The 69985-nt window shown below is 48.1% G+C and overlaps 4 protein-coding genes and 2 non-coding genes across 6 annotated transcripts; 3 read left to right on the top strand and 3 right to left on the bottom strand.

Annotated features, from left to right (window-relative positions):
* Positions 1–20457: 20457 nt before the first annotated feature.
* ATPSCKMT (ATP synthase c subunit lysine N-methyltransferase) lies at positions 20458–38794 on the bottom strand. The gene is made up of 6 exons (XM_049769024.1): positions 38704–38794; positions 38309–38374; positions 32624–32958; positions 30674–30811; positions 27242–27292; positions 20458–20652 (listed from the first exon to the last, which is right to left on the bottom strand). The coding sequence occupies exons 1-6, from the start codon at positions 38792–38794 to the stop codon at positions 20491–20493; spliced, it is 843 nt and encodes a 280-aa protein (XP_049624981.1). The 3' UTR covers positions 20458–20490.
* On the top strand, positions 34202–34308 carry LOC126003129 (U6 spliceosomal RNA). Its single transcript, XR_007493669.1, has one exon. It is a non-coding gene; the product is annotated as a U6 spliceosomal RNA (small nuclear RNA).
* On the top strand, positions 38732–50002 carry CCT5 (chaperonin containing TCP1 subunit 5). The gene is made up of 11 exons (XM_049767929.1): positions 38732–38897; positions 41296–41356; positions 42420–42584; positions 43428–43626; positions 45493–45685; positions 45762–45911; positions 46807–46926; positions 47261–47446; positions 47878–48015; positions 48242–48422; positions 49644–50002. The coding sequence occupies exons 1-11, from the start codon at positions 38793–38795 to the stop codon at positions 49769–49771; spliced, it is 1626 nt and encodes a 541-aa protein (XP_049623886.1). The 5' UTR covers positions 38732–38792; the 3' UTR covers positions 49772–50002.
* LOC126002470 (small nucleolar RNA SNORA13) lies at positions 44430–44562 on the top strand. The gene has a single exon (XR_007493168.1). It is a non-coding gene; the product is annotated as a small nucleolar RNA SNORA13 (small nucleolar RNA).
* A 615-nt stretch (positions 50003–50617) lies between the features above and the next one.
* Positions 50618–52276, bottom strand: LOC126001794 (cytosolic 5'-nucleotidase 3A-like). Its single transcript, XM_049769023.1, is given in 4 exon segments — positions 50618–51734; positions 51737–51848; positions 51850–51888; positions 52238–52276. Coding segments are annotated over 4 exon segments (879 nt in total). The 3' UTR covers positions 50618–51045.
* A 1032-nt stretch (positions 52277–53308) lies between these two features.
* On the bottom strand, positions 53309–63013 carry CMBL (carboxymethylenebutenolidase homolog). Its single transcript, XM_049767954.1, is given in 11 exon segments — positions 53309–53347; positions 53350–53427; positions 53429–53452; positions 53454–53495; positions 54719–54810; positions 59319–59439; positions 59441–59465; positions 61033–61105; positions 61108–61139; positions 62739–62860; positions 62862–63013. Coding segments are annotated over 11 exon segments (732 nt in total). The 5' UTR covers positions 62955–63013; the 3' UTR covers positions 53309–53317.
* Positions 63014–69985: the final 6972 nt, after the last annotated feature.

Here is a 69985-nt window from a genome sequence, read left to right as displayed (position 1 = left end):
TACACAACTCAGTCAAAAAAAAAGCAAATGTGATGAGCAAACATTTCCAAACATTATCTTTTTACCAAAACAAAAGAAAGACACTACAGAGAAAGAAACTACAGATCACTATCCCTTATGAATACAGGATACAAAAGTCACCATGAAATATATTCACAAATTGAATAAACAAACTTATGGGAGTGATTATGCATTATGGTTGTGTGCCATTTGTCTTGGGAACAGCAGGCTATTACAACATTCAAAAGAACTATAGACCTTCAGTAGAGCAAGAAACAACTGAGGAAGACAATAGATGATCATCCAACAAAAGCAGACTAGACACTTACAAACTCCATGTCACTCATTATTTTCAAATTTCAGTAAGGGGAACTGGAGAAAGAATACAACAGGGAAGAAATTTGCCTTGTACGCAACCAATCCAGGTTTCATCTCTGACATCCCATATGGTCCCCTGAGCACTGCCAGGAGTGATTTCTGACCTCAGAGTTAGAAGTAACCTGAGTGCTACCGGGTGTGACCCAAATACCCAAATAAAAAGAAAAAAGAGTGATCCTTAAGCACAGAGTCAGGAATAGACCCCAGCATCTCTGAGTCTGGAACCCCAAATAAAAAGATAAACAAAAGAGTTTAGAAAACTAGAAATCTACAATAATTTATTTAAGTTGCCAAAGCTCAGACTTTAAAAAGTCTACATCTAACATAATGTTGACAACTAGTCTAAATGCAGAATGCTGAAACCAAACATTCTCTCCCTGATACATAAAAAGAAAAAGTTGTCACGTGGTTCTTTTTAACATCAAGTGTAGATCCCAGCCACAACCATGCAAAAAATATTATCTATCACATGGGGAAAAAAAGAGACAATTTATAAAGAAGAAGGCTGAACATATTAAAAATTCTGAAGAATGATGGGGGGGTCCAAAAAATTCTGAAGAATTGGGTTAAGGAAATAGCCCAAAAGGCTGGTTGGGGGAAGGCATTTCTTTTGCTTGTAGGAGTCCCAAGATTGATAACAAAGCATGATCCCCTGAGAACCACAAGGGATGCCCTACCACCACTGAAAGAAGAAAAAAATTCCAGAGACAACGACAGAGTGACTTAAACTAACAAGGTCAACATTTAAAAAGACTATTCTTTCTTTTTTTTTGTTTTTTTTTTTTTTTGGTTTGGTTTGGTTTGGTTTTTGGGTCACACCCAGCAGCGCTCAGGGGTTACTTCTGGCTCTAAGCTCAGAAATCACTCCTGGAAGGCTCGGGGGACCATATGGGATTCTGGAATTTGAACCACTATCCTTCTGCATGCAAAGCAAATGCCCTACTTCCATGCTATCTCTCCGGCCCCAAAAGACTGTTCTTATTCTATCTACTAGTCATAGTTGATACTTTAAAATATCATTTACAATAATACTCCAAATCATGAACCTCTAAAGTGTAAATCTTACAAAAACATATGCCAGATCTGGATGCTAAAATCTATAATATATATTAAAAAAACTATAAAAACATTAAAATGACAGGTGAATATGAGATAAAGTGTGTTTATAATTTAAAACACTGAACAATGTTAATATACCAATTTCCCAATTTAATCCAGAGATTTAAGGCCTACCCTCTCAAATTTCCAATAGATTTTTGTGTTAAAACATGACAAGCTGGGGCAGAAGTGATAGCACACTGATAGGGCATTTGGGGAGGGCATTTGCCTTGCACACTGCTGACCCAGGACAGATCTGGGTTTTGATCCCGGCATTCCATATGATCCCCAGAGCTTGCCAGGTGCAATTTCTGAGCACAGAGCCAGGAGTAACCCCTGAGCACTGCTGGTTGTGACCCAAAAACAAACAAACAAGAAACAACAAAACAGGTAAACTTAGGAGACTGGAATGATAGTACAGTAAGTAGGATGTCTGCCTTGCCCACAGCAAGGTTTGATTCCCAACATCCCATAGGATTCCCTCTGCCAGCCAGCAGTAATTTCTTTTTGTTTCTTTTGTTTGGTTGGTTTGGTTTGGTTTGGTTTTTGGGCCACACCCAGTGGTACTCAGGGGTTACTCCTGGCTCTTTGCTCAGAAATCATTCATGGCTCTGGGGACCATATGGAATGTCAGGGTTCAAACCCACATCTGACCTGGGTCAGCCTCATGTAAGGCAAATGCCCTACCACTGTGTTACCACTCCAGCCCTAGAAGTAATTTCTGAGCAAAAAGCCAGGAGTAACCCCTGAGCACTGCTGTATCTGACTCAAAATCAAAAACAAAAATTGACAAGTTGAACCTAAAACTCATTGATAGGCAAAAGATCTATAACATCCAAAACAATTTTTAGGAATAACAAAATTGGAGAACTTGCTGTCAATTCTGCAACTGACTATATAACATAGCACTTAAAGCTATACAGTACTGAAGAAAAAGTACACTTACAGATCAATGGAACAAAATATACAGTCCAGACAGACTAACATATATTTTATCCATTGATTTTCAACCCAAATATAGTGGCAATTCTATGGGCAATAAATTATCTTTTTAACAAATGTAGCTGAAAACAATTGAATAGAAATGCTGCTGGAAAAGTAAAAAAATAAAATAAAATAAAACTTAATTTATACCTGTCCTAGAGAATTTAATCCCTAACAGATCTTAGACTAACAGTAAAAGCCTAAACCTACAAAACTTGTAAAGGTAAACAGAGGAGAAACACTTGATGAACTTGGCCAAGATTTTCTCAGCCTAATGCACAATTTAGTTATTAACTAACAGGCTTGATCAAATGTAAGACCCATTTTGCAAAAGAAACTCTTAAATGAATGTAAAAGAAAAGAGCCAGGGGGCAGAGAAATAGCATGGAGGTAAGGTGTTTGCCTCGCATGCAGAAGGTCGATGGTTCGAATCCCAGCATCCCATATGCTCCCCTGAGCCTGCCAGGAACGATTTCTGAGAATATAACCAGGAGTAACCCCTGAGCGCTGCGGGGTGTGACCCAAAAACCAAAAGAAATAAGAAAGAAAATAATTAGGAAAAGATATTCTCCAAACACGTGTATTTCTCTCCAACTACCCAAAAATGCAAGAATCTCTGTTACAACTGTACAAAGAAAATTGATACTCAACAATATAGACAAAATCAACCAAGTGTTCTTTTTCAGATCTTCAAAAGATGTGACCAGTTAGAGCCTGAGTGATAGCACAATGGATAGGACATTTGCCTTGCACTCTGCTGCCCCAGGTTCAATCCTTGGCATCCCATATGGTCCCGAGCACATCAGCACAGAGACAAGAGTAATCCCTGATTTTATTCTTTGGCCCCAAAATAAAAAAAACAAAAAAGATGTAAACAGATATTTCACCAAAGAAGATACATGAGTCACAAATAGGTTAGTAAAAGAAGCTCCAGGAAACATGAAGGATACCTTGTTAAGAACCAGCAAGAAACCATAGGATGGGGGGGACCAAAGAAAGTTGCAACAAGGATGTGAGGCCACTGGAGCTCACAGTCTGTCAGGAAAGTACCAAGGCTGAGTCTGCAAGTGTAGTGACCTCTCACTCAAAACTGACAGAAGACAGAGAGGTATAGAAACCAAGTATCTGGGGCCTGAGAGATAGCACAGCGGTAGAGTGTTCGCCTTGCATACGGCAGACCCAGGACGGACCTGGGTTTCAATTCCCGGTATCCCATATGGTCCTCGAGCCTGCCAGAAACAATTTCTGAGTGCAGAGCCAGGAGTAACCTGAGTGCAGCTAGGTGTGCCCACCCTAAAAAAAAAAAAAAAAGTATCCTTTTCTATTCCTCCTAGAGTCTGAGGCCTATTGTATCCTGGGGTTTCAGAGGGGGGGGGGGGGTGATGATAGATGAGAGACAGAGAGAGAGAGAGAGAGAGAGAGAGAGAGAGAGAGAGAGAGAGAGAGAGAGAGAGAGAGAGAGATTCATCAGCCAGAGGTGACTAGGGGAGGCACAAGTTCAAGAGAGAGAAGGATAACTATAAAGAAGGCAGTATCTCACTGATGCTTTATTTCCAGCCATCCCCCATAAGCTGGCAGCCACTACTCTGGTCACTATCCTGACCCCCTGCAAAGGTCCAAGTTTTCCATTTTATACCAGGCATGACAGGGGCATGTCCAAGGGGCATGTTCAGATTCAACTATCATTACAGTGGAGTTATCCAAAGGGCATGTCAAGTCCAACTGCCATTACATCAACAGATTGGGTTCTCTTGGAGTTAACAGCAAACCAGTGAATACCCAAACATCAGAGGAGTCACCCAGTCAACGAGGATTCACACTGACCAATGAGAGTCAGGATGTAAATATGCATCACAATGATCTTCAGAATCATCAAGAGTTGGAGGGGAAAAAATCAAAACATTCGTCTACACGTGAACAGTCAGCAAAGTCAAAGGCAACCCTGCTGGGGGCCCCAGTCCTAAAGGGCAAGGTACACATCATGTGAATCCACAATGCATTGTGCCAAAGCAGGGGCCAGGCTCTAGGGCATCTATCCTCATAAATCCAGACAACATTCTGGAAAAGGCAAATAAATGAGTAAAGTCTGGTGACTGCCAGAAAGTTGAATTGGAAAGGGTGACCAGGGAATTAGGGACAAGGAGGAGTAGGTGACAGAATCTATAATATGTGCTGAGGCTATGATTTGCCCATTTTTCAAGACCCCACATTCTGGTAAGTTCAGAGAACTTGGGGAATTTGAAGAAATTGGGGCCCGGAGAGATAGTACAGCGGCGTTTGCCTTGCAAGCAGCCGATCCAGGACCAAAGGTGGTTTGTTCGAATCCCGGTGTCCCATATGGCCCCCCGTGCCTGCCAGGAGCTATTTCTGAGCAGACAGCCAGGAGTAGCCTCTGAGCACCGCTGGGTGTGACCCAAAAACCAAAAACAAAAAAAAAAAAAAAAAAAAATAGGGAGAAATTCTCTTAATGTAAAATAATGCCTCAATTTCTCTTAAAGTGTTTTTGCTCTTTTTTTTTTTTTGGTTTGTTTTTGTTTCTTGATATAAAACAGGCTTTATTTTAAGGTACTGAGGAAAGGGAGAGAGAGGATAAGAAAAGGAGAGAGTAATGTGCATAAGAGAGAACGTGGACTTCTCCAAAGGTGGAAAGAGACTCATTACACAACCCAGGATGGAAGTAAGAAATTTCACAGCTCAGAAAGGGAGATGTGGGCCACAGATATATGCAAGGACCAGGTTTACAAGCCCCAGAGCACATGTGCCTCTTTGAACACTTTGACAACTGTAAGGTTTAACGCCTACAAATATTGGATTGAAACATTTCTGCATAGAACTTACATAATACATAATCATAATGGAATTACACTTAACATGATGTGTGAGGTCATTTGGCTTCCTCCTAGTATCTGCCTACTTGCTTAATCCAAATATTCCTTTTTCTGAACCAAAGCCTGAAAACAGAACAAAAAATCTCTCAAAGGCACTTGGCAACTTTGACACTCTCCCCTGCTAGAGGAAAAGGGGTCAATTTGGACATAGTCTGCTCTGTCCTTAATCTCTTCTCAGACAATCTGAGCCCTGAAATCCTGCCTCTTGTATGAATTCCAGCAATAGTTCATCACGATCAGTCTGAATGATTTCCATGTTTGCGAGCAGTTGACAGGCTTTGGCCAACAGTCCTATGGATAATTTGAAATATTTGTTTCTTCTTATCAGTCTTAACATAATCCATTGTGTTCTGAGGCAAAGTAATTCTTTATGCCGGGGTGTGGGGAAATCAGAACCTTCTGTTTTCCTGAAAACTGTTTTTATAGAATCTGAATGCATTAAAAAATGCGTTCTTTAAAAGCACTGAGAACCATCTAAGCACATAAACACCAAACTATTGAAGATATGAAATGTCAACATGCGAACTGAAGCAAATGTAAATCCATCAGTTACTTATCTCTTCTCCAAGAACTGCTGAGCACTCAAGCTTTTTCCTTCCCTTCGTCTTAACTGCTAAGTGGAGGGTGATGTTTTTCTTTCATAGACTGGAAACAACAGCAATGCTGTATCAGCAAATAGGTCACAAAATAAAACATTTAAAAAAAATCAAATCGAATCAAAGATGATACCTATTTTGATGTGCATAAAACAAAAAGACAAGAGGCTTCATTCAGGCAAGAATTTGGCCATCAAAATTGAAGAAAAATATCCAGTGTGGAAAAGAAAGATCTTAAACTCCCTCAAGGATCTGAGGCACATTTCAGACCCACAGACAGAACCAGAAACAGAGAAACAAAGAAAAGCAATGAGGAGAGAGGAGGAGAGGAGGAACCTACTAAATGGGAAATAATTGGTAAATAGGAGGAGCATATGGTAAATGTGAATGTCATTGTTCTATATTGGAAGCCACCTGTCATTCTCCCAGTCAAATTACAAATGTCATATTATAAATAAAAAGTTGTTGTAGAGAGAAATGAATGATTATGCTAAGAGAATACTTTTTCATTAAAAAAATGCCTCATTTGCTCAACAAAAAGAAACTAGCTTGTAAGAAGTTCTCATTTTGTTGTATCTTCTTTTTTGTATCTTTTTTTGTTTTTGTTTTTGTTTTTCGGGCCACACCCATTTGATGCTCAGGGGTTACTCCTGGCTAAGTGCTCAGAAATCACCCCTGGCTTGGGGGGCCCATATGGAATGCCAGGGGATCGAACTGCGTTTCTTCCTTGGCTAGCGCTTGCAAGGCAGAAACCTTACCTCCAGCGCCACCTCGCCGGCCCCTTGTTGTATCTTTTTTAATAATACCTTTATTTAAGCACCATGTTACAAACATGTTTGTAGTTGGGTTTCAGTCATAAAAAAGAACACCCCCCTTCACCAGTGCAACATTCCCACCACCAATGCCCCCTATCTCCCTCTTTCCCCACCCCTTGCTTGTATTCGAGACAGGCATTCTACTTCTGTGAGACTTTTAGTCCTAAAAAGCAGGAAGAGGGGCTAGAGAGATGGTAAAGCATAAATTTTGCATAAGGCTGACCTGGGTTCCATCCCCAGCGTCACATATGGTCCCCAGAGCTGGCCAGGAATGATCTCTAAATGCAGGGCTAAGAGTAAGCTATCTTACACACTGTTGAATGTAGCCCCAAAACACAACAAAAATAATTAAACTAATAAAAAGCTCTTAAAAACAGAAAAGATGGTAGAATATGTCTATTTAAATATGTCTACAATCCACAGGAGCAATCATAGGTGAACCAAGACCAGTGAATCTATCTTTGAAGGATAAAATTCTGTGGCTTAAAGCACCTGCCTGTGAGCCTGAGACAGAGAATCACCCCCCAATGGCCATGAAAGCACAAAGTTCCATCCTATCATTGCTCTGCTGTCTCTACCTACTAGCTCTTCTATCTGTAACAACCCAGGGATGGCTACATTTTCTACACACACCACAGCCAGGTGTGTGAATACTGTAAGCAAAGCCTGCAACCCCAGGAGGGCTACCACCAAGAAAGTAAGAGAGCAAGAATCCAACCCAGTGTGTGTGTGTGTGTGTGTGTGTGTGTGTGTGTGTGTGTGTGTGTGTGTTGTGTGTGTGAAGCTCATCATACAGCAGTAAGAGAAAGAGGAACAGGAGAGTGTCTAGGGGCATACACTAGGAACGCAAAAACACAATACAAAAATGCCTTCTGCACACCTATATTCATTGCAGCACTATTTACAATAGACAGAATCTGGAAATAACCAAGATGCCCTTCAACAGATGAATGGCTAAAGAAACTGTGGTATGGGGCCAAAGAGATAGCACAGAAGCAGAGAGTTTGCCTTGCATACAGAAAGACAGTGGTTCGAATCCCGGCATCCTATATGGCCCCCCGAGCCTGTCAGGAACGATTTCTGAGCATAGAGCCAGGAGTAACCCCTGAGCACTCCCAGATGTGACCCCCCAAAAAAAAGAAACTGTGGTACATATATACAATGGAATATTATGAAGCCATCAGAAGAGATGAAGACATAAAATTTTCCTATACCTGGATAAAAACTATTATTCTGAGTGAAATAAGTCAAAGGGAGAGAGAGACATAGAATAGTCCCACTCATCTATGGATTTTAAGAAAAATAAAAGGGGGCCCGGAGAGATAGCACATCGGCGTTTGCCTTGCAAGCAGCCGGTCCAGGACCAAAGGTGGTTGGTTCGAATCCCGGTGTCCCATATGGTCCCCCGTGCCTGCCAGGAGCTATTTCTGAGCAGACAGCCAGGAGTAACCCCTGAGCAACGCCGGGTGTGACCCAAAAAACCAAAAAAAAAAAAAAAAAGAAAGAAAAAGAAAAGGCATTATTATAATAATTATTGTAATAATATTATTGTAATAATACCCAGAGACAATAGAGATGAGGGCTGGAAGGTCCAGCTCATGATATGAAGCTTACTACACTAACAACTATCATGACAATGGTATTGAGTGAGAGAAATAGATTGCTCATTTCGAAGTCAGGGGGTGGAGGAGGAGATGGGAGGCAGTGGTGGTGGGAAGGTTGCACTGGTGAAGAGGGGTGTTTTTATTAATAACTGAAACCCAAATACAAACATGTTTGTAATCATGGTGCTTAAATAAAGGTATTAATTTTATAAAACTTAAAAAAAAAATCTTAAAAACTAACAGGAGAGTGATTGAGCCCAAGCTAGCAGACATCCCAGCTACAAAAACTAAGAAATTCTTCTGTTGAGGCCCAGAAAGTACAACAGAGAGTAGGGAGTTTTCCTTGACCACTGCAGACCAGGGATCAAGTCCTGGCACCCAATATAGTCTCTTGCCCAAGCCTCATCATCAAGCATGATCCCTGAGCACAGAGCCAAAAGGAAGCACTGAGTCCCACTGGATGTGAGGAAAAATAAAGAATTGTACTGTTTTGACACAATTAAGGGTCAGGATGTAGGGCAAACATGTATATGGTGCATGTGAGGCCCTGGGTTCAATTCAGCCCCAGAACCTCAATAATAGATGGTGAATCAGTGTAGAGGAGATAGACCAACTCCAGGAACATTGAAGAGCAGATGGAGAATGGGAGCAGAGATCTTTGACCCAGTACAAATACTTGTGTGAGTCTTAAGAGGGAATGAAGGATTACCCCTAACTTTAAAAATTAGTCTAAACCAGTGCTTCTCAAGTAGTGGGGCACGCCCCCAGGGGGGCGTGAGGCTCTGTAAAGTGGGGAGTGTTTTACCTTGGCAAACACTGTCAGAACAAGCTAAGCCCCGTAATTATGTCTCTGTATGTCTCTGGAACTGAGAGTTGCTGTGTCCTGCTTCAAACCCCACTTCGAAAAGCTAGGCATTGCAAAACGTGGTCGTCGTAGCCATTAATTCAGACATCACCTCTGATTCAAAAATCAGCTCAAATTAATATATATATATATATATATATATATATATATATATATTTGCAGGTTAAAGTTTTTTTAATATATTATTTACAGTCACATGGGGGTGCAAAAAATGTTTTCTTCTTCCTAGGGGGGGCATGACAAAAAATAATTGAGAAACACTGGTCTAAACCATGGGGCTGGAAAGATAGCATGGAGGTAGAGCATTTGCCTTGCATGCAGAAGAAAGGTGGTTCGAATCCCAACATCCCATATGGTTCCCCGAGCCTGCCAATAGCGATTTCTGAGCATAATGCCAGGAGTAAACCCCTGAGCATTGCCCGGTGTGACCCAAAAACCAAAAAAAAAAAAAAAATTAGTCTAAACCAGTATTTCTTTTTTTTTTTTTTGAAATTTTTTTTAATATAATTTTTTTTGGGGGGGTTTTTGGGCCACACCCGGCGGTGCTCAGGGCTTACTCCTGGCTGTCTGCTCAGAAATAGCTCCTGGCAGGCACGGGGACCATATGGGACACCGGGATTCGAACCAACCACCTTTGGTCCTAGATCGGCTGCTTGCAAGGCAAACGCCGCTGTGCTATCTCTCTGGGCCCAATTTTTTAATATAATTTTTTTATTTTAATTATAGTGGCTTACATATTGTTCACAGTAATATTCCAGGTACATATTTACATTGAATCAGGGGAATTCCCACCACCGAATTGTCCTCCCACAACCGCTCCCATCCTGCCTCCCATATCCTCCACTCTCCCCCCCAGGGGCTGCTAGAATGTGTGGTCCCTTCTGTGACTAGTTTATTACTTAGTGGTCTTATAACTGTTTGGTCTTGGTGCCTCCATTACTGTCCCCTCTAGTTGGGAGGCAGAACTAGAAAGATCAAGTTATGTGGTTTTGTTTGAGGAAGAGAAAGGTAATATAATGGGGTAAAAATCTACTATGCCGACTATGAGCAGAGTCATTCTAGAGGCTCTCATCCTTGGTTTGAGGGACGATGGGGAAAAGAAGAAGGTGAAACACCACAGCAGTTCAAAAAGAAGAATCAAATAAGATATCCAGTGAGCACTGCAGTAATAAAAATATGCACCACATAGTTGCCATGGTCTTGAGATAGGAAATATGACAAGGCGCAAAGAGGAAGAAGAGAAAAGAAGAAAAAGTAAATATATAATTTTAAAAAATGGACAGCTACTTCAATATCTACCCCAAAACAAAGAAATCAACAAAAACTAGATTAAAAAAATAATAAAAATAAAAATAAAAAAGGATTATTTAGTGTTTTTTGTCTCTTTCCCCCCCACCCTGCATAGGCACAGTAAATATTGGGGTCATCCGGGCCCGGAGAGATAGCACAGTGGCGTTTGCCTTGCAAGCAGCCGATCCAGGACCTAAGGTGGTTGGTTCGAATCCCAGTGTCCCATGTGGTCCCCCGTGCCTGCCAGGAGCTGTTTCTGAGCAGACAGCCAGGAGTAACTCCTGAGCACCGCCGGGTGTGGCCCAAAACCTATATATATATATATATATATATATATATATATATATATATATATATATATATATATTTGGGGTCATCCGTAACGGGAATCCCCTTGGCCTATGAGATATAGGGTTTCTCTACCCTTGGAATATATTGTCATGGGATTATCTATTGACTCCTTTCACATTCATTTACTCTCCCCTTGGTGTTTCTGTGCTGTATGGAAGACTTCTGCTCCGATCTGGATGATAAAGACAGACCTCTAATCTAGAGGTCTCAGTCTGTGCACAGGTCAAGGAGTAGAACTTATGATGAAGACTTTCTTTGTGATTTTAGAAGTTCTGTTTCCTCGACGTCATTTTACTCTGTCTTCTGTGGTTAGTGGTCTTGGCCCTTGCGCTGAAATTTGAATGGATCCTGGGATATCGTCTTTCGTTAGGTTTCCCGAAGACCCATTCAGTTGCAATTGCCTCAGTCAGGACTCTGGAATTGGAGGTCATGATTGTTATGCAGGACGTAGACCAAACCCTAGACTAGGGCTTTCTTGTTGGTCCCAGAATACTGCCTGGTCATGGTTCTATCAGCCGGTCATCTGTAGATCACGTTCTTGGCTTTTGCACAGCCCACAGTATGGTAAGTCTTCTGATTTTGTTTTATCATTAGTTGGTAAGGTAGGATAACCTGTTCTTATGTCCATTTGTTCCCAATTTCCTTGTTGTCAGGATACTGTATTAGAACTGGCACATGTTGGAGATCAAATAGTATTCAGGATGTCCCAGGTGGGCTTTGATTCCTGTAGCTGTTGTGAAAAACTGTGTCAATTCTATGTCTGGGGTTCAGGATTCAAGTCTGGATGGTCGGTGTATAATCTTTTGGCGTCTAAGATGGATCCACATTGTTGTGTATGTAAATATTTTGGGGGATTACTATGTTGCTCACCCTAATCTGATTAGGTGATTGTGCCCTACCCTAGGGTGTGACCTGGCATTCTGCCCCCACCCTAGGGTAGGACCTGATTCTGCTTCCACCATTGGTTGGTATCTGATCCCACCATTGGGTGGGACCTGACTCTGGACTATAAGAGCAAGGGTCTGTGGAAGGCGAGAGGCTTTTGCTGGCTGGAACTGAATCTGAGTCTTTGGACTTCAGTTTTGTCCATCCGAATAAAGCAAATATTTCCACGAGCCTGATTGTCTGCGAGCTGTTTACCCGCCGTTTCACCTCAGAACCGTGGGCTAGACAGGGTGGCAGACACGTGCTCCGAGCTGGAAGAAAAGGGCCTCATTCTCCATCCCTCCATCAGTCAACCTCTTCAGGGGCTGTCCTGCTACACACATGACATATTTTCAAGGTGGGAGATTCCCCGGTATTGTAAATAAGTATGAGTTCTTATCCCTAGTAGATAAGAGCTTGTTTATATACGTGGGATTTCCCCTTTTTTAGTGTGCCTTTGCAGGAAGAAATGGTGCTTCATTATACTGCCGGTGCATTTGGGGGTGAAAAGAACAGAGAAACAAGTCACACACCCAAAAAACATAAAAATAGAAATAAAAAAATATATGTTTGCTCACATATGTATAGTGAAAAATGGTTTTAAGTAAAATGAAATAAAAAATAAAGAGGTAGTGTTATACAGGTCTTATACTTATGATGGAAGTATAGGTTTCCCCATTGCCTTTTGAGATTTTCTTGTGGGGTGTGGGTTCCCAGGTCCCTTTTCATCGCACACCCTGCCCTTCCTGAGATTAGTAAAAGATTGGGGGGGGGGGTCTTGTGTAAAGTTCTTGCAATGGGAGTCCTTTTAGGGTTAAGTCTGGTATCCAGCAACAGTCCACATTAGGATAAGTTGGTAGGGAGAGCCACACAGCATGAGTCAGTAGGGGTGTTGGTTGTCTTTTCCTGCCGGGGATGAGGTGTGGGTTTGAATGGATGTCCCTTCACTCAGGTGCTGGGTACTGGTTCGTTGGGGTAGGAGGTCAGTCTTGATGCGTAATAGATTAAGAACTGAGGGTGAAGAGTTTTAATAAATTGGAAAATCTGGATGGGATTGAGGGGTGAAGGGGTAGTCGAATTCCTGGAAGGGGATAGGGGAGAGTATTTGGGAGGGGCAGAAAGGAAGAAAGGGGAAAATAAGATTAAATATGGGAGAAAAAAAAAAAAGGAAGAGGGAGTAGTGAGAAGAGAGGTGAAAAGAGCGGGGGCATGTTATTCTGCTTGGATATGTTCGATGAGTAGGCCCCGTAGTATAAGTCTGCAGGTCATCATTGCTGCTTTGGTGGTCTAGCTGGTCATATGCTTCAGGTCCTAGAGATATACCCTAGAGATAAAGAGAGTGTTAAAAAGTTTGTCCAAACATTTTTGTAACGCAACCTGGGTATGGTATCTCATGTGGCTTAGCTCTGAGATGCCATCTTAGGTTGTCCATCCTTTGTATCCAAGAATGCCTGTGGACAGAAAAGCTGAGAGGTTACTTTAAATATATTAAGCTTAAGGCATTAACACCTATTATTTTTAAATACTTCGGTTGTAGTCAGTGATTTCCCGTGGTATTCTTCACCTATAACCTTGTATAAGATCCCTAAGAGATTATTATGAGCCTTTGCAGTAACAGGCTGATTACATACCTGTTCACTCTACGCTGCTGTTTCTGCAGTTGCTATAAACCAGCATTTCAATTGAGGATCTGATGACCCCTGTGGGGGGGCCACCAGAAAATTCCAAGACTGTCACAGATATAAACAAATGCTGGGTGGATAGCACAGCAGGTAACACACTGGCTTTAATCCCACCAGAACCTATTCCTGAGCTCAGAGTCAGAGGCAAACCCTGAGTACCACAGATGTAGCCCTCTCCTCGAAAAGAAAAGTGGAAGGAAAGAAGGGAGGGAGGGAGGGAGAGTAGGAGGGAGGGAGGGAGGGAGGGAGAGTGGGAGGGAGGGAGGGAGGGAAGAAGGAAGGGAGGGAGGGAGAGAGAGAGGGAGGGAGGGAGGGAGGAAGGAAGGAAGGAAGGAAGGAAGGAAGGAAGGAAGGAAGGAAGGAAGGAAGGAAGGAAGGAAGGAGGGAGGGAGGGAGGGAGGGAGGGGGGGAGGGAGGGAGGGAGGGAGGGAGGAAGGAAGGAAGGAAGGAAGGAAGGAAGGAAGGAAGGAAGGAAGGAAGGAAGGAAGGAAGGAAGGAAGGAAGGAAGGAAGGAAGGAAGGAAGGAAGGAAGGAAGGAAGGAAGGAAGGAAGGAAGGGTGAGCTATTTGTGCATGTGAACTGGTACAAATTAGCACCGTGCAAAAGTCACGAGTATGATTTTAAGAAAAATGCAAAAACATTTTCAAACCTTTGCAAAGCCACCTACTTGTATCATCTCAACCGCCACTAAGCCTCCTGGCCCAAACCCAGGGCCTCACGCAGGAAGGCAAGTACTCTGCAGCTGAGCCAGCTCTCCACACCCCCAAGATTTGGCTGTGAGAAGGAGCTAAGCTGTGAATTTAATGTGCAAAATTGGCATGTCCAGTGAGGAGAGAAGCTACTCTCAGTGCAGAGCTCCTGCCATGGGGAGTCCAGAAAACGTGAGCGAGTGAAGGAGGCACAGAAAGCAAATACCCGGTTCATGATTTGCCTTGGAAAAGGACAGATCTGTGCAAGGTATGATGAAGCCCACAAGCAGGCAGGTCTGACTCATGTTGTCTGGAGCTCAGGGCTTCACACTCAACCAGCAGCCTCTCCCTGGGTGCTTCTGAAGAAGGGGGTGGAAGACAAAGCTCAGGGGTGACCTCCAAAAATCCCTTCCTTACTGAAATCCCGGAATTTCCTCATGATCATTATAGCCTCAGGGTTCAGAGCTGTTTGTGGTCCCCATGAACCCTGTATTCCCCAAGGCTGGGACTAACACACAGAATGTACATGCTCTCTTGCTGCTGTGTGAGAGTCAATGGGCCTCTGGGGGTCCTTTTTCACTCCATACAGGGACTCCCAAAATGTACTTGCCCAACAGACACACCATTGCCAAGTCCAGCCAGTACTTCAGAAATCTATTGATGGGCCCAAGCAATAGATAGCACAGTGGGGAAGGCGTTTGCCTTGCACACAGCCAACCTGGGTCCCATCTCCGGCATTCATATGGTCCCCAAGCTTTCCAGGAGTGTTTTCTGAGTGCAAAGCCAGGAGAAATCCCTGAGCACTGGGTGTGGACCCAAAACAAACAAACAAAAAAAGCTTGTTGATTGTTGATTGCACTCAATTTAGCAAGATGCTCCTTTGAGCTGAGTTGTGTGTTGCCTCTAAGAATCTCTCTGGGGAAGCTGTGAGTCCCAGGACCACCCAATGTGCTTGTACTTTAAGGTGATACTTTTAAAGAAGTGATGGACTGTTCTGGTCCATAATTAAGACCCAGGTCCCTTTAAATGAGGAAAATACTGGGGGTGCAAGGACACAGACTAGAGACATCTACAGCAGAAATGCCAGAGGCCAGAAGTCCATGGTAACATTCTTATTGTGTCTTCAGATGCCCCCTAAATGCCTTCAATGGTCCAATTGAGAAATATCATCTCTACACTGAAGTGCTAATGTGAGAATTAGAAATAACGTACATAAATGACCCACCAGAGCCAGCACAGCAGCGGACCCACAGCATCAGTGTCGGGCCAGCACATTTCCAGCCCTAATTAACATTTCCAGGGCAAGAGATGGTTCGAGAGACCTGTTTGCCTTTCGAAGCTGTCACAGATATGACACATGGAGGCCAGGAATCTGGCCTTTCCTCCACTATGAACCCGCCTTTCTCAAATCCATATTTAAAGCATTCCCTGACAAAATGCAAATGCCCTTTAAAATGGCAATAGTTCATGTCACGTGTCAATCCAAGACATGTTACCCAGAGAACACGGAAGTGCTGATTCAGTGTCCATGTCTGCATTTGGCCATCTCCACAGACTCACTCTGTTCTGGAAAAAGATGTAAACAGAGCTGTGAAAAATCATGGGTACATCGGCCATGCAGTTGAAAGCTGGAAATCTTGGAAGGAGAAGATGGGCCAAATCCTTCCCTGCCAAAGCCACCCTGCTACATCCATCGCCCACAATCGCCAATTTGCCTATGGCCCTGACTCACCCCATTCATCTATGGCTCTCTGCAAAGACACCAATCTGACCAAACTCCAGTTATGCCTATTTTGGGGCTGACATCACCAGGACTTTTTTGGAGTGAATGCGGGCACCCTTCCCTCTTCTCCTATTTCCAGAAGCCCTGGCAGCTAAAAACATACCCCACAAAAGCTGCAGTATCAGTAATAGTACTTGGAATTACTGGACCACAAATCCAGATATGTGATAACTCCAATTTTTTATTACTGTCATCCTCAGAGGAACATACCAATTTAGACACCAGTGTGTATCTGAAGAAACAAGTGACAAAAATGATCAACTAGCAATAAAAGCTTACTAAACCTTATTAATCCTTCTGACAATGACTTCAGAACCTCATTATCAGATACAATTTTCATAAATTTTCTTGCTACTGTACTTTTTCCTTCTTTTTATTTTATTTCCTTTTTTAAAATAATTTCATTCCCACTTACCTGGAAACAACTGTATTATGATGAACTATATCAACAACGTAACACATAATCTTTAAATAAATTAAATTATATATCCAAAGAGTTCTACATTTCCAGTTCACTACAGCAGATTCACAACAGCCAGGAGTAGGACCACCCCAAGGGCCTATGTATGGACAGAAGAAAATAGAAGACATGACATCACAATACTTCAGAACACTGCTGAGTTATTGAAAAAGATGGAATCCTACTACTTGGCATGGTCTGAACTTGGCATGACATGGATGGAATGGAGGCAAGGAGGCTTGGTCAAGTGGGCTGGGTGGGGAAAGATGCCAGGATTCCCCTCAGATTGGTAGAAAAACAAACTAATGCACAGAGTAAACAAAGCAGACACAGATTTTTAGACAATAAGAACAAAATGATGGGAGCTGAGGGAAGAAGGGAAATATATGGGAGACACAAGGAAACAATTTCTGGGGGAGATGAGCCTTTGGGGGTCACTGTATGTGGATCATGTGGATGCTGGTTCATAGGCCTGTGTGCCTCAATGTTTGAAGCCAGGTGCTCCACCACCATTAAGATGGGTAGATCTGGACTGGAGTGATAGCACAGAGGTAGGGCGTTTGCCTTGCACTTGGCAGAACTGGACAGATGCAGGTTTGATCCCCCACATCCTATATGGTCCCGAGTCTGACAGGACTCTGAGTGCAAAGCCAGGAGTAATTCCAGGTCACTGCCAGGTATGGCCCCAAAACAAACAAACAAAAAAGATTGATAAATCTGAGGCATCAAAGGCAGGTCATAGTGTTATGCTGAAATGTATGATATCTCTTTGTTTGTAAAATCGATTTATAGCACACGCTCTAAAGAGGTAAGTTTGCTTGTGAGTGGAAAATCTTCAAAGATGTCCACCCTGACTGCACTTAGGCTGCGTTTCTTGTTGTGTCCAAGCTAGGAAATTACAAAATTGGGGGCCAGAGGGATAGCACAGCACAGAGGGCATTTGCCTTTCACACAGCCAACCCGGGTTTGATCTCTAGTATCCCATAGGGTTCCTTCCCACCACTGCATGTCAGGAGTAATTTCTGTGCTCAGAACCAGCTATCACAATGTGCAGGGCATTTCTGCAAGATCCTTCTGAGTCGTGCTCAGTGTTGGCACGGTGGGGTTCATGAACACTGTGGCATCAAGTCCAGCAAGGACATTGGGTCTACAGTATAGCGAAGACCACCTAGGATAAGAACAGCTGATTACACTGAGGGAAGGAGTTCAGCAAGGACTTTAGGGAGTACTTGCATATCACGACAGCTTATCAGTATGGCTGAGGAAACTGCCTCAAATCTAATTTCTTTTTTTTTTTTTTTTTTAAGGATTTGGGCCACACCTGGCAGGGATTACACACATCAGGGATTACTTCTGGTTTGTAAACCCACAGGTCTCTGCTAATGTTCTTAGGTAACCCAGCAGTCTGGACTCAGCCCAAAAAAATCAATCATCCTGCCTTGGGTGGTTTCCGTGTACTTGATTCAGTGAACACCTGTTACAACAATGGAATGATAAAGAGTACAGGGGCCAGAGAGATGGCATTGAGGTAGGGCATTTGCCTTGCATGCAGAAGGACAGTGATTCGAATCCCAGCATCTCATATGGTCCAACACTGCCAGGAGTGATTTCTGAGTGTAGAGCCAGGAGTAACCCCTGAAGGCTGCCAGGTGTAGCCCAAAAACCAAAAACAAACAAAAAGATAAAAAGTACATGTGTGTGACAGAGATGGGAAAGGGGGTATAAAATGTTGGACCAGGGAACCAAGATGATAGCACAGCAGGGAGGGTGTTTGCCTTTCACATGGTTGACCCAGTTCTATCCCTGGCATCCCATATGGTCCATGAGCCCACCAGGAGTGATGGGCCCCAGGCACCATGTTTATAACCCCTTAGGCCAACACATCTGATGAAGCAGGGTAGCAGCAGAGAAATAATACACCAAGCAGTCAGAAAAGATATTCATCGGAATCAGCTCTCTATTCCTCATGGCCTTCCTCTACCATGTGCAGCCTCTGCCATGTGCTACCTATCCATCATGTGCTTTCTCCCACGCCCAAAGCCAGCACTCTTTCTGTATTATCCAGAGCCCCATTCACCAGGATGGGCGAAGGCCCTGTAATCCATGTGGACTTTTACAAAAGAGGTTAGGGAAACAGGAAGTTGGGAGAGGGATTACAGGGAATCACATCCTGCTGAAATCAGCAGTCACTCCTAGTGGGACTCAAGCATTCAAATGTGGTACCAGGGATCAAACTCTAGTCATGTATAAGTCAGGTTCTCTGCCCACTCTTTAAAAAATTTTTTTAATTTTTGTTTGGAGCCACACCCAGTAGTGCTCAGGACTTACTCCTAGCTCCAGCCTCATCATTCAGGGGAAGCTAGGGAGAAATGCCCCCACAATGGCCGATGCCCTATGACTGTGCCGAGAGCTAGAGGCCTCTGAGACCCAGTGGGAATTTCTCAAGGCTCCTCAAGCAGCCCTCCTCCCCTCTGGCCCTGCCTGGTACAGAGCTAATGCAGGCAGTGCTCTGGGTGAGGCTTGTCTTGTTCCAGAATATAAGGACCCTAGGGGTCAGAGACACATTGTCTACTCATCATTAGAATCGAGCTTCTGCAGAGACAGCATTTGAGTGGATGGATGAATGGATGGATGGATGGATGGATGGATGGATGGATGGATGGATGGATGGATGGGTGAATGGGTAGATGGATGGGTGGGTGAGTGGGTACGTGGATGGGTTGAAGTGTAGGTGGATGAGTTGATGGATAGGTGGATGGATAGATGTTTAGGTGGGTAGATGGATGGGTAGATGGATGGGTGGATGATGAATGGATGGATGGGCGGGTGGGTGAGTGGGTGGGTGGGTGGGTGGATGGGTTGATGGGTAGGTGGGTGGATGAGTAGGTGGATGGGTAAATGAATGGATGGATGATGGATGGATGAATGGATGAAGTGGGTGGGTAAATGGATGGATGGCTAGATGTATAGGTAGATGGTGGGTGGATGGGTTGATGGACTGATGGATGGATGGGTGGATGGTGGATATATGGGTAAGTGGATATGGGTAAGTAGATGGATAGGTAGGTGATGGTTATATGATGGATGGATGGGTGGATGGGTGAATAAATGAATGGATGGGTGGATTGATGGAGAGGAAGGTGGGTGGGAGGGTAGATGGACTGACAGCTAGACAGACAGATTGAAGGGCAAACAAGGCCCAGCTATTTCTCCTTTAAATAAAAATTACTAAATTGCATTTCATGGGCTTAAAGGTGCAAACCATCCCACAATGTCAGGGCTCCCCTAAGGCTGAGACAGATGAGACATGCTGCTCACTGGGTGTCCAGATCTCTGTGAAAAGCAGATTATTCAAATCCCTACTCAACATCAATTTTTCAGATATATGAAGCTCATCTCCTCAGATTCAAAGGTTTCCCGTAATGTGCCTTTCCCGGAAACAGTCAAGTTTCCTCTTGTAAATGAGAAATATTAAATAAATGGCTGCTCTAATAAAACCAAGAAAAAGTTGGCAAAAATAATCTGTAACTCTTTTTTTTTTTTTTTTTTTTTTGTGGTTTTTGGGTCACACCCGGCAGTCCTCAGGGGTTATTCCTGGCTCCAGGCTCAGAAATCGCTCCTGGCAGACACGGGGGACCATATGGGACACCGGGATTCGAACCGATGACCTCCTGCATGAAAGGCAAACGCCTTACCTCCATGCTATATCTCCGGGCCCTAATCTGTAACTCTTAAAGTTTTTCTTTTCTTTTTCCTAACCCCATATGCAGTGCCAGGGGATGGAACCAGGGGTCTCACACATGATGGCAGAAACACACTGTCCAAATATGCTTCCTTTAGTGTCCAAAAATTGGAGGCAGAGAGAGAGCACAGTGGGTAGACAGCACATTTGCCTTGGCAAATCTGGGTCCTGCCAATTTACCCACTGGTCTGAGTTCACGTCTTTCCCCCAGAGACGAAGCAAGAAGTAGAAACCAAATAACCCCCAAACATGTTGTTTGCAAAGGAAATCAGAGGCCACAACATTTCAGGAGGTAAGTGTGTATTGGGGGGTGGGGCTAAAAGTCAGGGTCCAAGTCCATCTCACCGGCCCCGTCGAAAAGACCTAGCATCATAGGCCCACACAGTGTCGATCCCCTCCCCGGCCACCTGGTCGGGCTTCCAGCTCGGGAAAGGGAACCTACAGGCCACAACGCGGGCGTCTTCAGCCAGCTCCTGCTCCAGCTTCTCAGCCAGCAACGGCATCTGCAGACAAGCACAGGCAGGAGTTCAGGGCAAAGCTCTGGGACTCCCCGGAAAACGCCTGACTCCCAGATTGTTCCAGAGCCTAAGGACAACGTCCATTTGCTCCAACACATCGACACCGCCGGGAGGTCTCCCAGGCCCAGTGATGAAATCTGGTAGATGACGCACACCTCCTAATCCTGCTGTTCATGGTGTGGTGGAGCTGGGGAGATGGGACAGGATAGGTTGTTTGCCTTGCACTTGGGTGAGCTAAGTTTAATCCTCAGCACCTTACATGGTCCCCTGAGCACAGACCTACGAATGACCCCTGAGTACAAAGTCAGGAGTAAGCCCTGGGCACAGCTGGGTGAAGCCCAAGAAAACAAATAGTTTTTGTTTTTGTTTTGGGGCCACACCCGGCTGTGCTCAGAGGTTACTCCTGGTTCTGTGCTCAGTAATCACTTATCACTCCTGGCAGGCTCATGGGACCATATGGGATGCCAGGAATCAATTCCAGATCGACCTCATGCAAGGTAATGCTCTACCTGCTGTGCTCTTGTTCCAGACCTGAAAACAAATCTATTTTGTAATGATGACATGTCACTGATCAAATTCCTTTTCTACCTAAACATTTCAATCTGACTCAGTCACTAAAGACAATTCCCCCCACATTTTTAGCATCTCTGAAATCTTACCATTGACATGGTCTCATAATTGGTAGGATTTTTTTTCTTCCTGATGGCAATGTGCATCTCAAAGTCAATAATATCCAGACTCAAAAAAATAGAGAAACTGTAGCTGGACCGTGAAAAATCACATCCACTCTGCCAACCTGACTTAAAGAATCTCATACCTGTCCAAGCTGGAGCAATAGAAGAGGACATAAGGCACTTATGCCTTGTAAACAACTGGCATAGTGCAATCCCCAGCACCACAGGGTACCCCAGTATGACCCTGGAACCCTTCTTCTGGTCCCTAGCACCATGAGGTATGGCCAGGTTATCCCTGACACACAGGGCCCACATCTCTGGGCCCTCACACAGGTCTGAGCATTGTAGGGTGGAGTCCCAGACTCTCACTCAGGAAACTCAAAAGTGTCGCTAGACCTTCCATCAGAATATTCCCAGCACATGCTACCGTAATTATTCGTTTCTGAATAGTCTATAGTACAAATGGAAAGTGAAATCCTCTTTTATTTATCAAATACCTATTGTTTTATTCTCAGTCTAACTAGAAAACAGCTTTATCATTAGCTAAAGTCTTGACATTGTGATTTTATCAACAAATAAGCAGCCACTTAAAAAAAAATAAGTATACCAAGGTTCTATAAATAAATTACCACCTTCACCTCAGCAAACATTTTTCCATTTTTTCTTTTGTCATGGAGGGGTGGGAGAGGGGTGGATCTTGTTTTGTTATTTTAACTTGTGTGTGTGTGTGTGTGGTTTTTTTTATTTTGCTCACGATTACAAAGTTGTTCATGATTGAGTTTCAGCCATACAATGTCCAACGTGAGTGCACATTTCCCACAATCAATCACCAATGTCCCCAGTTTCCCTCCCATCCTACCCCATTCCTGTCTCTGGGACAAACATTCTCATTTTTTCTTCTCTCTCTCTCTCTCTCTCTCTCTCTCTCTCTCTCTCTCTCTCTCTCTCTCTCTCTGTCTCTCTCTCTCAAACATTCTCATTTTTCTTCTCTCTCTCAAACATTCTCATTTTTCTCTCTCTCTCTCTCTCTCTCCTCTCTCTCTCTCTCTCTCTCTCTCTCTCTCTCTCTCTCAAAACATGGCTTGCAGTACTGTTGCTGAAAAGGCATCATCACTTTATCTCCTTTCATCACCCATTGAGTCAGTGGTGCTCAGAATATCCAGAAATCAGAAGATCACACATGGCAGCACTGACAGGGGTCATCTTGAGGTGCTGGGGTGCACTCGAGGTACCAGAGTTGCCTATTTTTTTGGGAGGGTCACACACGGCAGTGCTCAGGGGTCACTCCTGGCTCAGAAATCCCCCCTAGAAGGCACAGGGGACCATATGGGATGCCGGGATTCGAACCACCGTCCTTCTGCATGAAAGGCAAATGCCTTACCTCCATGCTCTCTCTGGCCCCTAGAGTTACCTATTTAAAAGCATCTACACCCATGGAAGTAGAGTTCTGGCTCTCCTAGGTTATTGTAAAATGATTTTGGACTTTCAAGAAAGGGGGCAGAAGGGCTGTCGAGGTGGCGTTAGAGGTAAGGTGTCTGCCTTGAAAGTGCTAGCCAAGGAAAGATCTCGACTGCGGTTCGATCCCCCAGCATCCCATATAGTCCCCTCAAGCCAGGGGCAATTTCTGAGCACTTAGCCAGGAGTAACCCCTGAGCATCAAACGGGTGTGGCCTGAAAAACCAAAAAAAAAAAAAAAAAAGGAAAGGAAAAGAGCAGAGGAAAAACTTCAACCCCACTGCTAAGGAAGGTTCCAGAACAATCCACAAAGCCCATTGTGTATACATGTCCTGCTCTTAGACCCTACAAGCACTTGTAGGAAAAACATGTGATTCCCCCTACAGTCATCACAGTGGCCACCACAACCATAATAAAGGGGATGTGTGTGCGAAGGGAGCAGGAGGAAGGGACCTGGAATAAAGGGTGTGTGTGTGTGTGTGTGTGTGTGTGTGAAGGGAGCAGGGGGAAGGGACCTGGTGTGTGTGTGTGTGTGTGTGAAGGGAGCAGGGGGAAGGGACGTGCAGGAGCTGGGAGATAGATTAAAGCGAGGGGGGAGGGTGCTAGCCAACCTGGTGGCCACAGGGCACCACCAGGCCACAAAAAAAATCTAGGTGAATTATATTTAATTTACTTAAAAAAGTGGGGGCCAGAGCGATAGCACGGTGGGGAGTGTTTGTCTAGCACACAGCTGCCCCAGATTCACTCCCCGGCATCCCATAGGGTTCCCTGAGCCTGCCAGGAAATATTCTTGAGCTCAAATTTGAAAAATAAATAAATAAATTATTTTAAAACATAAAAATAAAAGAAAAACACTCCTGTTAGGACCTATATGAACTAGATTGAGCCAAAATTCTAAACTGTCACAAAATTCAATACTCAAATAACAAAGAATAAATTCTATTAAGAAGAAAATATTTCTATTCCTTTTCATCCCCTCAAAGATTACTTTGACAAAAATAAATAAATAAATAGTTTTGTTCCCTGAGGGAAAATTAAATAAGCAAAGGAAGGAGACAATGGGTGTTTTTCTAAAATATCAGGGTTTTCTTATGGTAATTTTTGTTCATAAAAAGGATCTACGTGGAAACTTATCCCGCCACTATTATTCTTTTCTCTTTTACAGTTTCTTTTCTTTCCCTAGAACTGTCATATGCTAAGTCAAGATAAACCCCGAAAATGAAAGGAGCCATTTCAATCGTGGAAATTAGCTGAGTAAATAACACAGAAATATGCACCAAATACTGGTCTGAGACAAAAAGGTGGTGAGATATAGGAAGGATCTAGAACAATACAGCCAGCAGCTGGGACTCAGAGAGAGCAAGTGATACCTTCAAGACGAAAACAGCCTAAACCCTGCTCCAGGCAGAAACGCACAGGAAGCACTGAGGAAACACTTAGAAAACACTCAGGAAGACACAGAAAATATGCAGGAAACACAGGAAACACTCAGGAAATATATGGGAAACACTGAGGAAACACTCAGTAAACACACAGAAACTCAGTAAGCACACAGAAAACAGGAAACACCCAGAAAATATGCAGGAAACATAGGAAACAGTAAACACTCTAGAAATACGCAGGAAACACAGAAAATATACAGGAAACACACCAGAAATGTGCAGGAAATACACTGAAAACATGCAGGAGGGGCCAGAATGGTAGCGTGAGCAGTAAGGTGTTTGCCTTGTACACACTAGCCTAGGACGGACTGCAGTCGATCCCCGGCATCCCATATAGTCTCCCAAGCCAGGAGCAATTTCTGAGAGTATAGCCAGGAGTAACCCCTGAACGTCACTGGATGAAACAAAAACAAAAACAAAAAAAAAGATAAAAGAAAAGAAAAGAAAACATGCAGGAAACACTTAGCAGCTAGGCCTGGGTTCCTCAGCTCCATAGCCTAGTACTTGGCTTTCCTGGCCTAAAACCCAATACCCCCTCTCTGCCCCCTTGGCCTGGACACCCCTCCCTAGGACTGCCAGAGGGGCTTTTCCAGGCACCTGTGACACCTCCCTGGCTTTCCTGCATACTGGGAACTGGCAGGAGGGAACCTTGAAGGATTCAGGTTCACTCTGGCTCCTCCCTGCATACCAGTGCTGCCGAAATCCGTCCTTCACAGCTTCCTCTACTACTCAGCTCCCACCTGGTCTTAGATCTCACAGCTCTCACCCCTTGCAATGGCTGTTCCTCCAGTGGGAATGTTCTTCCTTATAGAGACCAACACTCTTGCATTCTGGTCCACACCACCTGAGGCAGAGTATGTGTGTGTATACAGATACACACACACACACACACACACACACACACACATACACACACACACACACACACACACACACACACACACACACACCATCCCAATGTACTGTGGACAAGCTAAGCCTGGAGCAGTGGACATGGAGTGAAGAACTGAGGAAGGAAGGAAAGAAAAAAGGGAGGGAGAGAGAAAGGGAGGAGAGGGTTAGAAGAAAGAAGGAAAGAGGAAGGAAGGAACGAACAAACAAACAGAGAAAAACAGAAAGAAGAAAGGAGAAAGGAAGGGAGAGAAGGAAGGAGGGATGGCAAGAGGAAAGGAGAGAGGAAACAAGAAGCCGGACTCTGGACCCTTCTGGAGCAGCTGGATCTTGGAGCACTGGGTACCCTGCGTGCAGCTGTGGAAGTGCTCAGGGAAGCTCAGGCTACACTTCCCTGGGAAAGGATGAGAAATCCCTAGGTCCTGATCTCAAAGTAAAGAGAAATGGACACTCAGCCCGAATGCACTTACTACAAGGCAGAGCGAAGTGAACAGCTCCAGAGCACCCAGACCATGCCAAGGCCTGGGACTCACCAAAGGCCATTGCTGCCCCCTGCTGGCCCCTGGCTGCAGTCGCTTCTGAATTCAACGGGGCAGCAGGGAGACCTGGTAAGGTTTCCTGGTTATTTAAAAAAAACTAGAAACTAATCAGCCGCTGTATTCCAAATCAAAGGTATTCCCCCCAAAAAAATTACTATTATAAATATCCAAAGACAACAGAGACAAGGGCCAGGAGGATCAGTCCATGGTAGGAAGCTTGCCACAAGGAGGGAGTGCAGTTAGGGCAGGGAAGGGACCACCACTCTGTCAATGAGAGTTGGAAATGATAACTCTGCTCAAGAACTGGATACTGAAAGAAGAGAGTGATCAGCATTGATACCCCTTCAGGAACAATACTGGAACAAAGTGTCAAAAACGGAAAAGAAAAAGTGAAGAGGGCAAAAGAGAGCACCACCAGGTATAGCCCAAAAACTAAAAAATAAATGAATACAAATAAGAACAAAACAAAAAAATATGTTACTCTCAAGAGTACCAAACAGGGCCCGGAGAGATAGCACAGCGGTGTTTGCCTTGCAAGCAGCCGATCCAGGGCCAAAGGTGGTTGGTTCGAATCCCGGTGTCCCATATGGTCCCCCGTGCCTGCCAGGAGCTAATTCTGAGCAGACAGCCAGGAGTAACCCCTGAGCAACGCCGGGTGTGGCCCAAAAAACCAAAAGAAAAAAAAAAAAAAAAGAGTACCAAACAACTTAAAGAAAAGAATGTAAGTCATTGCTCTAAAATTTCTAAGAATAAATGTCTTGTGCCAGAGATAGTATGGAGGTAAGGCATTTGCCTTGCATGCAGAAGGACAGTGGTTCAAATCCCGGCATTCCATACGGTCCCCCGAGCCTGTCCAGAGCGATTTCTGAGCATAGAGCCAGGAGTTGTACCTGAGCACTGCTGGGTGTGACCCAAAAACAAAAACAAAAACAAACAAAAAAAGAATAAATGTATTATTCAAAAAGTAAGGTACAAATAAGAGAAAAATATCCCCCCAAAATGCTAGCAACCCCTCCTCCAGTGTTATTGTTGTTGTTGTTTAATTAAAACTCAAAACAGTTCTTTAGTGGCATTTCAGCAACAACCAATTTTGCCAGATCATTATGGCTCCAATCACAGACTGAAGCAAGCTGCGTTATTTCTCTGCACACTCCACGGACCCACGTTTACAGAAAAGGCTGCACCTCCTACTTCCATCCCCAGGCAAGAGCCAGAGGCATCTTCAGCCCAAGCTGCCTTTTCTTCCTGTGAGGGTGTAGGATGCAAGTTCCAAGGCCTCAGCCAATGGTGAAGGGGTGAAGAATGAGGCTCAGCTGCCTCAGGAAGAAGCTCATTCCTGCTCCCGGATGAACACAGGGACTGTGAAGACCTCAACACACGCGCGCGCGCGCGCACACACACACACACACACACACACACACACACACACACACACACACACACACAAACACAGAGACTGAGTCAGGGTTCAACACTATGGGTCCTGGAGTCCTCTGCCAAACTATGAGGCCGTCTCTGTGGGCACAGGAGTGGAAGACCCAGGGAAGAGCCTGGAGACACACAGAGAACTCACCATCTGAGGCACCCCGAAGATCACAACGTTCGAGTACTGCGAGAAGTTCACCTGCCAGAGAGAGAAGGCCCAGTCACTCCTACAAGCCAAACCCACAGCAACCTCCCCTCATGGTCACCCACACAGGCCAAATCCAAAGACCCTCCCGTCATGGTCAGCCCTATAGGCCAAACCCAAATGAGCCCCCCGAGTTCACCTCAATTTTCACAGTCACCTCAAATTTCAATCACCTCCCCCCTCATGGTCACCTCAACCTTCACAGTCACCTCCCCTTCAGTCACACCTCCAGGCCAAACCCACATCACCTTCTCCATCATGGTCACCTCCCCTTTCTCAGTCACCTCCCCCTTCTGTCACCTCAACCTTAACAGTCACCTCAACTTTCAGTCACTTCAACTTTCACAGTAACCTCAACCTTCACTGTCACCTCCCCCTTGACAATCACCACAACCTTCAGTCACTTCAACTTTCACATTCACTCCCCCCCTCACTCACCTCAACCTTCATATTCACCTCAACCTTTAGTCACCACAACTTTCACAGGGTCACCTTCCCTTCAGTCACCTCAACTTACACGGTGATCTCAACCTTCATGGTTACCTCCCCATTCCCAGTCACCCCCACAGGCCAACCAGAACATATCACTCTTCCTTCCCAGTAACTAGCCATTTCCCACTTGGCCCAGGCCCATTTTCCAGAAGGATCCTCCCTCAGAGAGCCAGGTTCTCAGTGCTCCATAGTCACTCACTGCCCACCACTTCCACCTAAAAGACTGGCTCCCAGGCTTTTACCCCCACCCAGGCTACTCATCTCAGCCATGACCGAGCCCAGCTGGCCTGGGACCACCTGTGCCCTCACCCACACCTAGGCCTGCTCCACCCCCCTCTGTGCCCAAAGAACTCAGCTCAGACCTTCCTGAAAATTCAGCTTCTCCTCCTCTTCTCTAAAATGGTTTATTCAGAAAAAATGCAATGAAATACTCTTTAGCTGAAAAGCTGGGGGAAAGTGCTTTGTCAGTCAAAATTCTTATTGTCCAATAAAAGTCTTATTTACTCTCTAGAGAGATCGTTCATGTGAATATAATATATCTGCATAAAATAAATGAAAAACTTAACTCAAGTGAGCTGTAGGAGTTACTGAGGACTCTATTCCAATGGAAAATTCTTACTTAAGGAAAAGCATTTCATAAAGCCTTTCCAAGCTCCATCACAGGGCACACTCAACACAGGCAGGGGCCAGAGAGAGCACAGGTAAAGCAAAGGTTTGCATTGCACACGGCCAACCCAGGTTCGATCCCTGGCATCCCATATGGTCCCTTGAACTTGCCAGGAGTGGTTTCTAAGTGCAGAGCTTGAAGAACTCCTGAGTGCTGCCAGGTGTGTCCCAAATACAAAAACAAAAGTTGGGGCCAGAGCAATAGTACAGCAGGGAGGCATTTGCCGGGTTTGATCCTCAGCGTCCCATAGGATCTCCTGAGCAACCCCTGAGCCCTGCTGGGGTTTTTTCTTTGTTGTTTAATTAAAACTCAAAACAGTTCTTTCTATAGTGGCATTTCAGCAACATCCAATTTTGCCAGATCATTATAGCAAGACAAAAACAAACAGAAAAGAACACTGGCAGCCCATTTGGTTGTGTGGGGAACCGTTGTGCTCTCCACAGACTCAGGGTGCACAGGTAGCCCAGGGCAGCCAGTGTGATGCAACTGTTTCCTCCTCAGCCCAATGACTGTCCGAGATCTCTGACCCTCGAGATCTTTCTTCATGAGGATGTACATGGTGGCTCCTTTGAGGCTAGATACTGCCGTGCACTTAGCACACCAGACCACTGTGGGAAGGGGACTTCCACCAGCACCAGATACCCAGCATGTCTGAGACTTGCTTTCTTGCTAAGGCGCCTTTCCTGAGGGCCCTACAGCACCTCTGAGGCACAGACATGCTTGAAAGATTCTTCTGCTTTAGGAAGGGGCTGGGACCGCAAGCATCACGGATTCTTTTCTGCACCTGGCACCCTTCTCTGCCTTTCTACACCCATGTGTGTACACACGTGTGTGCACACAAATACACGCACACATGTACGCACAAGCACAAACACACACAATGGTCTTCACAAGCCATGCCCAAATTACAAATAAAAGGGCCCGGAGAGATAGCACAGCGGCGTTTGCCTTGCAAGCAGCCGATCCAAAACCAAAGGTGGTTGGTTCGAATCCCGGTGTCCCATATGGTCCCCCGTGCCTGCCAGGAGCTATTTCTGAGCAGAGAGCCAGGAGTAACCCCTGAGCACTGCCGGGTGTGGCTCAAAAACAAAACAAAAAAAAAACAAAAAAAAAAAAAACCAAATTACAAATAAAAGATTCCCAATTAGGCCGGGTGGTGGCGCTAGAGGTAAGGTGCCTGCCTTGACAGTGCTAGACTTGGATGGACCGTGGTTCGATTCCCCCCCCCGCCCCCCCCCCGCCCCCCCCCCCGTGTCCCATATGGTCCCCCAAGCCAGGAGTGAATTCTGAGCGCATAGCCAGGAGTAACCCCTGAGCATCACCAGGTGTGGCCCAAAAACCAAAAAAAAAAAAAAGATTCCCAATTAGGAGCTGGAAAGATAGCACAGCGGTAGGGCATTTGCCTTGCATGCAGCCAAATCAGGACAGACCTGAATTCAATTCCCAGCATCCCATATTGTCCCCCGACACTGCCAGGAGTGATTGATTTCTAAGCACAGAGCCAGAAGTAACCCTTGAGCACCACTGGGTGTGGCCCAAAGAAACAAAAATAAATAGTTAAAGAAAGAATAATGCTTAATAAAAAAAAAGATTCCCAAATAGCAGGGTTTCCCCCACCCCTCAAGCTCTTCATTTTGTAATCATTCGAAACAAGTGTGTTCATTGAATAAAGAAATCGTCAGATGGGGGCCAAAGCAGTTTCACAGTGGGGAGTGTTTTTGCCCTGCAAGCAGCCAACAGAAGTTTGCTCCCTGGCATCCCATATTATCCCCCAAGTCGGCCAGGAGTCATTCCTAAGAGCAGAGCCAGGAGTAACCCCTGAGCACTGCCAGGTGTGGCACAAAGATCAAAAATAGAAAAAAAAATTAAAAATAAAAACAATTTAGGACCAGAGCAATGGTGTGGAGCAGTAAGGCATCTGCCTTGCCGGTGCTAGCCTAAGATGAACCACGGTTCGATCCCCTAGCATCCCATATGTTCCACCAAGCCAGGAGCAATTTCTGAGCGCATAGCCAGGAGTAACCCCTGAGCTTCACTGGGTGTGGCAAAAAAAAAATTTAAAAAAAAAAAAAGGAGCCACTGCCAATCTGATGAAACATACACTTGCATCCAAACCACCCTGCTCCCCGTGCATGCTTTTCAGTGCTCAGTTGTGAGCATCACAAAATGGAGCTTTCTGGCTGCAGCTTCTAAGGGTCACTGTCCACCTGACTTACCTTCCACAGATCTGAAAGGTGAAACGTGGTCAAGTCCTGTACCCCTTCTCGCCACGCATGGTATCGGGAAAACCACACCAGCCAGGGGTTCAGTTCGTATCCCACGGCCCTGAAGCCCTGCTTGGCAGCCGCTGTCACCTGTGGAAAGAGGCAGCACCAATACCAGGTGAAGGAAGAAGAGAATTTGGGGGCAAATCAGAGAAAACAGAAGATGTATGCCCCCCCCCAAGAAGGCACCCCAGGAATAAGAGGCATAAAATGCCATGAAAACAACCTGTCTCAGGGCTGGAAAGATGGTCCGCCTTCCAGGGCAAGGTGTTTGCCTGGTAAGTGACTGAGCCAGATTCCATTTCTGCCATATGACCCAAGGGATATGACCTAAGCATATCCCATAATATGCCAAGAGTGATCCCTGAGCAAAGAGCCAGGAGTAAGCCCTGTGCATAGTCATGTAGACAAAAAAAAAAAAAATAATAAATAAAATAAAATAAAAATCAGAGCCAGAATTATATATAGCACAGTGGGTAAGGGGCTTTTCTTGCATACAACAGACACAGGTTCAATCCCAGGCATCCCATATAGTCCTGAACCCACTGGGGAGGGGGGAAGAGAATATGACCCCCAGAAACAGGAAGGGGAGAAAGCATGCGAGGGTGACAGGGCTGGCAGGCAATGTACATTGGTAAAGGGTGTAGGACATTTTATGATTAAAATTCAATCATGAACAACTTTATCTGTGAAAAAGAATATGTACTGTGACCTTGTAACCACAGCGTTTAAATTAAAAAATATTAAATAAAAGAGCCAGGAGTACTGCTGGCCAAAGGTGAATGGAATCTGACAAGGTAAGGCCTCCAGGGAATGCACCAGCCAGAAAGAAAGAGAGAAAAGGGCTGTGGCTGGCCTGGTCTATTCCCCCTCGGTCCTGCCAGCGCTCAAGGCAGCACCTGAAGGAGCCTCTCCAAGGAGAAACAAACTTGTGGTGTAACCTTTTAGGGATGTCCCCACTTTTAGGGAACTCAGGAAAACCACAAAGGTCTCCCATCTGGGCTTAAGACACTCCTGGTGGAGAGACAGATCTGGTTTAAAAAAAAAAAAACAAAACAAAACAAAAAAGTAGGGGCCAAAGAGATAGCACAGCAGTAGGGCATTTGCCTTACACATGGCCAACCCAGGACAGACCAAGGTTCAATCCCCAACATCCCATATGGTCCCCCGCGCATGTCAAGAGCAATTCCTGAGCACAGAGCCAGGAGTAACACTTGAGTGCAGCAGGATGTGACCCAAACCACCCCCAAAAAAAGTTTTGGGCAGCACTGAGTTTACTACTGGCTCTGTGCTCAGGAATTATTTCTGGTAGACACTGGGGAATTACTTCTGGGGACCCTATGAGATGCCGGGGATAGAACCTGGGTCAGCTGTACTGTTGCTCTGGCCAACAACTTTTTCTGGGCCAGAGTTAGTACAGCAGAAAGGGTGCTTCTGCCTTGCACATGGTCCACCAGGTTTGGATCCTCCAGCAATATGGTCCCCAGAACCACCAGGAGTGATCCCCTGAGCAGAGCCAGGAGTAACCCAGGTATGGTCCAAAAATATGAGAGATGGAGAGAGAGACAGACAGACAGAGACAGAGAGACAGAGAGAGGAGGGAGAGAAAAGAGAGGAAAGAGAGAAAGGAGAGAGATGAGGAGAGGAGATGAGAGAGAGAGAGAAAGAGCGAGAGAGAGAGAGAGCGAGAGAGAGAGAGAGAGAGAGAGAGAGAGAGAGAAAGCGAGAGAGAGAGAGAGAGAGAGAGAGAGAGAGAGAGACTGGGGAGTGGCCCTTGATAGGGTGATAGGATCCGAGCTGGGTGCCCCAGACTTTATTATTTAGTCTGAAGGGGGGCAGTTCTAAGGCAGAACAGACTGGCCTGACTGCAGTCCCCAAATTGCAGGATCCAGAGGGACTCACAATGCGGCCGTCCCCACTGCCCACGTCCACCAGCAGCCCGCTCCTGCCCTGCACCATCCGCAGCACATTCTCCACCTGCCGGGGGGTGGCAGGCACGAAGGGCAGGCAGACCCTTCGGAGGGCCGGGGCGACAAACGGTGTGGCCAGGGCATACAGGGCCACCAGCGAGCCTCCCACGAGCCCAGGGACCAGGAGGCCCCAGCGGCGCTTCTGCCCAGCGCTGGCTATGAGAGGCTCCTCAGAGCATGTATCTGTGTCTGTGTCCAAGCTCGGATGGGTCATTGTGTCCAAGCTGGGAAGGGTTCGAGCAGCTGAGCTGAGATCCATGAGCACATCTGCAGAAAGGGTTAAAACAGTAAGGTTCTTGAATTCCTGACAGGCAAACTCAAGCTGATTCCAAAAGGATTTAAGGGCTGGAGCAACAGCACAGCAGTGAGGGCATTTGCCTTGCAAAAGGCTGACCCGAGTTTGATCCCCAGAGTCCCCTATGGTCCCCCACACTCAGGAATAATTCCAGAGCACAGAACCATGAGCATTGTGGGGTGTGACCCAAAACCAAAAAGTAAATAAATAAAAATGATTTCATTGAATATTCTCCAGAGTAAAATACCAAAGGGAATTCTAAATGCCATCAACTAAGTTAAGGATTTTTTTTAGAGAATGATTTGACGTTAATAGAAGTGTAAGAGCTCCTCTTTCCAATTTATTATTTTTTCTTTAAATCGCGATGAGTTATGCTTAGAAAACATTGTCTCCAAATCTATTTGGTGTTATGTAAACATTTTATGAAATTATTATGTTACTGACCCTACCCTGATCGGTGATTGTGCCCTACCCTAGGGTGTGACCTGGCATTTTGCCCCCACCCTAGGGTGGTACCTGATTCTGCTTCCACCATTGGGTGGTACCTGATTCTGGGGGATAAAAACATGGGTCTGTGGAACTCGAGGGGCTTTTGGCTGGAACTGAGGCTGAGACTTTGGACTTCAGTCTGGTCCACAGAATAAAGCTAATATTTCCACAAGCCTGACTGTCTGTGAGCTGTTTACCCACCGTTTCACCTCAGAACCGTCGGCTGGACAGGGTGGCAAATGCGTGCTCCGAGCTGGAGGGGAAAGACCTCATCCTGCATCCCTCCATCAGTCAACCTCTTCAGGGGCTGACGTCCAACAATTTGGTATTCTGGGTTCAGAGTCCATTGACACAAACACTGTTTTTCATGGCTCAGAAGGTATCCTCCTGAATAAGGCCTCATCCTTAACCAGCTTCATTCATAGTGATGTATTTATTTCTTTTTTTTTTTTTTTTTTTGGTGGGTTTTGGGTCACACCCGGCAGTGCTCAGGGGTTACTCCTGGCTCCATTCTCAGAAATTGCTCCTGGCAGGCACGGGGGACCATATGGGACGCCAGGATTCGAACCGATGACTTTCTGCATGAAAGGCAAACGCCTTACCTCCATGCTATCTCTCTGGCCCCTTGATGTATTTATTTCACCTCCAAACAGTCAGGCACCTATTGGCCAGTTCCACAGAAAAAACTGTCAAGAGAGGTGACAGAATTTTAAAAAAAAAAAAAAAGTGCTCGCTTTGGCAGCACATATACTAAAATTGGAACGATACAGAGAAGATTAGCATGGCCCCTGAGCAAGGATGATACGCAAATTCATGAAGCGTTCCATATTTAAAAAAAAAAAGAAAGAAAAAAAAAATCTTGGGACTGGAGCAATAGCACAGCGGTAGGGCATTTGCCTTGCACGTGGCCAACACCAGACGAACTTCTGTTCAATTCCTGGCATCCCACATAGTCCCCTAAGCCTGGCAGGAGCGATTTCTGAGTGCAGAGCCAGGAGTAACCCTTGAGCACTGTTAGATGTGGCCCAAAAGCCAAAAGAAAAAAACTTCAATAAGCAGTATAGAGACTTTTGGGGGGGAGGGGAGGTTTCACACCTGGCGGCTCTCAGGGATTACTCCTTGCTCTGTGCTCAGAAATCGTTCCTGGCAGGCTCGGGGGACCATATGGGATGCTGAGATTTGAACCACGATCTGTCCTGGGTCAGCTGCATGCAAGGCAAATGATCTACCGCTGTGCTATTTCTCCAGCCCCAAGAAGAGACTTAAGTGGGTCCACCAAGAACCGGAAACATCTGACAGCAGGTCAATGTGTCATGCATCATGTGCCATGTAACTGATTAAATCAATCTATCATGAGTGTGATTAAATCAATAACCCCTCCTTTGTGGGAGACACAGCCCAGGGAAGGTGTGGACCCTGGTTTGACCCCCTGCACTATTGAACTATGTACACACATGGTTCCCAAGCACAGAGCCTGGAGCAGTCCCTGAGCATCACAGGGTGTGACCCAATCCCCCTCAAGACAGGAATGTCCTCCTCGGGAGCTTTCTCCATTTTTGCGGCTTCCTTTCTGGTTAGGGGGCCCAGAACCTCACACACACCTCCCTGGGCCCAGCCATACCCCACACTCCATTAATGACTCATTGAATTTTAGACCAAGACCCTTTGATCTTGAAGGTCTTATTCCTTTTCAGTTTTTTGTTTTGGGGCCACACCCTGTGGTGCTCAGGAGTTACTCCTGGCTCTGCGCTCAAGGAATCCCTCCTTGCAGTGCTCACAGTACCATATAGGTGCCAGGGATCAAACCTGGGTTGGCCATGTGCAAGGCAAACTCTCTCCCCCACTGTGCTGTCACTCGGGCCCCTTCTACCCATTTGATCTTGGAACTGAGGGTGTGCACAGCACCAAGAGCCCATGGGGCAGCTAGGGATCATTCACCCAGGGTCCATGGCCCATCCAGGCTGAGTGAGGATGAAATAATGGAGGGGTGGGAACATCTCTCCTGCTACTGGTTCTCAGCCAGAGTTGAAAGCTGGGTAGGTGGCAGGAGAGGAGATGAGCGATTGGGGGACCCTAAAGTTCCTGAATCACCCAACCGCCCTCACCTCCCATGCAGCTGACCACTGTCAGCTGTGGCAAATGCACAAGTGACCCCACATTCTGTGGCAGGGGCCCCCTCTCTTTTCCTCTGCTTCCCATCCCTGACCAGTGGGGACCCTGCAGACATGGCACTGAGCTCCAATGATGTGTCACAGCACAACCAACTAGTGGTGCTCAACTGCCCCAGGTGCCTTAAACCTGACACCCCAGAGACCCTGGATGGACCCAGCAGTGGGGTGCTTGAATCTGTTCTACTGAGACTGGGTTTCTTGGTCTGGAAGGTTTAGGCTTTTGAGGGGAGAGAGAAAAAAGGAGAAAGGGGGGGGGGGGTAGAAAGAATGTGGGGGAGAGGGAGAGAGGGAGAGAGAGAGAGAGAGAGAGAGAGAGAGAGAGAGAGAGAGAGAGAGAGAGAGAGAGAGAACACTCACAGGCGAAACACTGCATAAAAGAGGCCTAGGTTTCATCTCCAGTAGGTCCCCCAGTGTTACCAGGGGTGACCCCACCGAGCAAAGGCACTGGGAGTAGAAGCTGAACTCCACCTTGAAACACAGGGCTGAAAAAGGGGGTCTCTGACAATGGCTCCTCCTATGGGTACTAGCCCAGGGAGCCTGAGGGTCCCAAGATCTATAATTATAACTCACGCACTACAAATTGCCCTTTTACTTGTTTAGTTTTGTTTTGTTTTTGTTTCAAGGACATACCCAGCAGTGCTCAGGAATACTCCTGGCTCTGTGCTCAGGAATTGCTCCTGGTAGTGTTGGGGGGGGGGGGGGGACCATATGGGATGCTAGGGATTGAACCTAGGTAGGCCGCAAGCAAAGCGAACACCTTCCCTGTCATGCTATCACCATTTTTTTTTTTTTTTTTTTTTGGTTTTGAGGTCATACCCGGCAGTTCTCAGAGGATATTCCTGACTCTGTGCTCAGAAATCGCTCCTGAGTAGTTCAGGGGACCATATGGGATGCTAGGGATTGAATTTAGGTAGGCCGCAAGCAAAGCAAACACCTTCCCTGTCATGCTATCAACATTTTTTTTTTTTTTTTTGGTTTTGAGGTCATACCAGGTAGTGCTCAGAGGACATTCCTGGCTCTGTGCTCAGAAATCGCTCCTGAGTAGTTCAGGGGACCATATGGGATGCCGGGGATCAAACCCAGGTCTGACCTAGATTTATACAAGTTTTCTGCTATTTGTTTTGAGGCCACACTCAAAACATGTTCAAGGCTCACTCCTGGCAGTGCTCAGGGGATGGAGTGCTGGAGACTGACTTAGGTCAGCTGCATGCTAGGATGCACTTTACCTGTCGTAATATCTCTGGCTCCCGTTGTTGATTTTTATGGGGGTGGGGCATTGAACACGGGTTCGTCCAGGTTCGTCCCGGGTTGGCCGGGTGCAAGGCAAACACCCCACCGCTGTGCTAGTGCTCTGACCCCCCTCCCTGAGCTGCCCATGAGTTTTTGAAGGAATGCCTATGTAAATCCAATATATGAGTATACTGTAACTTTCCTCATCAGTGAAAATCAGGCCCTAGAGATTCAAAATTAAAATAAAGGGTCCAAAGCAGTAGCACAGTGTCCAGAACAGACGGTGTTTTGAATCCCGGCATCCCATCTGGTACCCCGAGCCTGCTAGGAGTGATTTATGAGCATAGAGCCTGGATTAACCCCTGCCGGGGTGTGACCCCCCCCAAAAAAAAATAAATAAATAAATAATAAAATAAAGAGCTAAAATGAAGATTTTCTAAAAGATAGGTGTCTGTCATACGAGCAGGCTGGGGGTGGGAAGGCCACTGGGGACATTGGTGTCAGGGGAATAAGCTGGTCGAGTGTCTGCTCATCACAGGCCGGGATTCCAGAGGCAAATGCAGTGCAGGATGCAGCTTCCACAAGTGGAAACCCCACGGAAAAGCGAGAATCGTAGCAACAGGCAACTTCAGTCTTGCCTTCTAGACCCGGGAATCTGAGCCAGAAAAGGCGAAGGAGCTACAGAAGAGCTGGTCGGGGTGACTGGGGGTGTGGCAGGGGTTAGTCCTAGGGTAAAGACAGCTTGGAGCAGAGCTGAGCGGCGTGGCCAAGGACCTTGCGGCCTGATTCAATGGGCCCGTCCTGGCTGGGCCATCTGTGCAACCCTGGGGCACCCTTTAAGAGACACTGGGATGGGGCCGGGAAGGTGGCGCTAGAGGTAAGGTGTCTGCCTTACAAGCGCTAGCGTAGGACAGACCGCGGTTCGATCCCCCGGCGTCCCATATGGTCTCCCCAAGCCAGGGGCGATTTCTGAGCTCATAGCCAGGAGTAACCCCTGAGCATCAAACGGGTGTGGTCCAAAAACCAAAAAAAAAAAAAAAAAAGAGAGAGACACTGGGATGCAAGAGACATGGGCTAGGGGCCCCCCAGTATTGCACATGCTCCGTGAAGCACCCACAGACGGTGGGGAGCAATGCCATCACGGCCTCTGGGTGCAGAGAACGCCACGAGCTCAAGCACAGGCACAGGCACATGCACAGCAAGTGGCCCCACGCCCCAGGGAGCGCGCTCAGGTCCGGGGTGCAAACACTGGCCACAGGGCCGCCGCGCGGGAACCCGACGGCGCGAGCCCCGAGCACGCGGGTCTGACCAACGGCAGCAGCTGCAACTCCCGCCCGACCCGGCCAGACGCTCGCAACCCCCGCGGCCCCACGGCCCCGCGACCCATCGCGCCATCCCGAGCTCTCGCAAGCCGCCCAGCCAGCCGGCTCACCTCTTCCCGCGAGAAATCGCGAGATTTCTGGCTGTTCATTCCCAAGCCGGAAGTGGACTCTACCATCTTCTCGGAGCCGGGGGTTAGAAAGGACCGAGGTGTAGAAATGAATGCTCAGATTCAGTGGGCTTTCCCGTTAGGACTCCATAACCAGAAGTTTCCGATTATGTCTCTTCAAAAAATGATAGAAATTCTCTCTTCTTAGTTTTTGGGGTAAAGGTTCCCGTTCGGGTCAAGCATTTTCCCCAACCCCCTCGGCTTTCTGGCTAACGGACGTTTCCACAGACACCCCGCCCTCCGCTTCCAGAAGGTACGGCCCGGCGTGAAACTACTCCCTTCGCGCTAAATAAGTCGCGCCGGTCTGGCACTGCGCACGCGCGCAGGAAGTGGCGTACTCTCGCGAGAGGCCGGTGGAATCTGGCTTCCGGTTCGGTGTCTGCTGTTGCTGCTGCGGGTGGAGAAACGACTTGGGCTGCGCGGCACCATGACGTCCGTGGGGACCCTCGCCTTCGACGAGTATGGCCGCCCCTTCCTCATCATCAAGGACCAGGACCGCAAGTCCCGTCTTATGGGACTCGAAGCCCTTAAGGTAACGGGGATCTCAGGGAGTGGCGGGGTGGCGGCCGGACCGCCTCCTCCGCGCACTTCTGCGCATGCGCGGGCTGGGAGCGCTCCAGCCACGTGCGGCCGGGTCGAATTTCGGGGAGCCCCGCGCCCCACCCTGCAGCCCGCTCATGGGCTCCCTCATGGGCTCCGGACTAGACCTGGGGAGGGACTTCAGCCCCTGGGGGTCGGCGGTGCCCCGATGCTCCTGCCAGGCCGAGGGGCCCCCATTCGTCCATCAGTCCGAGGGACACCCCCCTTATGTCCACTAGTCAAAGGGATCCCCCCTGTGGTTCCATCATTCCTTCCCGGCGACCAGGCCCCTCTCTCCAAAAGTGTGGGTCACGGCCTCTTTGTCTCCAGCTCAGCTCTTTGCAGTTTTGGCATCTTTATCCTGGTCTTGTGTTGAATTTGATCACTTTTCTGCATTGCATACATACCCCGGGGAGGTGTGGCGTTTAAAAAGAGGAAAGGCAGAAAGGACCACTTTTGGAAGCTCCCTCCGCTTGAGCAGGGGATGCACAAGGATGCAGGCTCGAGGGTGGCCATTAGACAGGCAGGGCCATGAGAGTCCCCAGGGGGACCGTTCTGCTTTCCCCGGGGATGCGGAGAGATGGGGGTGAAAGAAGGCTAGGTCCCCTTTGGAGCAGCTGGTGGCCACACCCAGTGTATGGTGCTGGGATGCTGCGGGGTTTTGAAGTGGGGTTGGCAGCATTCAAGGCAAGTATGGGACTGTCTAGGGCCAGAGCCATAGTGCAAAACAGGCTCTTCCACGCCCCACCAGAAGTGATCCATGAGCGTGCAGATCCAGGAGTAAGTCCAGAGCACAGCTGGATATGACAAGGGGGTTTTACTGTCTCTGTGCCCCAACTCTGGAATGACCCCAGAACTCAGACAAGTTGTTAACACTGCAAGAGGCATCAATTAAGAGGCTATCACAAGTGGAGCAGAATTTTGAAGTTTCAGAGGTAGCGTTTAAGTGGACCAAAGAGAATGAAAAAAAGTGAAGTCCTGTCCCCCCTCCAGACACATACTTGGAGGTGTCCCAGAGAGAAGGGAGATCCTGGGACACAGATGTTGGCAGAAATTGCAGGGAGGGAAGCTGCGTGGTTGGTTCCTTTGTTTGAGCTAGTTGGAAGAGTCCCTGATATCTGACTGATCTGACACTCTCACTGCTTTCTGTCCTGGCTGCTCCTGGTTTAAGGACTAGGACATCCTCCTGGAGACTGTCCATTTAGCTTAGATCTTGCCACAACCTCTGCTGCTTTTATTTTCAGTGAGGGTGACTATACGGTCAATGTCGAGCTGTTTTAGTCCTTCCCACTGGTCATGGTTCTTACAGCCACCTGCTAGTTTCTGTTCCTTCCTTCCCTGGGATTTTCCAGAAGACTCGGACCCTAGGACGATGTGTTCGCCTTTCTACTGACTCGATCCCGATCCCTAGCTCAGAGCTAGAAGTAGGCCCTGAGCGCTAAGTATGCTGGGCAAGTGGACATCTGGGGACCCACTGAGCTGGTCAGCAGTGCCCCTGGCTCCTGCCACCTGTGCCAGTAGCAGCAGCAGCAGCAACACCACATACACACACACACACTCTCTCTCTCTCTCTCTCTCTTCCCCCCACTCATCCCGTCCCGTCCAATCCCATCTTGGCTGTGACCCCCACCCAAGGGGGCAGGGGTGCTGGTGTGTGAAGTGACCATAAGAACCGAGAACCGGGCCCAGAGAGATAGCACAGCGGCGTTTGCCTTGCAAGCAGCCGATCCAGGACCAAAGGTGGTTGGTTCGAATCCCGGTGTCCCATATGGTCCCCCGTGCCTGCCAGGAGCTATTTCTGAGCAGACAGCCAGGAGTAACCCCTGAGCATCGCCGGGTGTGGCCCAAAAACCAAAAAAAAAAAAAAAAAAAGAACCGAGAACCCCACTACGCGGGGAGGGCGGGCCTGAGGGTGAAGAGGGTGGCCATGTATGGATTCAGAAGATGCCTTCTTCCTTCTGTGTTGCCGCTCTAGCAGATCCCAGTGGGTCTCCATCTGTGGGCGTCTGAATCCCTATTGGTACTCGGGGTCACTTTGTGACAGAAAAAATTACTTGGGGCTTCCAAGATCAGGCCCCTTTACCCTAGAATTGCCCGCCAGGGCCTGAGAATGAGTATAGCTAGATGGAGCATGTGCCCTATATGTGACCAAGCTGAGCTCTGTTCCTCGCACCATCGGGCATGCCTTCAAGAAAGAATTGCCCACCCAGTTAGTGATCCTGGGCCTTCCCAGCACCCTTGAGTGTGGCCCTTCAAGAGCAAAGCATCTGTTGGTTTAGTGACTGTACAACTGTGCCCTAGTGACTGCCTTTCCCTCTGACTTGACTCTATGCTTTTTCTGTTTTATTTAGTCCCATATAATGGCAGCCAAGGCTGTGGCAAATATCATGAGAACTTCACTTGGACCAAATGGTAAGTGTCCCATCCTGTGTGTTGTATTTTAACAAATATTCTAAGCCATAAAAGTATAAAAATAGTTTTTTGACCTTTAAGGAATGTTGTGGGGAGGATCCTTCATAGTCTCGTGAAACCAGACTTTCTGGGGTGCTTGGGCTCATCCCCTATGTGTAAGTGAGGCTGGTGAAGTCAAATCCCGGGTGAGTGGAGAGATTCTTTGAAAAACAGGATCCAGCCAGATAAAAAGAAAAACAGTATAAGTGCTCTGTTTAGGGGAAAATAAGATGTATAGTATGCTTTGGATAAAGGAAAAACAACATGGGCTCTTATCTAGAAAGAAAAAGATGTTTTGCTGTTGTTAGACTCTTAGAGTTTAGCTGCACTGTGTGTAAGTGCTATTTTTTTTCCTACTCAATGTTTTCTTTACTGTCTTCTCTGTCACGGTTGTCACTTTGATTTGAAGAATGTTGTAGTGGAGCGCCATAGTTTCTTCTGCCACTGCGTTTGCAGTTTAAACTATTTTGGGTTGTGTCCACTGTTCTTCGTTGTTAGCTAATGTACAGCTGTCTGCATGCAAGTCATTGTTTTACATGTTCAGTTCTCTAGAATAAACTTCTAGAGCTAGAAACTTGGTTAAGAAGTTCCTATCTGGGGCCAGAGAGATAGCATGGAGGTAGTATGTTTGCCTTTCATGTAGAAGGATGCTGGTTCGAAACCCGGCATCCCATATGATCCCCCAAGCCTGCCAGGAGCAATTTCTGAGCATAGAGCCAGGAATGACCCCTGAGCACTGCCGGTTGTGACCAAAAAACAAAAACAAAAGTTCCTATCTTAGTGCTGGAGCAATAGAACCTCGGGAAATGGGCACTCGACACCCATTAATGGTCTGACGTCCAGTACCTTATGGTGCCTGAGCACTACCTGGTGTGGCCCAAAACCCAGACCACACCACACAAAGAAGCTTCCGCTTTCTCTAGTTGGTCTATCCAGGTTGCCAGGGTGTGAGTGGGTACATTGGTCAGTGGGTGGTTGAATGGTTGGTTGTGCTCAGGACTGTCCTGTGCATTACTGTCTCTAGGGCTGGATAAGATGATGGTTGACAAGGATGGTGATGTGACAGTCACCAACGATGGGGCCACAGTCCTGAGCATGATGGATGTTGACCACCAGATCGCCAAGCTCATGGTAGAGCTATCCAAGTCCCAGGATGACGAGATCGGCGACGGCACCACAGGAGTGGTTGGTAAGAGAAGGGCCCCCTTCTGGAAGATGCTACAGGTGGAAAGGCTCGGGCTGGAAGGAGGGCATTTGCCTTGCTTGCATTTGACCCGGGTTCAATTATCTACATCCCATAGGACCTTATGAACACCACCAGGAGTAAGCCCTGAGTACTGTTGAGTGTGACAACAACAAAAAAAAAAGTGGCCAGACACTTCAAAACAAAGGAGTGATTTGGGGGCCTACAGTTAGCAACTGTTCTAGAATAAAGGCAGGAAGGAAAATAGTGGCGGGGAGGGGCACAGGTACACCACAGAGCTCAGAGGCTCTTACCCGCTGGCTTCTAACTCCAGTTCTTGAGGGTTTACAAGCTGTGAGGGGGATCAGGGACTCTCCGTTGATGGATTGAGTGCTGCTAGCAAGCACCCTACAGGGTGCAGTGGCTATGTTGAGGCTGGAGTGCAGCGTGCAAGCCAGTTCCCTGGGATCCTCAACTGGTCCTCAGGCAGCCACACAGGCAACTGTGCGCTTGGTGGAGCATGGTTGTTAGTGAGCTCAAGATTTTTTCCCGAGAGTCTGGACTCTTCGAGCAGGGGCAGACAGCTGAGACACCTTTTATGCCACCTTTTCTGTGGCAATACTTATCTTCCTGTTTGTGGGTATTTATTAGCATCGAGTACCTTCTGGATGCCCTGGGCAGGCAACCGTGTGGAGATAGGCTAATCTCTGTGGCCTTCAAGTGCAGAAAAGCCTGGAGGGGTCTGCCATGATGAAGCATTGGTCTGTCTCCATCACAAGTGTCGCTTGGGGTATCTGTCCCTGTGAAGTGCTAGGGGCCTGCCCTGAGCTATGTGCATTGCCCCCACAGTGCTGGCAGGGGCGCTGCTGGAGGAGGCTGAGCAGCTGCTGGACCGTGGCATCCACCCCATCCGCATCGCTGATGGCTACGAGCAAGCTGCCCGCATCGCCATCGAGCACCTTGACCTCATCAGCGACAGTGTTGTAGTGGATGTGAAGAACACGGAGCCCCTCATTCAGACGGCCAAGACCACCCTTGGCTCCAAAGTGTGCGTGCCCATAATAGGGGACAGATCCTTCTCACTGGAGGAGTGGGCTGGGAATTAGTTGGTGCTGGGTCTTTGCAGGTTTAAATAAAGCCTCACTCGGGAACCTGCGACCAAGTTGGACCCCAGGGGCTCAAGACACTCGGCTTGTAGGTTGTCACCAGGGTATAACCTTAGCATACATGATGGGGATCTATTGCTCATGGCTCTTAAGTTACTTCTGTATGGCTTGATTTTTTGTTGTTTTGTTCTGGGGCCCCACCAGTGCTCAGGGGTTCCTCCTGACTCTGTGCTCAAGAATCATCACTCCTGGCAATATCTGGAGGACCATATGGGATGCCAGGGATCAAACCTGGGTGGACCGTGTGTGAGGCAAATGTCCTCCCCATTGTGCTATCACTCCGGACCCTCCTAATAGTTTTTGTGGTAGTTTTTTTTTTTTCCCACAAAAAAGCAGGTGTGGGGCTGGAGTGGAGGCAAGGCATTTGCCTTGCATGCAGAAGGACGGTGGTTCGAATCCCGGCATCCCAGATGGTCCCCTGAGCCTGCCAGGAGCGATTTCTGAGCATAGAGCCAGGAGTAACCCCTGAGCGCTGCCGGGTGTGACCCAAAAACCAAAAGAAACGGGCAGATGTAACCTTAGAGCAAGGACAATGCGCCAGGAGTCCCTTCTCTGTCCCTCTGCCTGGAGAACAGGGACAGGGTGGCTCCTCAGGCCAGGGGATCTTTTGTCCCCATCACAGGAATGAATGTATATCTCCAAGAAACACGTTCACCTTATGTTCCTTTAGAAATTGCTCTTGGGCCGCCTCTGTGTTGCCAGTCCACCTTGCAAGTGGTGGACTCGGTGTCAAACGAGGCAGAAAGAAAAGCCCCGGGTAGGTCCACCTGCCCAAGACCCGCCCGAGGTCACGGGCCCGGAACTGCCCGGGAACAGGCGTAGGAGAAAAGAAAAAAGAAGGAAAAAAAAAGAAATTGCTCTTGGGCCCAGACATAATACAGTGGGTGAGATGCTTGTCCAGCCAATGTGGGTTCCTTCCTGGACATCCCATATGATATGGTCCCCCAAGCCTTCCAGGAGTGAACCCTGAGTACAGAACCAGGCATAATCCCTGAGCATACCATGTGTGGCCCTAAACTTAAGAGAGAAAAAAAACCTTCGGGCCCGGAGAGATAGCACAGCAGCGTTTACCTTGCAAGCAGCCGATCCAGGACCAAAGGTGGTTGGTTCGAATCCCAGTGTCCCATATGGTCCCCTGTGCCTGCCAGGAGCTATTTCTGAGCAGACAGCCAGGAATAACTCCTGAGCACCTCCGGGTGTGGCCCAAAAACCAAAAAAAAAAAAAAAAAAAAAAAGAAACTTTTAACTCATTAGTAGCAGAGTATCCATTACACTCAATTCTGTCGGGCCTTCATCTTAAAAGTGGCCAGTAGAGGGCACTGTAGGCTCCCTGTTGGCCAGCGCTGTCTTCAGCCCTGGGCTTCCTCAAGGTTATTCCAGAATCTCAGAAGCAGGACCGTCAGTCTAGGCACTCCAAAGCCTCAACGAATCACATTGGCCCCTCCTGAGTTTGGGGTGGGGGTCCCTAGCGGGTTCTTTCCTTCCCCTAATCCCTTATTTGGTGGGGCCAGGAGGGTGCTCCCAGGCTGAGGGGCAAAGCAGGGTCCTAACCTGCCATTATATCTTAGGTGTATACTTAGGGGTCTTGTCACCATGTGAAAGGATGATAGATTTCAATGCAAATGGTGCAAACCATCCCCCCATTTTCAGGCCCCTTTCTGGGGTGTGTGCAGCTATGGTGGCATTTTTCCTAGATGTAGGGGCCGTTCCCTTTCCCACTGACACATGCCCTTTCCCGTCCCCCACAGAGTGAACAGCTGTCACCGCCTGATGGCCGAGATTGCTGTGAACGCCGTTCTCACTGTGGCTGACATGCAGCGACGGGACGTGGACTTCGAGCTCATCAAAGTCGAAGGCAAAGTTGGGGGGAGGCTAGAGGACACGAAACTGATCAAGGGCGTGATCGTGGACAAGGACTTCAGTCACCCCCAGATGCCCAAGGTATGTCCTCAGCCTCGCTGGTATGGGCTGCTCCCCACTCCCGGGCCCTGCCTCAGAGCCCTTTGTTGTCCCACAGAAAGTGGAGAATGCCAAGATCGCCATTCTCACATGCCCTTTTGAGCCCCCGAAACCCAAGACCAAGCATAAGCTGGACGTCACCTCGGTGGAGGATTATAAGGCCCTGCAGGAGTACGAGAAGGAGAAGTTCAAGGAGATGATCCAACAGGTACCTGTCAGCACCCGAGAATTGGGTCCTGCTGGGTGGGGGGTCGCTATGGAGCATTGAGGAGCACCCAGGGGCCTCCTGATCCAGGACCTGGGCAAGGCCTTTGGAAGAGAAATGCGAGCTTGGGAGTAGGAGGTGACCAAGCTTTAGTCCAGGGGTCCTCAAACGTTTTAAACGGGGCCAGTTCACTGTCCCTCAGACCATTGGAAGGTCTGACTATAGTAAAAACAAAACGTATGAACAAATTCTTATGCACACTGCATATATCTTATTTTGCAATGAAGAAACAAAACAGATACAAATACAATATGTGGCCCACAGGCCATAGTTTGAGGACCACTGCTTAGTCCATAGCTAGACTACAACAGAATTGGAGGTTTCTATGGCCTCTGGAAGGTTTCAGGGTATCAGGGGAAAAGGCGGGAGAGGTAAGGGCAAAATCTCAGAGAGGGATTGCCGGATCCAAGGCTCACATAGGCAGAGGGGAGGGCTTTAAATGTCAAGGGAGATTGGGGACACAGCCTTGCACCTGAGGCATGGATGGTCTGCCCAAGATAGGGTCTCCTCAGCCATCTTGGAGTAAAGACCAGTGCTTCAAGTCCTGTCTGCTCAGCAGAGAGTTATGGTGAGCTCAGTGCCAAGATGGTGCAAGCTTACCTACAGCATGACCTGTGGACATGGCCCTTTCCATCACTGCGCCAGGATCATGAGGGTTCACCAGGATTCAGTCATTCACTCATTGTACCAGTTCCTGGGTTCCTGCTGCATGGTTGATCAGGGCCTGTTTTGGGGTTTGAACGTGGCAACCTGAGCCGTGGGCTACGGTGCATCTGCCTGGACCTAGTTCAACCCTTCCCCGCTTTTCAGAATGTGATTATGGCCACTTTCTCCCCAGATCAAAGACACAGGCGCCAACCTCGCCATCTGCCAGTGGGGCTTCGATGATGAGGCGAATCACTTGCTCCTGCAGAACGAGCTGCCTGCCATCCGCTGGGTGGGGGGCCCAGAGATTGAGGTAGGAAGCTCCCTGAGTCTGGAAGGGTTGCTTGGGTCTTGTGCCATGGTGGGGAAAGGCCCCGTCTGAGCAGCGGCCAGACCGAGTGCATTCTGTCCTGGAAGGTGCTTCCCCACAGTACACACCTGCTGCTGTCAGCCTCCTCAGAGGTGCTGTGTGCGGTGTGCCAACAGCCCAACCCCAGTACTGAGATCAGAGTTGGGGACATGGGGTTTAGGGAGGGCTTGGAATTGGGTAGTGCTGGCAATTTTCCCAGAGCGGAGGCTTCAGGGGCAGTCACAAAGGGCAGGTGAGCTGGTGTAATCTGAAATATTCTCTGAAACCTTTCCCGCAGCTGATCGCCATTGCCACGGGGGGCCGGATAGTGCCTCGCTTCTCTGAGCTTACACCCGAGAAGCTGGGTTTCGCAGGGCTGGTGAAGGAAATCTCCTTCGGGACCACCAAGGACAGGATGCTGGTCATCGAGCAGTGCAAGAACTCTAGGGCCGTCACCATTTTCATCCGCGGTGGCAACAAGATGGTAAGCAGGCTCGGTGCCAGCCAGCTGCATCCTTCCCCATGGGTTTCCTTGGGTTTATTCTACCTTTTCTCCTTGGGTATCTGCGGTGAGTCGCCAGCTGCCTCTGCCTGGCACCCACTGTCAGCGTTGTAGGGAGAAAGAGCAAGACAAAGATAGGAACCAGCCCAGCCCAAGCAATAACACAGTGGGGAGGGTGTTGGCCTTGTACTCAGCCAACCCAAGTTCCATCCCAAGCCTGCCAGGATTGATCATTGAGTACAGAGATGGGGATAGAGTAAGCCCTGAGCACTGCCAGGTGTGGCCCACACACAATAGGAGCTACCCCAAGGTGAAGTTCAGCAACCCAGGCCCAGCCAGCTCTCTGTAACACAAAGCTGCCATGTGCCCACCTGCCTCCTCACACAACTCAGCACCGCTGTCTGTCCCTGCAGATCATCGAGGAGGCCAAGCGGTCCCTTCATGATGCACTGTGTGTCATCCGCAACCTCATCCGAGACAACCGTGTTGTGTACGGCGGAGGTGCTGCTGAGATCTCCTGTGCCCTGGCCGTGGGCCAGGCAGCTGACAAGGTGAGTCTGTGCTGCTCGCCCTGACACCTCAGGCCACACAGACTCGGTGCAGGGCAGACTGGTGTCCTAGTTAGATTACCTGAACTAACCGCGGCATGTTGGCCCTCTTGCCTCCTGCACCGTGCACTCCTGTCCTTGCTCTGGGGTCTCCACCTTCCGGCAGGAGGGAGGTAGGGGCAAGCTGGGGTTCTTGTCGTGGACTCAAAGCCTTACCATGCACCCACAGTGCCCAACGCTGGAGCAGTATGCCATGCGTGCCTTCGCAGATGCACTAGAGGTCATCCCCATGGCCCTGTCAGAGAACAGCGGCATGAACCCCATCCAGACCATGACAGAGGTGCGCGCCCGACAGGTGAAGGAGATGAATCCTGCGCTCGGCATCGACTGTCTGCACAAGGGCACCAATGGTGAGGGGTCTGGGGTCAGGGTCAGGGCCAGGACGTGGGGGAGATCTGTCATGAGGTTTCAGCACCGGGCGGGTCCAACACGTCTACTTCCTCTGTACTCTCTTTGTGGTCTCTCTGTGGTCTCTTTCCTGGGTGCTCCAGAGCCCTAGGACTGCTGGCCCTACCTTCGCATCTCTGCTCAGTTTCTTGAGCTTCTCACAATGGGGTCCTTGCTTATTTGCCACAGCCTGAGAGTGACCTCTGCCTGTCTTGTGGCTGTGGGCAGAGTGCGGGAATGGCATGTGGCCGAAACTGAGCCTCAACTGCTGTGGCCCCTTGAATGGCTGGAACTGATAGGCACAGTGACCATCACCAGGGACTGGCCTGCAGTGGTGGCCTTTAGGGGTCTCTGCTCACCTAACCCCAGGGTCTGTCAGACAGTTTGGGTCTGGTCTGCTCAGAGGACTTGCTTGTTTCCTTTCCTGCTCACACCATGCTTTTTGGAGGGTGGTTTTGGGATTTTTTTGTTTGTTTTTGGTATTTGGGTCACACCGGGTGATGACACTCAGAGGTTACTCCTGGCTCTATGCTCAGAAATCGCCCCTGGCTTTTGGGGACCATATGGGATGCCAGGGATCGAACCGAGGTCCGGTCCATCCTGGGTCAGCCGCATGCAAGGCAAACGCCTACCACTGCGATGTTGTTCTGGCCCACACCATGCTTTTGGTTTTGGTTTTTTTGGCCACACCCATTTGACACTGGGGGGTTAACTCCTGGCCATGCGCTCAGAAATCGCTCCTGGCTTGGGGGGGACCATATGGGACGCAGGGGGATTGAACCGAGGTCCGTCCTATGTATGCTAGAGCTTGCAAGGCAGACACCTTACCTCTAGCGCCACCTCTCCAGCCCCCCACACCATGCTTTTCATGAGCAGTGACTTTGTCCCATACCGACCATGCTCCAGTTTGAGTATTGAGTGTTTCTTAGTCATGCACATGGGGACAAGCAAGCTTCCGGTTTGCTAAGAGCTGCAGCTCCTGGCCAGGCCTCACTGAGGGAGACCCTCCTCATCTCTGCCCTCCCAGCTTGGGTCCCAGGTCCCAGAGCCTGAAATGGATGTGCCTGAAGCCATGGGCCACATCTCCGCAACAGTCTCATTTACATCCACATTCCAGTTTCGGGAACAAGTCTAGAAGCTGTTGTGCCGAAAAAGACACACCAATGAACTTTTGTCTTTTTCAGACATGAAGCAGCAGCATGTCATAGAAACACTGATCGGCAAAAAGCAGCAGATCTCTCTGGCCACACAGATGGTCCGAATGATTCTGAAGATCGACGACATCAGGAAGCATGGTGAATCCGAGGACTAGGGTGGGGCTGAGGACCAGCTCAGTGGTTGGAGTCACTCCCTGCTGTAGTGAGTGAGTGTGAGTGTGAGTGATTGAGTAAATGAACGAGTGAGCGAACATGTGGGTGTCTGTGGTATGGTGGCTTCAGGTGCAGCGGGCTCCCTCTGAGGTGTCTCACATGCTTCTGTCTCCTGTCAAAGGGAGCCCTTGAGGGGATTGAAATAGATCTAATTAAAATTCTTCATTGAGGGCTGAGTTGCCTGGTTCTGTGGAAGGTGTATTCAAGGGAGCCAGCCAGGAGGTGGCACAGGTGTTGGGGAGAGGTCAGGAGTGAAGGCAAGGTTTGGGGGTGAATTCTAACGATCCTGATTGTTGAGACTCTTCTGACATCCAGCATAGTTGATTATGGGGTGCCACTCCCACCTACCATCTCCACTGGGACTCCTCCCCATAATATTCCACAGGGCCTTGGGTGGAAATCACATCCATGGGCGGGCGTCACAGTAGGGAGACCAGGGTGGAGGAGCTCTGAAACTTCATCTGAGGAACGCCATCCTTGATCCCACCGATCCAAATACCAGTCATTTTAACATTTCTGCCTTCCAACTTGGGCTACTTGCAGTAAGCAGACGGGTATACACCAAATTCCTAAACTGCAACCCAAATTTGCTTTCTTTATTCTTTTTTTTTTTTTTTTACAAAGATTTCCCATTTCATGTTTATTATCAGTGCATCACTACAGAACATTTTATAGTAATTAGTGACATGTAGACCCAATTGTTTTTCAAAAATCAAGTGCCAATATTTTCTGGTAAATAGTGATTTCATACCACATAGAATAAGCAAACATGACACATTTCAGAAGACGGTGATCATTAGCACAACTCATCCAATTACCAAAAAGGGCAGTATTTTTTTAAACCAAACCTTTCATCAAACTTTTAAAACTTCTATAAGCTTTTTACAGTGTAAAAAGACTCATCAAAAAACTTCTGATCACATTAAACTATGAAATTCACCTGAAAACATAAGGAGTTATTTTTGAAACTTTGGCTTTAAGACTTCCTTTTAATCTATTTAAAAAAAAAAATGTGGTAAGGAGTGTGTTGGGGTGTGCAGAGTTTCCAGTTCATTAAGTTGAACATGTCTGGAAAAATATGTCAGTAATAGAATGAAAAACTTAAGAGCCAGATCATACCATAAATAAGAGTCTTTCAGCAAGATGAACTGATGAGCGAAGAGTTCTTGCCATCAACTGCACCTAAACGAAATAGGTCTCCTTGAAAAATGCGTATTTACAGAATCTTCTGTAAGATAGAGTTGGCAACTTCCAGAGATTCATCCTTTACCAAAACAATGTCGTAAGAGTCCATGTACTTGTCAAGGAGCTCATCCACTCTGTCGTTCAGATAGCCGATTTTTAGAACGTGTTCAACATTGGCTACTCCATCTGCCATCCTCAAATCTCCTTGGGAATCTCCAAGTAGAATTATGTTGCTATTGTCTTTTAGCTGAGTGAAATATTCTGTGTTCTTCAAGGCCCCATCATGTTTGTTAAATACATGAATTAATTCTCCTTTAAATCCCTTGAGCACTCCAGTCTCATCGAAATCCATAAAGTTGGAGACGACTTTGACATTTGAATGATAAACACCAGCTTGCCGGATCACTTCCTCTAATACATCACCGATTCCAGCCGAAAAGATGAACAGAGGGATGCTGTGTTCATGGAGCTTATCAAAGAAAGTCTCGTACCCTTCCTTGAGCATAATGTCAGATTCTGCCACAATTTCTCTGAGTTTATCTTTCGGAATAGCTTGTTCAACAAGCAAACCATGTGATTTAGTATACCATTCAACCATATAAGGGCTCTTCTGTTCTATGGAGAGATGAGGATCAATTTCAATTGCATAATATTTTTCCTTTAGTTGCAATAACTTTTTTCGACATTCATCTGAAACCAGTTTACAGTTGTCAATTACATCTGCAATTTGGCAGCCCCTCCTTTAATAAGACCACAGAGAATTTCTTCCACTCTTGTAGGGTTCTTGATGGAACTGAACTTCTCTGGAATTCCCGGCATCATGTCGATGATCTTGGGTCTTGCGGCCCGTCCGGCGCCTCGCGGCCCGAGCACGCTGCTTTCTTTATTCTAAGCTGCTTTTTTGCAGTTTTTTCTTGTAAAAATGCTTTAGCAATGTTGAAGTAACTTACAGATGCTGTTTTCTTTTTTATTTTTTTATATAATGCCAGTATTGGACTTTGTAGAAGCCAGGCTTAATAAGAAAGTTTGATTCTGCTCAGCTACACAGAATATTCACTAAATGGTAAGTGATAACCTCCTTAGGCCCTATAAGCTCGTTAAGCCTTAAAGGCCCATGATACCGTGGCATTTACCCATTTCTCTGCCACCGACCGTTTTAAAATTGTGCAGCATGAGGTCACAAAGCTCAGCTACACACCACTCACTTTTGGGACCATGCTCACCTCGGCACCAAGGGCCAGTGAAGGCTCATGGCCCTTCATGCTCCACTGGCCTCTTGTCTGGTGGGTGCTCCTCCATTTTTTCACTCACACTATTTGAGAGCTCACGGCTCCAAAAGACTGCATGGGTGAAGGTACATTACCCCACATGTGGCCAGTTTGGTTTGATTCCCAGCACCACCAGGTATGGTCTAACCCCACACACACACACCAACCTCCTGCCCACAGAGGGGTTTCTTAATAAGGGGCCTGAGTGATTGCACAGCCGGTAGGGCATTTGCCTTGCACACCGCAGCCATCCTGGAACTGACTGGCTCAATCCCCAGCATCTCACGGTTCCCCACGGCTGCCAGGAGTGGTTCCTAAGAGTAGTGCCAGGAGTAACTAGAGAACTGATGGGTGTGGTCAAAAAATCTTTGTGGCACATGTTAAAAGCAAAGGCCAGAGAGATAGCATGAAGGTAGGGCATTTTCTTGCATGTAGAAGGGGTGGGTGGTTCGAGTCCTGGCATCCATATGGTCCCCCCGAGCCTGCCAGGATTGATTTCTGAGTGTAGAGGCAAGAGGAACCCCTGTGCACTGCCGGGGTGTGACCCAAAAACAAAATAGGGCCCCGTAGAGATAGCATGGAGGTAAGACATTGTTTGCCTTTCATGCAGAAGGTCATTGGTTCAAATCCTGGCACCCCCATATGGTCCCCCGAGCCAGCAGGAGCGATTTCTGAGCATGGAGCCAGGAGTAACCCTTGAGTGCTGCCGGGTGTGACCCAAAAGCTGAAAAAAAGAGAAGCAAAGACTCAGCCAGAGAGCACAGCGGGAAGGGCACTTGCCTTTCCTGCCCTGACCTGATCCCATGTGGTCAGGTCCCCTGAGCCTGCCAGGAGAAAGTCCTTAAGCACCGCTGGGTGTGGCCCCAAAAGCAAAAACACCAAGCAAAAAACAGCCATGAACACTTCCTACTGCATGGAGTAAAAGAGTGGGTTCAGAAATCCTTGGTTTATTTTGTGCAAAGCGTGAAGCAGATGCCATGACAGGATTTCAGGAAGCCTCTCTCTGAGCAGGTTTGCCGAGCCTGTGCCTAGACACTACTTATTGAGACACTCGAGCAAGTTCCTCTTCTGGCCTCGTCAATGTTGGGCTTGTCTTCGAGCGAACAGTCCTCTCTCTTGCGATGCACACAGCCGTGAGTCTGGCCCCGAAAAGGTCTTGATCTGATATTCAAACTTTGCAGTGCTCCTTCAGCTTCTGGGTCAGCAGAGAGACCTGAGGAGCGAGAGCACCGTGGTTCCAGAGTCACCATCTACACACACAACACAAACACTGCTCTTTCAGCTTCTGGGTCTACACCACACACTGAGGTGTTTCAGTTTTCCAGGCCACACCTGCAGGTGTTCAGGGCTTAACTCTTGGGGCTCTGCTGAAGAATCACTTCTGGGGGTGCTCAGGAGACAATCTGGGGTGCTGGGGATTGAACTCAAGACAGACATGTGCAAAGAAAACCCACTGTTGGGGCCAAATAGCAGAATGTGTAAGGCTTGCACGAAGCTGACCCAGGTTCAATCCTCACCATCCCATGGGATTTCCCCAGCACTCCAGAATTAATTACTGAGCACATAGCCAGGAGTAAGCCCCTGAGGACAAAAACTATTTTTTGTGGCATCAAAAAAAAATTTCACTGTGCTATGCACTGAAATTCTATTTTATTTATCCTCAAATCTAGATAAGATTCAATATGGTATTTGAGTGTCTGAGGGCCCACACCCAGCTCTGACGTCGTGGACCACTTCTCTGGCCAGCAGACTGGAGTGCTGGACCCAGGCCCAGAGGTCAGTGGTTGAAGGCAATGTGGCCAGGCCAGTGCCTAGATTGTTAGCAATGGTAGTTTAATAGAACATATTAAACATGAGTCAGCAAATTGTGGCTCTGGACCAGGCTTCCACGTTCCCCTTCCCCTCACTCTGGGTTCAAATCATCATCAGGCTTTTAAGGTCCAATCTCAAAGTATTTTGTGAGTTCCCTATGGAGTCACGGAGGCAGAGACTGCTTCTATGCTCAGTAATTAGGCCATACAGGGGCATCTGTGGAGGCTGAGGAAACCACTTTATCCTCAGTCATACACCTTTGGGGTCCTATAGTAGTGTGCATTGGGCTCTTGCCTTGCATGTAGCTGACCTGAGCTCAGTCCTCAGCACCCCATAGGGTCCCCTGGATACGGTCAAGGGTAATCCCTAAGTATGGAGCCAGGAGAAGCCCTGAGCACCACCAGGTGTGGCACCAAAACAGAAAAACACTAGGACTAGGGATCAGAGAGGCAAATCAGTGGGACCAAACAGGCTTGAAGCCCTGAGTTCTATCCTGGCACCCCACAGCAATCCAAAGTCCAAGCTGAAAGCTGTTGGCAGCAACAGAAGCCCCTTTGTTGATACTCGCTCCCAACCCTTGCTGGGTTATTGTTTCTAGAAACAAGGGACGATAGGCTCACATACTTGTTCCAGCGGAATCACAGTGTCATTCTCGGCGAACATGAACAGCGTTGGGGTCTTTAAGGCATACACATCCCCTGGTTCCCGGGATGATGCTGCGAGGAAGGGACACGGGTGAGGCCCATGGAGGGGAAAGGAGATGCCTGTGGGGCCAGTCACACATCGCAGAGCATTAGGCTGACCTGGTGACATTTGCAGACTTGAGATTTTAGTTGGGGGCCAGACCCTGAAGTGCTCACGGGCTAGCCGTTCCTAGCTCTGTACTTAGGGAGAACTGCTGGTGGAGCAAGGGGGTCCTGGCTTATTTGGTGCCAGAGACCTCAGATTGGCTGAAAGCAAGGTCAGCACCCTTGCTCAGCTACTGTCTCTCCAGCCCTATTTTCTTTTCAGCCAATCTACATACGTGGCCTTTCTGGTGGCACAGAATCGAGGAGAAAGCTATTTCTGCAGTAACTTCTCCCTCTCCCTCCTTCACCAGGAGCCTGGATCTCAAACAAGGGAACTGAACACTGTGGTACCATGAAATAATGTTCTAAGGGCTGGAGTGGGGAGGGCATTTGCCTTACACATTACTGATCCAATTGGATCCCCAGTTTTTCACATAGTCCTCCAAGCCTACCAAGAATGAGTCCATGAGCAAAGAGCCAGGAGTAACCACTGAGCACTGCCAGGTGTGGCCCAAAAACACACCAAAAAAAAAGTTCTAGAACTTTCTGTTGTCACCAACTGTTCAGCCCACTGATATGATGGTGCTGGGCAGTTGCAGCGACCACCAAGCATTACCATGGAAGCTCAGGTTTGGCCCCTGATCCTGGCAGGGCAGAGGGAAGTCTAATTTTTTTGGTTACTACTTCATTATCTTAAAAAAAATTTTTTCCAGGGGCCAGGAGAGATAGCATGGAAGTAAGGGGCGCTTGTCTTTCATGCAGAAGGTCATTGGGTTTGAATCCCGCGTCCCATATGGTCCCCCGAGCCTGCCAGGAGCAATTTCTGAGCGTGGAGCCAGGAGTAACCCCTGAGCGCTGCCGGGGTATTGACCCAAAAAACAAAAACAAAAACAAAAAAAAATTTTTCCAATAAAGCAGGGGTCTGCCTCTGGGATTCGGAGTAACGAAGGGCAAATCCAAAATCCCAGCACAGCCAGCAAACAATGTACCAGTCTGATATTTGTGAGAAAATGGTTATCTAAGTGTTCTGAAGGGTAGGGGCTGTAGACGGGGGTTGGCACCAAGGAGAGGCAACGCCGTACAACCCTATGCTGTCTCCACATCCACCTGCTCCAGCTTCAGTCCGACAGCCTTTATTTAAGGTGGGTCCGCAGAGCTAACTGGACATTGGGCAGAAATGCAAAAGGGCTGAGCTCCGAGTCAGAACAAAAGTACCAGGAGGGACCAGGAGCAATAGCATAGTGGAGAGAGCATTTGCCTCGCACATAGCCGACGTCGGGATCAACCCAGGTTCAATCCCTATCATCCCTGGCCTGCCAAAAGTGATTTCTGAATTCAGAAGTCAGGAATAGATCCCAAAGCGTTTGCTGTGTATAGCTCAAGACCCCCACCACCCCAAAAAAAAGATTAATAAAGAAGAGGGGGCCAGAGCAATAGCATAGTGGGTAGGGCATTTGCCTTGCATGCAGCCGACCTGGGACCAACCCAGGTTCAATTCCCCAACATCTCATATAGTCCCTGGCCTGCCAAGAGTGATTTCTGAGTGCAGGAGCCAGTTGTAACTCCTGAGTACCACCAGGTGTGACCCAAACCCCCACCAAAAAAAAAGTTTTAAGGAAAAAAAAAAATAAAAGGGCTGGAGCTGTGGTACAAGCCATAAGGTGGTCTGCCTTGCACGTGCTAGCCTAGGATGGTCTGTGGTTCGATCCCCCAGCATCCCATATGGTTCCTCAAGCCAGGGGGGCGATTTCTGAACACATAGCTAGGAGTAACCCCTGAGTGTCCACGGGTGTGGAAAGCGGAAGGTAAGGAAGGAAGGAAGAGAAGGGAAGGAAGGAGGGAAGGAAGGAAGGAAGGAAGGGAGGAGAGAGGGAAGGGAGAGGGAGGGGGGAGGGAGGTGGGAGGGAGGGAGGGAGGGAGGAGGGAGGGAGGAAAGGGGGAGGGAGGAAAGGAGGGAGGGAGGGGGGAAGGAAGGGAGAGAAAGAAAGAGAAAGGAAAAAGAAAAGGAAGGAAGGAAAGAGAGAAGAAAGAAAGAAAGAAGAAAGAAAGAAAGAAAGAAAGAAAGAAAGAAAGAAAAGAAAGAAAGAGAAAGAAAGAAAGAATAAGAGAGAGAGAGAGAGAGAGAGAGAGAGAGAGAAAGAAAGAAAGAAAGAAAGAAAGAAAAAGAAGAAAGAAAGAAAGAAAGAAAGAAAGAAAGAAAGAAAGAAAGAAAGAAAGAAAGAAAGAAAGAAAGAAAGAAGGAAAGAACGGAGGGAAGGAGGGAGGGAGGGAGGGAGGGAGGAAGAAGGGAGGAAGGGAGGAAGGGAGCACAGAGAAAGCCCCTAAATTTTGTTTTGTTGTTTTGTTTTGAGGTCAGACCTCGCCATGTTCAGGGATTACTTCTGCCTCTACACTCAGGAATCACTACTGGCAGTGCTCAGGAGACCCCTATGGAATGCCTGGGATTAAACGGGGGTTGACTTTTGCAAGGCAAACACCCTCCCCACTGTACTATGGCTCCGGCCTGGGTCCCTAAATTCTATACTGAGCCAAGTCCCTGCAATGTCCCAGGCCTCATACATGCCACTCACTATCCACCCTTAGGGGGCACTAGGGAGCCGTCCTCGCCGGTTAGTGTCCCCAAGGCTGATGGTGCTGGTAGGATTGAAGGAAGTTTATTTCCCTTAGGTAGGAAAACAGCTAAACTGTGGTTTGGTTACACTTGAGACTCCATGAAAGAAAATTCCAGTGAGGAACCACCAGGCCCTATGGAATCATTAGTATAACTAGGAAATAGTAAGAAAATCAAAGGCCCTGGGGTTTTGCTGAGTTTTCGTTTTTTATTTTTGAAACACTCATGATCTGAATACTGGAAACATTAATGATCTGAAGACTGATCTCTGCCAGCAGTTGCTATGTGTGACATGCGATTGCTATCCCGTTGCTATGCTTCCTACCCTTCCCTTCCTTTGGCCTGTGTGCCCTGAACTGGTCTTTCCTTCCTGGTCTGTTCCAGTTAATGTACACACGCAGCAGGTAAGGATCTGCTGGAGATACTGTCAGAATATCAGGGTAGCACTTGGTATTTATTTTGGTTTTGGAGATTTGGGGGGATTGTTTTGTTTTTGTTTTTATTTGGTTTTGGGGCCACACCCGGAGGCTCTCAGAGGTTAATCCTGGCTTTGTGCTCAGCAATAGTTCCTGGCATGGCTGGAGTGTAGGGGGTTTGCCTTGCATGTGGCCAATCTGGGTCGAACCTAGGTTTGATCTCCAGCATACCATATGGTCCCCCGAGCCTGCCAAGAGAGATTTCTGAGCACAGAGCCAGGAGTCAGGTGTGGCCCAAAAACAAACAAAACAAAACAAAAACCTAAAAAGAAATCGCTCCTGGCAGGCTCAAGGGACCATGCCAGGACTCAAACCGAGGTCCCATGCAGGGCAAAAGCCCTACCGCTGTGCTATCTCTCCAGCCTGGTAGTGCTTGGTTTTAACCAGCAACCACAGAAAACTATTGGAGAGAAGGGGCAAAGCACGTGAGAGGTCCTGAGTTTGAGTACCAGGACCAGAAAGAGAAAGAAATGTTCTCCCTTACACATTACCAAAGGGAGAGGCGCTCTGCCACTCAGGGCCTCTCCTACAATAGCCCCAAGAGGCCCAACAGCTCACACACTAGGGGTCTGGCCTTCCCTTAGTGGCAACCTGCTGGTCTTAGTTTCATCCCATAGTTCCTCAGCAGCACCAGGAGGGATTCCTGAGCACTGAACAGGAAGACCCCTGCACGGAGTGTGGCCCCCCAAAACATAAACAAAGTGGCCCAGAGCAATAGCACAGCCAAGGTGAGGTGTTTGCCTTGCACATGTCCAACCTAAGTTTGATTCCCAGAATCCCATAGGGTGCCCTGAGCCTGCCAGGAGTGATTTCTGAGTGCAGAGCCAGGAGGAGCCCCTGAGCACCACTGGGTATGACCCAAACACAAAACAAAAAAATAACTAAAACAGGGCCGAAGCAATAGAGCAGTGGTAAAGTGCTTGCCTTGCATACTGCTAATCCAGGACAGATCTCAGATCCCCTGCGTCCTATATGGTCCCCGAGCCAGGAGCAATTTCTGAGAGTGCGGCCCGGAGTAACTCCTGAGTGTCACTGGGTGTGGGCCAAAAACAAAAAACAAAACAAAACAAAAAATCTAAAACAGGGCCAGAGCACTAGCACAGCAGGTAGAGAGTTTGCCTTGCACACTGCCGACCCGAGTTTGATCCCCAGCATTCCATATTGTCCCCTAAGCACTTCCAGGAGTGATTCCTGAGCACAGAGCCAGAAGGAACCCCTGAGCATCGCTGAGTATGACTACAAAACAAAAAAACTAATTAAAAATTAAAACAGCAACAAATTCCCAGCTTCTGCGCCCATTTCCCTGGGCTTTTCGTGACCTCCCCCACTCCAAACCTGGCCCCACTTACCATAGATGGACACCCCGGCACGGAACTCAGGGTATGTGGTCATCACATGGTGCCACGGCCACCCCCGCCCCCAGCAGAAGCCCACAGCACCAATACTTCTCGCACCACACTGTTGCTTTAGGGAACCGGAGGGCAGCATCCACTTCTCTGCAACACAGAAGAGTGGCTGGATGGACCTGGACGGGGTGGGGCTCCGAGAGCTAGAACCAGGCTTTCTGCCCCTCGGGGTCCCCTTAGCCCTGTCCTGCCGTGTCCAACTGCCTCCAGAATCCTGCAGGGTTTGGGCAGAAGGATCTTTGCTAACTGACCGGTTTGTTGGTCCCAGCCAGACAGGGCTTCCACTAGTATCACCAGTCCTGACAACCTGCAGCCTCCCCCCCAGACATCTAGCTGTCCCCCTCTTTCTTCCACCTAGCCAACCACCTGGTCATACTCTCTTTGGGTTGTGGGGTTGTGTGGGTTTTAGAGGGCAAGGAGAAAGGGTCTTCCTTGCCCTGCAAGTGCTATGGGTCTGATTAGGGCTCTGTCCTGGGGAAAAGCATCACTTCCCTTTGTGCTGGGGTGCAGAGAGCTCCACCTTTGTCCAGGGTCATGCAAATGGCTCTATTTTACTCAGACCCTGGAGCTCTCTAATGAGCAAAGCCAGGCCCAAGCTAGACCCGGGTTCAATCCCTGGCATCCCATATGGTCCCTGAGCCCACCAGGAATGATCTCTGAGCACAGTGCCAGGAGTAAGCCCTGAGCTTCACTGGATATGTCCCAAAAAACTAACAAAAAAAAACAAAAAAACAAAAAAAAAACCCAGGGCCAAGGTCTTCAGTTTGCGGAGCACTACCAGGGATCACTCACAAGCACAGAGCCAGGAGGAGTAGCTCTGAGTACTGATGCATAAATCCCCATGCAGAACTGTGGGGAGGTGGAGCTGAAGCAGTGACCGCAAGCAGTAGGGCACTTGCCTTGCAATGCGCTAACCTAGGACAGACCGAGGTTCAATCCCCTGTTGTCAATCCCCTGGAGAACGCTCTGGTTCTCCTGAGCCAGGAGTGATTTCTGAGCACATAGCCAGGAGTAACCCCTAAGAGTCACCAGGTGGGGGCCCAAAAACCCAAACCCCCCCCAAAAAAAAAGAACAGGTGGGAGGGAGGATAGCACAGTGGGGAAGGCTTTTTGCCTTATAGAGGGCTGACCCAGGTTCTATTCATGACATCCCAAAGAGTCCTTGAGCCTGCCAGGAGCGATACCTGAACACATCTGAGTGTGGCCCAAAAACACAAAATCAAAAGCACCGGAGGATAGGCTAGACCCTTCCTTGTTGGGTCACTTTGTTTTCTAGATGCACCTCATGATTCATTATTGAAGAATTCAGGTTGGATATGAACAGTGCATTAGTGGTGGTGTTGTTAGCAACGCACCCAGGCACTCCATTGTGCTCCAGCTCTGAGTCCCATGGGGCCCCACTGCCAAGGAAAATAGTCCCAAAGTCCTTCCAGGTACTGTCCCTGGGCATGCATATCAGGAGGGGGCATCTGGGGAAGGGGAGCCAGGGTCATGTAGGGTCCTGCCCTGTTTTTGCACAGCTGTGTGTATGTGTCTCTTTGCAACTTCAGGGAACACTCGAAATCTCCAGGGACCTAACGTCAGGGATTCGGAATAATCTGGGCAGGGCCTCCCACAATATCCACACTGTCATATAACATACCCGCAGGGAACTCACTTATCAATTTTCCTGGCATTTCTGGTTTTCAGCCACACAGGGAAGGTGGACCAGTCCCCGTTGGGGTCCCAGGCCCCTGCCCCACAAAGAAGTCTGGAAGGATGGTCCTACAGAGGAAGAGAAGATGAAGTTAAGATTAGCTTCAGGGCCACTGGGATGTGCCAGGACCAGGAACTCCGAAAGGGGAGCAGTTGTGAGTGGTTTCAGGACATTGGTGTTTGAAGCACACACCTTGCAAACGCCGCCTAGCTCTGGTGCATCCCCAGCACCTCATAGTTCCCCCAGCATGGAGGGTTATAGAATTCAGGGTCTCAAACTCAATTTGTCTGGGGGGCCACAGAGGCAAAGTCGGGGTGATCCTTGAGTGCAAAGTCAGTAGTAAGCCTTGAGCATTGGTGACCCAAACAACTAAAACAAAACAAAACAAAACAAAAATGATTCCTCTAGGGCAGGGCCACAAAATGTTGTATAGAGGGCCGCAAACGGCCCGCAGGCCACGAGTTTGAGACCCCTGATATGGAGGGGCCCCTGCAGCACTGAGTGTGGCCTGCAACTGGCCCTGCCCAAGTGATGCCCAGCAGTGCTCAGTCTTGGGCAGTGAAGTTTCCTCCAGCTTCACTCTGACCCGAGACCCAGTTTGCTGAGCAGTGCTAGGGACGTCCCAAATAGATTTCCTTTGTTTGTTTGTTTGTTTGTTTTTTTGAGCCACAACTGGTGACACTCAGGGGTTACTCCTGGCTCTGCACTCAGAAATCGCTCCTGGCTCAGGGGACCCATATGGGACACTGAAGTCGAACCCAGGTCTGTCCCGGTTAGCCACATGCAAGGCAAATGCCTCCTGCTGTGTTATCACTCCAGCCCCTCAAACAGATTTCTTAGGTTTAAAAAATATATATTACTTTAGTTTTGCTTTTTTGGGCCACACTCTCAGCAGCACTCAGGGATCCCTCCTGGTGGGTACTCCAGGGAGCATATGGGTTGCTGGGCTCAAACCTGGATTGGCCACATACAAGGCAAATGCCCTCCCCTCTGTGCTATCACTCCAGCTCCCTTTTGAAAATTTTAACATTAGGGGTCAGAGCAATAACACAGCAGGGAGAGCATTTGCCTTCTAAGTGGCCACCTTGAGCTCAATGTCCACACAAGCCTACCAGGAGTGATTACTGAGCACAAGGCCAGGAGTAACCAACTGCTGAGTACTGCTAAGTATGGCTCATCACCCCCAATTTTTTTCCCAAAGAAAGAAGCAAGAATAGCATAGTGGTAGGACATTTGCCTTGCACTCAGCTTACCCAAGATTGACCCCGGGTTTAATCCCTGGCATCCCATATAAGCCCTCGACCCCACCAAGAGCAATTCCTGAGCATGGAGCCAGGAATAACCCCTGAGCATTGGTTGAGTGGGGCCCAAAAACAAAACAGGAAAAAGAAAGAAAAGAACCAGCCAGAAAAAGCTCAACAACTGAGCACATGGCCTACAGTTGAGGCAAATTCAATCCAGCTCCAGGAGTGATCCCTGAGCACCACCAAGGATGGCCTCAAACCAAAAAAATTAAATTAAGTTAATTTTAATTTCCCACTTCTTTCCTGTGCCAGCTCAGGCAGACAGTGACACAGAGCATGGAAGTTCGGGTGCAACTGGTCCCCCTGAAAGAAAGAAGCTAAATCCTGGGGACTTGGGGATTCCAAGGCAGGACGCAGACTCACGTGAAGCCATTGCTGGCAATCATGTCGGCCATGTATCTGGTATTGGGCAACTGCCAGCCAAAGATGTCCTGAATGACCAGCACAGCTCTGCCACTGTTCACAGGCGCCCTGGTCAGATAGGCCCCGGATGTGCTCCACGGACACCTCCTGGCCCATCCCGCCGTACTCCATCCTGTGGCCGATGTCACATGGACAGGGCTGTGCCTCGTTAGCCATGGCACAAGGAGACTGGCGACACAGAGACACACTGGGGGTCACAGCTCACGTAGGTCAGTTGTCGCAGGGAGGACACACAGACTGAGGCAGCAGAAAGCACCTCTTTTCTTTTCCACTGAGAACTAGGAGAGAAAGCAAGGATATTTCTGTAATTCTATTTAATTTTGTTCTGTTTTTGTTTTGGGGTCACATCCGGTGGTGCTCAGGGATTCCTCCTGGCTCTGCACTCAGAAATTGCTCCTGGCAGACTCAGGAGACCATATGGATGCTGGGGTTTGAACCCAAGTTGGCAGTGTGCAAGGCAAATACCCTATACCTGCTGTGCTCTCACTATGGCACATTGCAATTCTTTTTTTATTTTGCTCTTTGGACCACACCCAGCAATACTCAGGGGTTACTCCTGGCTCTGCGCTCAGGGTAGGTCATGTGCCAGACAAGCACCTTCTCCACTGACCTATTATTACATTTCTGCAATTTCTGGCAACAAAACAGATAGGATCTCCCAGGAAACCAGGACAAATGAAATCCATTCTGCCATGCATGAAAATGCAGAGAGCAGCACTGAGGTGACAGAGATAGATCAGAGGATAGAGAGCCTGCCTGGCTCATGAAAGGCCTTGGGTTGGATCCCCAACACCTCACAGACTACTGAGCACTGATAGCAGTAGCACTGGAGAAACACTCCATGTCTACCGCCCCATAAACCCCTAAGAGCTCTGGGGCCCAACTAATAGCACAGTGGGTAGGGCATTTGCCTTGCATGTGGCCCACCCAGGTTCAACCCCCGGCATCACATACGGTCCCCCAAGCCTAATAAGGGTAATTCCTGAACACTGCCAGGAGTGGCCCAAAAAACAAAAATAAAATTAAAAATTGAAAAATTTTGAAAAAGAAAATGGTAGCACTCATGGAGAAAATCCTCCAGCCAGATCAGAAATTGGCAGGATGAGGAGAGCAAAGAAAGAGACTTGGGAAACTGTTAGAGGGTGTCTGGCAGGGAAAGACCAGGATCAGGGACAAGCCTGACACAATCTGAGCACAAGATAAGTGCCATTCTGGCCTTGGGACCATGTAAACTAAGCAGTCATCGCTGAGACACACTGTTAATATCCGAATCCTCAAAGGCGCAGAGCTGGAGGATGGAAACGAAAAGCAAAAATAATAAGAGAAACAGAGGCTGGAGCTAGAGTATGGTGGGCTGCTGACAATGCCTGTGGGACTGTGTGGTGTCTGGGACTAACCCTGGGCTGTGCTCAACCCTTGGAAACTTCTTGCTGTCTAGAAGTGGGGCCAGAGAGATGGCACAGTGGTACGGCATTTGCTTCGCATGCCTGAGCGCAGAGCCAAAAATAACCCCTGAGAGCCACCAGGTGTGACCCAAAAACAAAAAAAATTAATTAATAAAATATATAAAGGGGGGCTGGAGAGATAGCATGGAGGTAAGGCATTTGCCTTGCATGCAGAAGGACAGTGGTTCGAATCCCGGCATCCCATATGGTCCCCCGAGCCTTCCAGGAGCGATTTCTGAGTGTAGAGCCAGGAGTAACCCCTGAGCACTGCCGAGTGTTACTCAAAAACCAACGTGTGTGTGTGTGTGTGTGTGTGTGCGTGTGTGTGTGTGTGTGTGTGTGTAGGACCAGAAGCCCATGAGACTGGGGCAAGAGGGTGAAGGGAGGGCAGGGGCACAGGGCACCTTACAGTAAGCTCCTTTCCCCCAGCAGTGTGTGTGTGTGTGTGTGTGTGTGTGTGTGTGTGTGTGTGTGTGTGTGTGTGTGTGTGTGTGTGTATGTGCTGGAGAATTCTGGAACAAAAGGTAGGTCCCTGGCAGACGGGTCAATGACAGACTGTAGCCCTGTGAGACACGGCTTTAACATGGCTGACAGGGCTGAAGTTCAGGCTTGTCTAGGCTGACAGGTTACTGGAAGGAGCCTGGGCTGGCATCATGTGCAGGCTCAGGAAAATGAGCTGAAGACATGAAAGGGATAGACCAGCAGGTGACAAACTGTCCCAATCACAAAAATCTCCGGGTGTCCCCTCACCCCGCCTCTGCAACCTCCAGGTCACTGTTTGTTCATTAACAATACGGCTAGGGGACATGGGTACAGAGAGAAACTGCGTCATTGCTGCATGAACTCTGTCCCCTGTGCCCTCCTGGGGACACTGAGCCTGAGCTGTTCAAGAAGGGACCTGTGGGAAGGTAGGGGGGGCCGAGAGCCTGAGTGATAGCACAGTGGGTAGGCTGTTTGCTTTGCATGTGACCAACCTGGGTTCAATCCCCAGCATCCTATATGGTCCCCCGAGCATGCCAAGTGTGATTTCAGAGCACAGAGCCAAAAGTAAACCCTGTACACTGGCCAGGTATAGCCAAAACAAACAAAAAATAATAATTTAAAAAAGGGCCCTTCAAAGTTTCTGAGGATAGGAAGAAAACAGGGGAGTGGTAGGGGGAGCCTGTTCTTAATCACTGGGTTAGGCAGAAACTTCTTTCTTTGTATGTTTTTCTTTTTCGCTTGTTCCTTTGTTTTTGGGACACACCTGGAGGTGCTTTGGTTCAGGAATTACACGTGGGTAGTGCTCAGGGCACTCTAGGGTGTCCAAGATCAAACCCAGGTCAACTGTATGCAAGGAAAATGTCCTATCCGGCGGCATTCAGGGCTCTGTACTCAGAAATCACAGGTACTCAGGAACCTGGCAGGTTCAGGTGACCTTTTGGGATGCCTGGCACTGAAGCCGGGTCGGCCTTGAGCAAGACAAACTCCCTCCCTACCTGCTGATCCGGATTTGATCCTCAGCATTCCATATGGTTCCCCAAGCCTGCCAGGAGTGATTCCTGAGTGGAGATCCAAGAGTGACCCCTGCGCACTTCGGGGATGGGATAGAGAATAAAAAAATAGATTTTTGTTTTTCTTTTTAGTTTTGGAGCCACAGCAGGCAATGCTCAGAGCTTCTTCTGTGTCCTCCCCTCAGAAATGATTCCTGGAAGACTAGGCTTTTAATAATACGACGCTGGGACTCAAACCCGGATCAGCCATGTGCAAGGCTTACTTGCTATGCTGTCACTCACAGAAAGAAATAGGGGGTTTCCCTCCTTCCTTCCTTCCTTCCTTCCTTCCTTCCTTCCTTCCTTCCTTCCTTCCTTCTTCCTTCCTACCTACCTTCCTTCCTCCTTCCTTCCTTCCTTCCTTCCTTCCTTCCTTCTTCCTTCCTACCTACCTTTCTTCCTCCCTCTCTCCCTCCCTCCCTTCCTTCTTCCTTCCTACCTACCTTCCTTCCTCCCTCTCTCCCTCCCTCCTTCCTCCCTTCCTTCTTCCCTCCCTCCCTCCCTCCTTCCCTCCTTCCCTCCCTCCTTCCCTCCTTCCCTCCCTCCTTCCTTCCTTCCTTCCTTCCTCCCTTCCTTCTTCCCTCCCTCCCTCCCTCCCTCCCTCCTTCCCTCCCTCCCTCCTTCCCTCCCTCCCTCCCTCCCTCCCTCCCTCCCTCCCTCCCTCCTTCCTTCCTTCCTTCCTTCCTTCCTTCCTTCCTTCCTTCCTTCCTTCCTTCCTTCCTTCCTTCCTTCCTTCCTTCCTTCCTTCCTTCCTTCCTTCCTTCTCCACACAGGAGGGGATGGGCACTGATGGAAGTATCCCAAGCATAGGGCAAGAATTTACTACAAATTTTACAGACTTAAACCTGGCAAACTCAAGTGACACAAAGACTCAGGACCCCCACTGCACCCCACCCTTTCCCCACAACTCCCCGATCATGATCAGGGGGAAGTGGGATTCCCTTTCACTCAGCAAACATTCTAGGGAGCTCCTCACAAGGGCTACACCTGCTTTGAGGGGGAGGAACCTACACTCACTCCTGATACTGAGCTCAGGGATCACTCCTGGTAAGATTCAGGCCAGGGGAACCTATGGGATGCCTCTGATGGAACCTCTGATCGAATCCAAATCCGTGGTTGGCTGCCTGCCAAGCAAGCGCCTTCCACACTACTTTATGGCTCAGGCCCCTGGCCTCCTCCTCTTATCCCTGCTTGCTTCTAGAATCATCCATCTCCATGTATCTGACTACTTCTTTGCAGAGGGCACAGCGTGCAGAGAGTTAAGTTCCAGGGCTGGGCTCTGGCCTGCAAGTCTGCCGGTCACGTGGCCCCCTGCGGTCCGGATAACATTTCCCCGGATCCCCAGTGGGGCAGGGGCCTGGCCCGGCCACCTTTGGTGAAACAGGCTTTGAAAACAACAGGTGGCGTTTTCTGCAGGAGGAATGTTGGGAGGGGGGAGCCCCTGGCCCTTGAACCCCAAGGCCACCACGCAAGTCCTGGGTCACCAGGCAGTGAGGCCCTGCTTTCCCCCTTCCTGCCTAGACCTCCAGATGCACATTAGGCTGGTTGCACCCTCCCGCAGGCCCTGCCACTGAGCAAAACCCACAGAGCCTTTCCCCAAAGTAGCTCGGGGTTGTGCAGGGGCCTGGGATGCTGAACATGAGAACAGAGTTGCGAGTTGCAGCTGCAAAGGACGCACGTGGTGGCACGAATGCAAAAGACCCCGTGTGCAGGGGACCCACCTGCCCACCCCGGAGTGTGTCCCAGCGTGCAGGGCCCCTACCTCGCCCTGCCTCCGTCGCTGGGGTCTGCAGAGAAGTGGCCGCGGTGACAGAGGGCAGCAAGCAGCAGCCTGGGCAGGAGGAGGACGTGGAGGAGGGGAGGAAAGAGGGAGGAGGCTGGTGAACTCAGCCTGGCATTTCCAGGCTGGCATTTCCAGTCACCACTAAGATGCCTGAGCTCAAAGGTTGTGATAGTCCAGTATTCTGCTGGGATCCCCAGCACTGCAAGGAAAAAGTCTTTTTTTCTTGCTTAAATTTCTTGTTTTCCTGTCTCTTCTGAAGATCCTTTCCTACTCTCTTTCCCCCCCCCCTTTTTTTTTTTGGTTTTTGAGCCACACCCAGCGGTGCTCAGGGGTCACTCCTGGCTATCTGCTCAGAAATAGCTCCTGGCAGGCACGAGGGACCATATGGGACACCGGGATTCAAACCAACCACCTTTGGTCCTGGATCCGCTGCTTGCAAGGCAAACACCGCTGTGCTATCTCTCCGGCCCCCCCCCTTTCTTTTTTTAAATTTTCTCTTTCTCTCTTTCCTTTGCATATCTCACCGTATCGAGGGCCTAAGCAATCCTGTAAACACTGGGTTTGGCATGGGAGTTGTTATGATGAATTAATCTGCTCCTGGGCCATTTCAGAAGATCAACTTGTGCAATGCACACATAGGAGAATAATTTGTGTTCCAAGATGTTTCGAGAGGTCATTCCTTGACAAAGAAAACAGGCAAATGTGAAAACATGGCAGCACTCAGGGGTTACTCCTGGATCTGGACTAAGAAATCACTCCTGGCAGGGGACTATATGGGATGCCTGGGATTGAACCCGGGTCAGCCGCGTGCAAGAAAAATGCCCCCTCTGCTGTGCTATTGCTTCACCCCCAGGAATACTATTATGAACATGAGGGACTTTCTATTTGCAGAATTTTAGGCCTGGGGACTTGTCCTCCTCTTACGCATGTGCAGAAAAGCCTCACTTCTCTGGCTCAGTATTCTCAGAAACAGCCTGAGTCAGAGACTCGATGTCTAAGGAAACTAAGTCTTGGAACTTTGCAGGGAATTTCTTTACTGGCCAATATGATAATGAATCAACACTGAGAACCTGCTGTGCTTAAAAATCAGTGTTTTAGGGCCCGGAGAGATAGCACAGCGGCATTTGCCTTGCAAGCAGCCAATCCAGGCCCAAAGGTGGCTGGTTCTAATCCTGGTGTCCCATATGGTCCCCCGTGCCTGCCAGGAACTATTTTTGAGCAGACAGCCAAGAGTAACCCCCGAGTAATGCCGGGTGTGGCCCAAAAACCAAAAAAAAAAAAATAATAATAATAATGTTTTAAAATTTCCTCCTTAGGGACCAGAGCAGATAGCACAGCAGTAGGGCATTTGCCTTGCACATGGCTGACCCAGGACAGACATGGGTTCGATCCTCAGCATCCCATATGGTCCCCCAAGTCAGAAGTAGTATCTGAGCACATAGCCAGGAGTAACCCCTGAACATCACTGGGTGTTGCCCAAAAACAAAAATAAAATCAAATTTCCTCCCTAGGGGCCAGAGCGATAGTATAGCAGATAAGGAACTTGCCTTGTACCTGACCATCCCAGGTTCTGTCCCAGCACTGCTTATGGTCTTCTGAGCACTGCCAGGAGTGACTTCTGAGTGCAGAGCCAGGAGGAACCCCTGGTCGTTGCTAGGTGTAATCCCAAAACAAAAAAAAAACAAAACAAAATGTTCTTCCCTATTGATTTTACTTGGCAAAGTTGATTTATTTACTTATTTTTTAATATATAAAACCTTTATTTAGGCACCATGATTACAAGCATGATTGTAGTTGGATTTCGGTCATAATCAGAATACCCCCTTCATCAGTGCAACATTTTCACCACCAATGCCCCCCTCCTCCCCCAAATCTGCCTGTATTTGAGACAGGCATTCTACTACTTTCATTCTTTAACATTGTAATGCTAGTTGTTAGTGTAGTTATTTCCCTAACAGCATTCACCACTCTTTGTGGTGAGCAAAGTTGATTTAAATCTCTGCTGTAGATTTAATTTAAGGAGGAGAGTATTTTGTTGCGGGGAGGGAGTCACACCTTGCAGTGCTCAGGGTTTACTCCTGGCTCTGTGCTCAGGAATCTCCCTGACAGTGGTTGGGGGACAAAAAGGATGCCAGGGATTGACCTTGTACAAGATTGGACCTTATCTCTTTAATTTAAATTAAATGTTTAAATTAAATTTAAATGTTTAAATTAAATGTGGATTTAAATGCAATAACCCTATATTGTGAAATAAAAATTAAAAAAAAAACTTTGCCACAAGGTATGTATGAGATACTCAGACAGACAAACAGACAGCCAGAGGAAGAGAGAAAGGGAGACTGGCAACTCCAAGTCCTTGAATTCTTTAGCTGCCTTCTCAGCCCCTCTCCTCATATTCTTGAGTCCAACAAGAATCCTCCCACTCCA

This window comes from Suncus etruscus, chromosome 2 (genome assembly GCF_024139225.1).
Source record: "Suncus etruscus isolate mSunEtr1 chromosome 2, mSunEtr1.pri.cur, whole genome shotgun sequence".
NCBI classification, from domain to species: domain Eukaryota; kingdom Metazoa; phylum Chordata; class Mammalia; order Eulipotyphla; family Soricidae; genus Suncus; species Suncus etruscus.
This window is presented reverse-complemented; position numbering and strand designations above follow the sequence as displayed.

Bases quoted from the DNA above. Each gene is read 5' to 3' on its own strand.
- ATPSCKMT (XM_049769024.1), bottom strand. From the start codon at position 38,794: ATGGTGCCGCGCAGCCCAAGTCGTTTCTCCACCCGCAGCAGCAACAGC. The intron at 32,959-38,308 runs GTGAGCCGGCTG...CCCTTTCTGCAG, and splicing joins GCGATTTCTCGCGGGAAGAG to ATGTGCTCATGGATCTCAGC. The intron at 30,812-32,623 runs GTGAGTCCCTCT...CTCTTTCCACAG, and splicing joins GCAGTGGGGACGGCCGCATT to GTGACAGCGGCTGCCAAGCA.
- CCT5 (XM_049767929.1), top strand. From the start codon at position 38,793: ATGACGTCCGTGGGGACCCTCGCCTTCGACGAGTATGGCCGCCCCTTC. The intron at 38,898-41,295 runs GTAACGGGGATC...TGTTTTATTTAG, and splicing joins TGGGACTCGAAGCCCTTAAG to TCCCATATAATGGCAGCCAA. The intron at 48,016-48,241 runs GTGAGTCTGTGC...ATGCACCCACAG, and splicing joins TGGGCCAGGCAGCTGACAAG to TGCCCAACGCTGGAGCAGTA.